Source organism: Nicotiana attenuata, unplaced genomic scaffold (assembly GCF_001879085.1).
Source record: "Nicotiana attenuata strain UT unplaced genomic scaffold, NIATTr2, whole genome shotgun sequence".
Classification (NCBI taxonomy): domain Eukaryota; kingdom Viridiplantae; phylum Streptophyta; class Magnoliopsida; order Solanales; family Solanaceae; genus Nicotiana; species Nicotiana attenuata.
This window is the reverse complement of record NW_017672385.1, coordinates 54,098-125,433: the sequence shown is the minus strand read 5'-3', so window position 1 is coordinate 125,433 and position 71,336 is coordinate 54,098. Positions and strand designations below refer to the sequence as shown.

Below are 71,336 nucleotides of genomic sequence, written 5' to 3'. Positions count from 1 at the left end.
CTAGTTTTTGGGTCTGTTTTTATCTCCCGTCCAATCTCGGTCCATTTGAACCCAAGACCTACATCAATCGAGTGCTCTTGATGAGAGTAATCGATTGATGTTAGTCTCAGTTCATTTTATGCCGCTGGAATCTGTCCGAGTTTGAGTTTGTTCTGGTTCAAATTAAGCTTTGTGCGCTTGGGGTAATTTATCTTTTTGTTTTATTTTTCCTTCATAATCTCTTAGCTTGCATGTTTTAGTATTAGTTTAATTCCAGTGTTTATGATCATCAGAATGGGTTAAGTCTTCATCTCACTAGTTTGTTTAATAAGTTTTAACAATTTCCCCTTGGGTGAGATTCGTTTGGTGATAGATTTTTGTTTTTGATGATTTCTGATGTTGGTTCATGATTAAATATATTTAGGTTTAAGCTAAAGGTTTAATTGCTTAATAATTTATTCCCTTGATCCTTTCTTTCGTGTTAATTCTTGCCTGGTGTTGTTGGTCCTAATTTGAGAATAGATAGGACTTATAGGGGGTTAATTGAAAATAAAGAAACATAAGGGGGTTACGGAGAGGGTATGCAAGCAGAAATTTGGATAGAAGCTTCTAGAATTTGGGGCAGCTGGCTCTATTTGGCCAGTACAAAAATGCTAAAACCAATTAGAGGTTGTCAGTTGTCCCATTTCTGTCAAAAAGATGCCTTTAGGGGCTGTATGAGGGAATAATTCCCTAATTCTGTTTTCAGCACATGGCATTTTCAGTGGCCTATAAATATAACCATTCCATCACTCCTTAGGCACGAAAACCAGTCCCCAAAAATCTTCTGAGAGGTCCAGCTTTCATTTTTCTGATTTTTTTCTTTCTACTACCAAAACTGGAAAAAGTTTTCTCTGAATTTATGGGTCTTTGAGCTGAGCATGGTTTGATAATGAAGTTGTGTTGAGTATTGCTTGCTGCGCTTCACTGATGTACCTTGAAGTTGATTTCAGTTTTGTGTTTGCATTGTTTCTGCTTGGTCTTTTGCTGCTATTCCTGCATTTTGGTATGTAAACCCTACCTATCTTATTATAGGCTAAGTTCATGCAATGAAAAGATGATGTTCTCTATATTATATTTGTGTTGGGTTACTGAGATTAGCATGTTTTACTGTCAAAAATGATTCTAATTTCTAGTTTGATTTGCAATGTGAGACTCCAGTAGTTTCAGTGTTTTGTTCTTGTTGTTTGTTCCTTGTTTGTCATGAAATGTTAGCTCAAGTCTCCCCACAGTAATTTCAAGTTTTCATTGATGGTTTATAAGATGGTCTTAATTTCTGGTTATGTATTTCTTGAGTTGAAGTTTTGTAGTAATTCAAATGGTAGTAGAGTTTGATTCAAGCTTGCAAGCATACAATGTGACTAACTTTGATGTTTTGAATGGCTGATGGCTTTTGATGTTTGTCACTGTAGATTCGAGATTCACTTCTTTGAAATAACAATTGAAAGAAGTTATTAGCATGTCTTTCCTCTGATTTTCCTCATGTGTTGAAGGCATGAAAGGCCATAATAGTCCTGACTGTTTGTTTCATGTGTTCTCAACTATGACAAATTGGATGCAGATTTGCAAGCTAGCTCTGTAGCTATCTTTGAAAATACGAGTGCTGTTTTTTTTTGAATTACCAAGTCACATAGGCTGGAGTCATTTGCCTTAGCAGATGTTGGGAGCATTTTGTGAAGCTTTCAATGATAGTTAGTTAGACACTAGGACTGCTGGGTTATTATAGAGTCTTGTAAATTTATTTCTAATTATCCCATTTGTATAACTTAATTTGATTACTCTTGTTTATTGATTAGTCAGTTTTTAATTTCCATGATTTATGTAATTGTTATTAAGTAATTTCAATAGGGTCAGTCGGCCCTAGTAGCAATTGGGCCAAGTGTGTGCCTAAATGGGTGGCCTGGTCAGGATCACCCCTTGGTGGGTTCTGGACCCCTTCCTCACGTGCCGGGCTCAACTTCAGGGTCCAAATAATGCCAGCATTTATTTTGTTTTCTAAAAATATGATCAAATGGTTTATTAAACTTTCTGCCTAATGCTGTAAAAATGGACTTCTAGTACCAGGAATATTTGTACAAAGTTGGGCCTGGTATTGGCCCAATCGGTACTGTCAGGTCAAACCAGGCCATTCGCCCTCTCACCTACATCCTTGGGCTCAATTTCGAGCCCATTTCCATTAGCCATGTTTCCTCTTTAAAGTTTTCTTAAATGGTGTGGGGTTTGTTGCCGGCACATCTCCTTTCAAACAATCAAATGCCTAGTATCTTATACCATGCATACTTGCAATTAGTAGTTTTAGATTGACCTTTAATTTAGATTAAACCTGAACATCCTTAATTCGCTTTAATTGAGTATAAATCTTTTTTAAAAAATAAGTTGAGGTATGCAATCCAATCACATAGTCTATGGCCCTCATATTAATGCAATAACTAGTGTAGAAAATACTTTGAACATCGTAGTTTGCTCCAGGCGCGACTAATCTACCATCGTGATTGTGTACACGTTCGCGTGACATAATTACGATTTTAAATACAAAATCGGAGTATGCGTTCGCGCAACTTCGACTAAACTTTCTTAATAATAACAAAGCGTTATTAATTGTGGATATGCTCGCGTGACATGATTTTTGACGCGCCAAACAAATGGTTACACGTGCGCGTGACCTGTTTTAAGATAATTAACTAATTAAAATAGGTGAATGCACGTAGGTTCTAAAATATGTAATTAGACAATTTAATTAAGCCGAGTATGATTAAAGTGACCATGCTAAAACCACAGGATCCGAGAATACCTAACACCTGGTTAACAGAATTCCTTACCCAGATTTCTGTGTTTCGCGGATTGTAAAACAGAGTCAATTTCCTCGATTCGGGATTTTAAACCGGTGACTTGGGACACCATAAACTATCCCAAGTGGCGACTCTGAATTTGATATATAATTCCGTTTCGATTGTCACTTTAATTGGAAAAACTCCCATATCTCCCCTTGGGAAAAAGGATGTGTGACAGCTCTGGCGATTCTGCTGGGTAAAAGAACCTAGAATTCTGGTTCAGGGTTCAAAAATTCGAGCTTTTAATATGATTGTTACTTGGCTTTATTTATTGTTGATATTATTGTATTTTGTGAACCTAATGTGCTAATTGCTGTTTATTTACCATTTGCACATTGTTTAAATTATATTAAAATGCCTTCTTACGCCACCCTTCTGAGTCTTCAAAAATATGGTGCACACGTACGTGTGGCCCACTTTCTGTTAGAAGGCATACCAATTAGAACGGGGCTTGGGTCAGCAACATGGCCGGGTAGACTTTCGTGCTCCCTGTACGTTGCCCCCACCTCGACTCGAGCTGTCCGCTCGGGTAAGCCAGGTCTAGAACACAACCCTAGGTTTGAACCTAGAATAACATAACCTCATGCCGGATCCCTATTAGGAAAGTTTGTTTGCATCATGTGCATTTGACTTAGGGGACTCAACACAGGGGTTGGGTCCGTCTAGGACAGGTGTACCCAAAATAACAGACCATCCTGATGCATCTTACGTGCTATGTGAACATTTATTTGTTTTGCCTGCATGCTGACCGGCTAGGAAAAGACAATAAGGGGAAAAACCAAGAGTGACGTAGGAAGAAAATAAACCCGATTCTGAAAAACCCGGTATTTGAAATGTCCTGAAACACTGTCGAAATTTCTTCAAAAAGAAAAAAAAGAGGGATTTGAAAAACAAAAAGAGAATAAAAAAAGAGAGTCATTTCAAAACGAGTCATTCATGTTATTTAAATTATGTCAAAACTGCCCGAACTACGCAGGTTTAATTCTCACCGGATGTGGGATACGTAGGCAACCTACATAGGGTTCGGTCTCTTTTTGCAAAACTAACCAAATAAAATGAAGTGTAGATAGGTCTCTAGTCAAAAGAATAAGCCGACCCAACTTCGGTTATGCCTTAAGTCGTTCTTGCCGAGATAGCCTCAGAATATTTTTCAATTGTCGAAGGGTTATTTTCGTAGAGAACGAACAAGTCTGTCAGTGAGGGGTCGTTTTTCCTAAAGTGTCTTCCCCCGGCCTCAAAATTTACTTGGAATTCTGAAGGGGCCACATTTACAAAAACAACCACTTTTATGTAGAGGGGAAAATGGTCATTTTTCCTTTGATTTTTATTATTTTGGGAGTCAAGAACTGTTTTCGCAAAAAGGGACCGCCAGAGTCAACCCTAACCTTAACCATCCACAGGTACCAAGATGAACACTGTCCAGAACCCGAAACTACTGGTCATAGAACATGCTCAGTTGCAGTTGCGTATGTGGTGGTATGATTTGGATGAAGATGGTCAGGATTGGGTGAAAGAGCAGTTGGGTGCCCTTACAGACATTTTGGAAATCAAATCACCGGAGGATTTAATCAAAGCCTTGGTAACCTTTTAGGATCCTGTGCACAATGTCTTTTGTTTCTCGGGTTTCGAGCTCACCCCTACTCTGGAGGAAATAGCTGGATACATTCACTTTGGCCGGGACTTGAGAAAACAACAGCAGATATTCCCAAGGGCCCCCTTTGTGCACAAATTCTTTGATCTTTTTAATATCAGCAAGCAAATGAAGAAGGCTCATGTGGACAAAGGATGATGTTCCTTTCAATTTTTTGTATTCCAGATTTGGGCATTCAGTCGGGTTCGAAACAAACAAAAGGGTTTGAACAACAAACAGGACAAGAACATTTGGCAAATTCATTGTATGTTCGCTTTCATAGTGGCGTTCTTGGGAATCATAGTCTTTCCGAATGCAGAAGGGAAGATAGATACCCGCATGGCCAGAGTTGCACAAATCCTCACTACAAAGAAAGACCACACACTTGCTCCTTTAGTGTTGGCATACATTTATCGGGCATTAACATTGTGTAGATCCGGGGCTCAATTCATTGAAGGCTGTAATGTTCTTCTACAAATGTGGTTGATCGAGCATGTCCGCCATCACCCCAAATTCATGAGCTATGGTTCAAGCAAAGATAACTTCATCAAGAGTTACGAGGAAAGTGTGAAAGACAACAATGCTCTAGAAGGGTTTGAAGCCTGGATCTCCCATTTGAAAACTCTAAAAGCAAGTCAGGTCGAGTGGACTATAGGATGGCTCCCGGTGACGGAAATCATACATATGACGGCTACAAAGGGTTACCTAATGTTGATGGGTTTGAGGAGTGTCCAGCTATACGCACCACAGAGGGTCTTAAGGCAGTTGGGGAGATATCAGGTGGTGCCCGAAGATGAAGATCTAACCACCTAGGTCATTGAGCTACATCCAGAAGCTACATTTCCCGAAGCTTTTGTCCAGCAGGATTGGAACGGTTACCGATATCTGAAAAATGGCACCCAGGTACCAGATGTTGCAAAAGGGGAAGTGGATCCGGAATATGCAGTGTGGTTTGAAAGAAAGTCTTGTGCAAGTAATGAGCTAGAGCCCGAAAGACCAACAAAGAGACCGCATGTTCAGGCTTTTGATGACAACGTCCGGGAAAGATTGGCCTGGGGAGAGAAGGAGAAAAAGTATCAAGCCGCCATTCACACTCCGGAAGAGAAATTGAGAAACGTTAAGTTCAATAATAATCTGCAAATGCAAGAAGCCGAAGGAGAAAGAAGGAGGTTGGTCCAGGAAAATGAAGCCCTACGAGCTCAAATTCAGAGGATGAAGATCGCCGCTGAAAATCCGGCCAGAAGCAGACAAGATGAGAAACTCATAAACAGTCTTAGACGGAAGGTGTGTGATTACGGGGTTGACTTGGAAAAGGCCGAAGAGGAATTGGCTAAGACCCGAGAAAGGTTGGCACATAATGCAGAAGGGCGGGCAAAGTTTGTTCAACGGCTAAGGGAAAGATATGACAAAGAGGTCACGGTGCTAAAAAAGAAGCTAACTACCCTAGAAAATGAGATGGCCGAGCAAGCGAAAAACTTCAAGTCAGAAAGGGAGCATTGCTATGCACTGATTAGCCAACTGGAGGAAAGCATGCAACCGTTACAGGATCAAAACAATGCGGATACCCAAGTGTTGGAGGCTCGGGCACAGCAAATAGGGCGTTTTCTTCAGGAGAAAGGTGTCATCAGAATGAGGGCTAAAGAAATAGCCGACTATGTCGTGATGAAATATCACGAATGCGAGGACATGATTAGGTCGATGTTTTTTGCTTCTGTGATGACATTCGTTCGCCAGGTAATGGCCGACTTGGATCGTCTTCAGCAGGATATTGCACAAAGGCTCGCGCAAAGACCGGATGATGTTCCACAGGCTCCCGGGGCACCGGTGGGAGCTCTTATGTACTTTTGACTTTCTGTTGATTTCAGTCTGTAGTTCATTAGTTGAGTCTGTTAGTTTTTTTAATGTCTAGTCTGTTTTCTTATTCAGAGTCTGTATGTCAGAGTCATTGTAACAGAAAATACAAAAAGATTTTATTTTTAATGAAATTTTAAAAAACCCCAAAATTTTTCTTTCTTTTATTTCACATTTATCCCCTGAACTACGTAATGATCTGATTCATGCAGTGTCATGATACGCAGGCAATCCCCATAGGATTCGATCATAACCCTAAAATGGAAGGAGAGGAAAGAAATTGGGTGAGAAGTGAGAGTGGCAAAACATGATAGGAAAGAAAATGCAAGAATAAAAAAAAGGAGCAACAAGAACCAAGCAAATAAAGGCAGGAATGAAAAGGAAAGAGAGAAGAAAAGGTGCAAAGTGAAAGAGTTAGTTAAGGTCGGGATGAAGCATGCAACCGTTCAAATGCATAGTAGAAGCGGTTAACTGTTTAGGTGCATTGCATCCTAAACGTGCGGTTGCCTATCTATTAAACTCTTAAACACTAACTAGTTTGCGGTAGTTATTGAGAACAGGAAGGTGGTTAGTTTGCTTGGCACTCTGGCAAGTCACCCGTATAACACCAGGTCTAAACAAAAGGCGAACATGGCTGGCAAAGAATTTGACTCGAGTGTTATTGACTCGCCAAGGGAGGTAGAGGAGTCTAAGCCCGGTTTTGAAAGAAGAGTTACATAAGCTGAAACACCAGATGGCTGAGATGTACCAGGCATGGATGAAAGGGCACCCTCCACCATCATACAGCGCCAACCCTGCTTTTGTCCCACCATTAGCTCAATCTCAAGAACCCCCCGTCATTGATCTATCCCCACAACATTCCCCAAGCTTCAACCCTTATCACCACTATCCGGGCTCTTCTTCCCAAACTGTCCAAGCTCCATTAGCCAAATCAACCGCATACCCTCCTCCACCGGCTACCCCTGTCTTCATAGCACCTCCACCAGCTACCCTCCACCGATCTTCCAGTGAGCCGGCACTCCAAGCCCAAGATAACCAGTACTATGCCCCGGAGCCCACCTTTAAAATCCCGGATCACTACTCCTACACCCCTCGTTTTGACCTTCCGTTCGAGACTGAGAAACAACCCAAAAACTCGGAACAGGCGGAGATGTTTAGGAAGGTGAAAAGCCTGGAACAGTCTCTCAAAAATATGCAGGGTTTGGGAGGCCAAGTGAGTGTAGCCTACAAAGATCTGCGTTTGTTTCCTGACGTCCAGCTACCTGTTGGGTTCAAAACGCCCATATTCGACTTGTATGATGGGCACAGAGATCCCGCGGACCACTTAAGGGGATTTTACAGCAAAATGAGAGGAGCCGGTGGGAAAGATGATCTGTTAATGGCATACTTTAGCCAGAGTCTGAGTGGCGCAGCATTGGAGTGGTACACTCGTCAGGATCACAACAGATGGTATACTGGGATGATTTGGCCCAAGCATTCGCGCGGCATTTCCAATACAACATAGAAGTTGTTCCAGATCGTTTGTCTTTGACTAAGATAGAGAAGAAGCCTAGTGAGAGTTTCAGGGAATACGATTTTCGTTGGAGGGAACAGGCAGCACGAGTCAACCCTCCGATGGAGGAAAGTGAAATGGTAGAGTACTTTCTTCAGGCTTTGGAGCCTACTTACTTTGGTCATCTGATCTCGGCCATAGGTAAGTCTTTCAATGAAGTAGTGAAGATGGGAGGTATGGTAGAAGAAGGGCTCAAATCGAGCAAGATCATGAGCTACTCAGCTATCAAAGCAACTACTTAAGCAATTCAGAATGGTACTGGAGGAGTAATAGGAAAGAAGAAGAAAGAAGATGTTGCAATGGTCGTCTCGGGATCATGGCATGGTCCGAGGGGTACACCACACCATTACACCCCGCCTCGACCCCATCCTCAAACCTACACCCAAACCCTATATAATCTACCCCAACATTACTTTCCATCGCCAGACCCTCAGTATGCTGTCAAGCTAGCTCAATACCATGTCTACCATACCCAGTCATACGCTCAAACTCCTTTTACCCACAATGGCGTGCCCCAGCTCCACAAAATACCTACCCAGCTCCACAAAATGCTACCCACCTCCACAAACATACCGAAACCTTGTCGATCCAGGCTTTCGACCCAGGCCTGATTACATAAAGAAAGGCAACAACGGAAGCAGACTTTCACCCCGCTGGGAGAATCTTATACCAGTCTATTCCAGAGGTTGAGGCAGTTAGATGTGTTGAGACCAATCGAGTCAAAATTACCAAACCCTCTTATAAAGAATCTGGATTACTCCCTCAGGTGTGCATATTGTTCTGATGCTCCGGGGTACAACATAGAAAAGTGTTGGCATTTGAAAAGCGCTATCCAAGAGCTCATCGACACAAATCAGATTGTGGTCCAAACTCCGGAAGCACCCAACATCAATCAGAACCCATTGCCAGCTCATGCTGAAATGCACATGATTGAGATAGTGCACAAGGATGGGGAGCCCAAGAAGCCTTCACAATCCGTCATGATGATCCGGTCTATTGAGGATAAGTCCGTCAAGGACCCAGTTGTCATAAAAGCAACCTCTTCGATAGCTGAAGGATCGGCAGACAAGTTGAGCATGCCAAATGATAAGCCATCTGTGGTAGTTGAAAAGAGGTCCCCAAGTGAAGTTGAAGCAAAGCAAGAAAAGCCAAAGTTGATCGTACCGGGGGTAGCAAGAAAGCCTGTCATAATTGTGGAGGGGGCCCGCGCGGCCCCTATCATTATCAAACCTGTGACCCAGCTGCCGGTAACTAACACCAAGGCTGTCCCGTGGAACTATGAGCGGGTGATAATGACCTATTAAGGGAAGGAAGTGAAAGAGGAAGTTAACGAATCCCAGGGAATAACTCGTTCAGGGAGATGCTTTGCCCCAGAAGAGCTAAGGAAAGCTAAGCCACTCAAATATAATCCCATTCTAGTAAAAAAGCTAGTCACCGAAGTGGAGGCGGAAGAGTTCTTGAGGAAAATGAAGGTGCAGGATTACTCTATCGTAGAACAGTTGAGGAAGACACCCTCTCAAATTTCTCTTCTATCATTGTTGATGCATTCGGATGAGCACCGCTGGGCCCTCATGAAGATCCTGAATGAAGCCCATGTCCCTGACAAGATTATAGTGAACCATTTGGGGAAGATTGCCAACAAGATATTCGAGACAAACCGAATCACCTTCTCAGATGATGAGTTGCCTTTGGAAGGTACGGAACATAATCGGGCTCTTTATCTCACAGTAAAATGCGAAGATTCTGTGGTCACACGGGTGCTAGTTGACAATGGTTCCAGCACAAACATTTGCCCGCTCTCCACTTTGCACAAGTTGAACATTGATACTGAAAGGATCTACAAGAACAGTATATGTGTCCGAGGCTTCGATGGAGGGGGAAAAGATTCTGTTGGAGATATAGTGCTCGAACTGACAATAGGACCAGTTGAATTTACCATGGAATTCCAGGTGCTAGATGTGGCCGTTTCTTACAATCTACTGTTGGGCAGGCCTTGGATACATGTTGCTAAAGCTTTCCCTTCTTCCCTGCACCAGATGGTGAAGTTCGAGTGGGACAGACAGGAGATCGTCGTGCATGGTGACGAGAGCCCGGGTGCTTACAATGATACCTCCGTCCCATTTATTGAGGCCGAAGATGATAAGGGGCCTTGGGTCTACCAAGTTTCTGAAATAGTGCCCGTTGAGAAGATTCCAGAAGGGAATGTATTCCAGGTCCAAAGTTAGCCTCCGCATCTGTCATGGTGGCATCTGAAATGCTGAGGAATGGTTTTGTACCGGGCAAAGGTTTGGGTGCATCTTTACAAGGTATCGTGCAACCAGTGTCTCAACCAGAAAATTTGGGTACGTTTGTTCTAGGATTCAAACCCACAGGGGAAGATGTGAAAAGGGCTAAAAGGTCGGAAAAAAGGCATGGGCACTCCCGAAGCCTATCCCACGCCTCTCCAGGTCCTTTTTCAAGCCAGGGATCGAGAAGCGCCCAGTGTCAGCAGTCCCAAATCCTGTGGTTGACGTTGATGAAGAACTAATTGAAAGGTTCCAGAGGTTATTTGATGAGGTAAACATGGTGGAAATTGGAGAAGGTTCCAGCAAAGCGGATGTGCAGTTCGTCGGGCCGAAAGTGAAGCTTAACAATTGGAAGGCTACTCCTCTCCCTACTCGGAAGGAGTTTTGGTAGTTTGCTTTGTTTTCTTATCTATCTGGGTTATTCCAGGGTTGTAATCCAGATTTTTCTTTATTTTTTGCTTGTTTTGATGTACAAACCTTCTATCCTTTATTTTCAATGAAATGCAATTTCCCTTTTCCATTACTCCTGATAGTGTCATTTTTATTTTCTTTTCCTTCTTTGTACAGTTCTTTTTTATGCTGGTTCAATGACATGACATGCATGAGGAACTTTCGGCCAAGTCTTAAGAGTCAATCTAACTCTGAAATAATAATTCAAGAAGTAGAGTGTGATGATGAAACAAAATACGATGAGGAGGAGGCATTTGAGGAAATTAGTAAAGAACTAAGTCATTTTGAAGAGAAATCCAAGCCTAATTTGAATGAAACTGAAGCAATCAATTTAGGAGATCCAGATAATGTCAGAGAAACCAAGATAAGTATACATCTTGAACCACAAATCAGGGAAGAAATAATCAAAGCATTATTTGAATATAAAGATATTTTTGCATGGTCATATGATGACATGCCGGGTTTGAGTACTGACTTGGTAGTTCACAAATTGCCAACAGATCCAGCTTTCCCTCCCGTCAAGCAAAAGTTAAGGAAGTTCAAAACTGACATCAGTGTGAAGATCAAAGAGGAAGTCACAAAGCAGCTTGATGCAAAGGTCATTCGAGTCACGCGGTATCCCACTTGGTTAGCTAATGTTGTGCCTGTGCCAAAGAAAGATGGTAAGACCAGAGTGTGTGTTGATTATCGTGATCTCAACAAAGCAAGTCCGAAGGATAACTTCCCATTGCCAAATATTCACATTTTGATTGAAAACAGTGCCAAGCATGAGATTGGGTCTTTCGTGGATTGCTATGGGGGATATCATCTGATCTTAATGGATGAGGAAGATGCGGAAAAGACATCATTGATCACACCGTGGGGAACATATTGCTTCTGGGTCATGCCATTCGGTTTGAAAAAAGCTGGGGCAACTTACATGAGAGCAATGACCATCATATTCCATGACATGATACACAAGGATATTGAGGTCTACGTAGATGATGTGATCATAAAGTCTAGGAAGCAGTCAGACCATGTCGGGGATTTGAGAAAGTTTTTCCAGAGGCTCCGCAGGTACAATCTTAAGCTCAACCCTGCAAAATGTGCATTCGGTGTTCCATCAGGGAAGCTGTTGGGGTTCATAGTCAGTCGACGGGGTATCGAGTTGGATCCGTCGAAGATTAAGGCCATCCAGGAATTACCACCGCCAAAGAATAAGACTGAGGTGATGAGTTTGCTAGGGAGGTTGAAATACATTAGCAGGTTTATCGCTCAACTCACGACAACTTGTGAGCCCATCTTTAAGTTGCTCAAGAAGGACGCCGCGGTCAAATGGACTGATGAGTTTCAGGAGGCATTCGACAAAATCAAAAGGTACTTGTCAAACCCACTTGGGCTAGTCCCGCCGGAACCCGGGAGGCATTTGATTCTTTATTTGACAGTCCTTGATAATTTGTTTGGCTGTGTGTTGGGCCAACATGATGTCACTGGCAAGAAGGAGCAGGCTATTCATTATCTCAGCAAGAAGTTCACTTCTTATGAGGTCAAGTATACCCTCCTTGAAAGGACGTGTTCAACCCTGACTTGGGTGGCACAAAAGTTGAAGCATTATTAATCGTCCTACACTACTTATCTCATTTCTCACATAGATCCTCTAAAGTATATCTTTCAGAAGCCTATGCCCACAGGAAGACTTGCAAGTGGCAGATTTTGCTCACAGAGTTTGACATCGTCTATGTGACTCGGACTGCGATGAAAGCCCAAGCTTTGGCCGATCACTTGGCCGAGAATCCGGTGGATGAAGAATACGAGCCTTTGAAGACTAACTTTCCTGATGAAGAGGTGATGCATGTTGACAAGGCTGAGCAGGATGAAAGGCCAGGTTGGAAGCTTTTCTTTGATGGGGCCGCTAACATGAAAGGTGTTGGAATAGGAGCTGTGCTCATTTCTGAAATAGGGAATCACTACCCTGTCACAGCCCAGCTTCGTTTCTATTGTACCAACAACATTGCTGAGTGCGAGGCGTGCATTTTGGGTTTGAGGTTAGCTGTAGACATGGGAGTCCAGGAAGTACTGGTTTTGGGAGATTCAGATATGTTGGTGCACCAGATTCAGGGGGAATGGGAGACTCGAGATTCGAAGCTCATACCGTATCGACAATGTCTGCAGGACCTTTGTCAATGATTCAGATCCATAGAGTTCAGGCATATTCCTAGGATCCATAATGAGGTTGCTGACGCCTTGGCCACTCTGGTGTCAATGTTACATCATCAAGTTAAGGCTTATGTTGACCCTTTACATATTCAAGTTCGTGATCAGCATGCTTATTGTAACATGGTGGAAGAGGAACTTGATGGCGAACCTTAGTTCCACAATATCATGGAGTACATCAAGTCGGGGGTATATCTGGTGCAGGCCATAGGAGATCAGAAAAGAACAATTCGATGTTTGGCCAGTGGATTTTTCTTAAGTGGAGGAATTCTTTACAAGAGAACTCCAGATCTTGGATTGCTGAGGTGCATAGATGCTAAACAAGCCATGACTATCATGACCGAAGTGCATGCTGGAGTTTGCGGGCCAAACATGAGTGTGTATGTTTTGGCAAAGAAAATTCTTCGAGCAGGGTATTATTGGCTCACCATGGAACATGATTGCATCAGCTTTGTGGCAAGTGTCATCAATGCCAGGTACACGGTGATTTGATTCATTCTCCGTCATCGGAGTTGCATAGAGTGTCCGCACCTTGGCCCTTTGTTGCATGGGGCATGGATGTCATTGGACCAATTGAGCCGGCAGCGTCGAACGGGCATAGGTTTATTCTGGTGGCCATTGATTATTTCACAAAGTGGGTCGAAGCTGTAACTTTCAAGTCAGTGACCAAGAAAGCAGTGGTGAGTTTTGTTCATTCAAATCTCATCTGCCGGTTCGGAATCCCCAAGGTAATCATTACAGATAATGCTACGAATCTCAACAGCCATCTAATGAAAGAGGTATGCCAACAGTTCAAGATTATGCACCGAAATTTCATTCCATATCGCCCCAAGGCAAATGGAGCTGTTGAGGCGGCCAACAAGAACATAAAGAAGATACTTCGAAAGATGGTGCAAGGTTCTAGGCAGTGGCATGAAAAGTTGCCTTTTGCTTTGCTGGGTTATCGCACTACTGTTCGCACTTCAGTGGGTGCAACTCCTTATTCGTTGGTATATGAGACTGAAGCAGTTATACCCGCGGAGGTTGAGATTCCCTCCCTTCGGATTGTTGCTGAAGCGGAAATTGATGACGATGAGTGGGTCAAAACCCATTTGGAGCAGCTAAGTCTGATCGATGAGAATATATTGGCGGCAGTATGTCATGGTCAATTGTACCAAAAGAGAATGGCAGGAGCATACAATAAAAAGGTGCGTCCTCGGAAATTTGAAGTTGGTCACCAAGTATTGAAACACATCCTTCCACATCAGATTGAAGCTAAAGGCAAGTTCGCCCCAAATTGGCAGGGGCCGTTCGTTGTAACAAGAGTGTTGTCCAATGGTGCTTTGTATTTTATAGATATAGAAGGCAAATGTGTAGATATGGCTATCAATTCTGATGTAGTCAAAAGATATTATGTATGATTTCTTTGTTTTGTCTAATTGGGTTGTTTGTACTTGGCATGTTTTGAAGATTGGAATGATAAAGGCATTTTATTCTGCTATCTAAACACTTTATCCTTTGTTATCCCTTTTGAGCCTTATTTATTTTCTTTCATACCCCTCTTTTGGAATCAGAAACAGAGTTCAGAAATACAGATACAGAAAATATAAATAAAGAAGAGAAAAGAGAAAAAGAGAAGAGACAAAGTGAAAGAAAAAAGGTAAAGCAAAAGAAAGAAAAGAAAAGAAAAGAAAAACAAAGAGAAAAGAGAAAAGTAACAAAAGCATAGCAATTCCTATGCCTTGAACTACGTTCGACCTGATTCCTTTTAAGGATACGTAGGCAGCCTCACGGTTCGGTCCCATCAATGTAAAATTCAAAATTCCCCAGGTAAAGAAACCGGAGCAGAAGTTGTGGTTTTTGTGAGAGATCTGATTCCAAACGTTGTAACTCAGAGCCCTTTTAAGCTGTTTTAAGCCTTTATGATATCCTTTCTTTCTAACCCTGTCCAAAAGCCTAAATTACAGTCCAAATAAAGACCTTCCGATCAATCTTTGAGAATGCCTAGTCAAGCGAGTTAGAGGTATGATTCACATAAGGGGCAACACTCTGTTCTACACAAGGAAAAATGAATAAATGAGAGAGTCTTATTGGTGAAAACCCTCACGGGCACCGTAAGGCGACGGAAAGATGAGAGAAATTAAAATGAGAGAGTCTTATTGGTGAAAACCCTCACGGGCACCGTAAGGCGACAGTGAGTTGAGAGATGAACAAATGAAAGAGGTTTGTTGATGAAAACCCTTCAGGACGCCACAAGCCGAATAAGGTTAGTGACTTTGCAGAGAGATTGGATTACGGGGATCCCGGTCATAAAGTATGAATACTGAAAGGTGATTGGTTGAATGGACTAGGCTGATTAATCCGAAATGCATGTCATGATCATTGGTGACAGCTGCTTCACTCAGATAAGTCTCTTTTCCACTCTTCCTCAAATAGCCATCTTGTTTTAAAATTTTCTTCTCTATCCCTAAATTCTCGGAGTCACTTCTTTTCATTTTCTTTTGGTTCTACTTCTCTAAGTCTTTTCCAATGTTAGCCTTGTTAAGAAAGCAAGAAAGGATTTCAAAGCTTACTACCAATTTTCAAATTGCACAAAGCAAAGTGCGGCCAAGCATACCAAAAATAGCATGATGCAAAATGAAAAATTAGGTGCCAGTAGGAGTTCAAGTGGTCAAGTGGTTTCGTGAACTTTGGGGAAAATACAGAGGTTCAAATTAGAAGGACATAAATGTAAAAACAGCAGGATGAGTGTGGGGCACTCGAGTCATTCAGGGCTTGTGGTTGAGGTGCAATCGGAAGGTCAAACAGTTCTTTGCCTGTCCAAGGCAGCTAATCGGAACAAAGCATGGCAGTGGAAAGGCCACTTTCAGCAAGAATGACGCAAACTAACCACCACATTTTCAAACTGATAAGATTTTCTTTGATTGAAACAGGGGCAGGAAATTTCATTTGTTCCGGAGGAACCCTCCGTGAGGGAAGCATGTGCCAGACAGGTTCGGTCGTTAAATTTTCAGGACCCTCTTGGATAATGGGATTTAATTTAAAGTTCTCAGGACCCTCCTTGATAATGGAATTTAGTTAAGTTTTTAAGACCTTCATCGAAAATAAGATTTAGCATAAGTCGTACCTTTAGGAAATAGAATTTAGCTTTAAAGTTTTCACTCTTAATATGAGATTTAATTTTAATTTTCAGGGCCCTCCTGAATAATGGGATTTAGCTTTTAAATTCTTAGAGCTCTTTTGGGTAACGTGATTCGATTAACACTCACATATGTTCCCAGTACCAAACTGGGGCAGAAAAGTTTCTTTTGTTTTGTCTGTTTGGTTGTGATGGCAGGCGCCCACCTGGAAAACAAGGGAATACATTTCAAATTTTAGCATCAGGCGTCCACCTGGATAACAAGGGAATTCATTTAGAGTTTTAGCATCAGGCGCCCACCTGGAGAACAAGGGAATGCATTTCAAGTTTAAGCATCAGGCGCCCACCTGGAGAACAAGGGAATTCATTTCAAGTTTAAGCATCAGGCGCCCACCTGAAGAACAAGGGAATCCATTTCAAGTTTTAGCATCAGGCGCCCACCTGGAGAACAAGGGAATTCATTTCAAGTTTAAGCATTAGGCACCCACCTGGAAAACAAGGGAATTCATTTCAAGTTTAAGCATCAAGTGCCCACCTGGAGAACAAGGGAATTCGTTTCAAGTTTAAGCATCAGGCGCCCACCTGGAGAACAAGGGAATACATCTCAAGTTTTAGCATCAGGCGCCTACCTGGAGAACAAGGGAATTCATTTCAAGTTTAAGCATCAGGCGCCCACCTGGAGAACAAGGGAATTCATTTCAAGTTTAAGCATCAGGCGCCCACCTGGAGAACAAGGGAATTCATTTCAAGTTTAAGCATCAGGCGCCCACCTGGAGAACAAGGGAATTCATTTCAAGTTTAAGCATCAGGCGCCCACCTGGAGAACAAGGAAATTCATTTCAAGTTTTAGCATCAGGCGCCCATCTGGAGAACAAGGGAATTCATTTCAAGTTTTAGCATCAGGCGCCCACCTGGAAAACAAGGGAATTCATTTCAAGTTTGAGCATCAGGCGCCCACCTGGAGAACAAGGGAATCCATTTCAAATTTAAGCATCAGGCGCCCACCTGGAGAACAAGGGAATTCATTTCAATTTTTAGCATCAAGCACCCACCTAGAAAACAAGGGAATACGTTTCAAGTTTAAGCATTAGGCGCCCACCTGGAAAACAAGGGAATTCATTTCAGAATTCAACTCGAGTTAGCAGAAACAGAAGTTCGCCTCGAGAGTGCGAGTCAACAATTCAAAGATGCATGGACGAACTGCAGAAGTTTCAAGATCAAGTTTGAAGATATATAGATAGGATTCTTGTAACTCATAGATCATAGATTAGTCTAGCTCCTTTTCATTTTGTCTCAGTGTAATAAGTAGTTCAGCAAGCAGTAGTAGCGGCAGCAATAGTGAAATCACAGCTTCCCGGTAGTCCCAGCTACCAAAACTTCCAGAACTACACTGACCTGATTGCTTTGCAACCAAGGATATGTAGGCAACCTCGGAAGCAGGGTTCAGTCAGACTTTTCAAAATGCTTCTCACGGAATATCCAAACGGGCAAAAATCGCTCGTATTCGCTCACTTTATCTTTGCTCGAAAACTCTTCGTGTTTTCGAGCAAAGAAGGGTAGTTGTGAGCACGTGATTTTTGCCCTATGTGAATACTCCTACAAATTAAAGAAATAGATTTTTCCCAAATTGTTTGCAATTTAATAGGATTTTTGTAGAATTTGTTAATTGTTTGCATTTTTGTGCACGTCTAATTCTGTTAAAATCATGAAAAATGTCAAAAATATCATGCATTGCATTTAGATTTTGTGTTTATATTTTAGGATTAATTAGTTAATTAATTTCTTTATTAAAATGAAAATCACAAAAAAAAAATCTTTCATTTTACATTTTTAGCCTTTAATGCTAATTTAGTAATTTTCTTTTCTTTAATTTAGGATCAACTAATTTTGTAAATATTATAATTAGATAATTAGCTTAATTTTGCAAATTAGATTAATTTAGGACTCAATTTAGGTTTTTTATTAATTAAAGAAAAAGGAAAAAAGAGAAAAGAACAAAAAAAAATGGAATTGGAAAAAGGTTTAATTTAGCCTTGAAATTGGGCCAAATTTTGCACCCAAATTCGTCCAAAACCCAGGCCCACTACCCAAATATACCCGGTCCAGCCCATCCCATTTACCAAGTTTAAACCCTTCAGTAACACCTGAAACGACCGCGTTTTCCCTTAGTTAAATCACAGCCGTTGATCTCCTTTGATCAAACGGTTGGGAACTCATCACCCATATACTATAAACATGTCCTAACACCACCCCCATACCCTTCAGACCCCCCTATTTCCCTGTTAACCTCAATCTGAACCCAAAACCTAGCCGCCCTAATTCCCCATCTCTTCACCACCATCCGCCGCCTGCCGGAAATCGCCCCACGGCGGTGGCGACACCCCAAACCGCCCCAAATTCTTACCACACAATCACCCTTTCCCCCTCTTTTCAAACCCATAAATAGTTTCCTCTAAATCACCGCCCAGACTCGCCAATTCCAGATCTGAAACCAAACCCTAATCCACCTAGCCTTCTCCAAACCCACTAAAATCGACACCATGCAACCACTATATTCCCCTCTCTTTATATATTCCGTGACCATGTCTTTTGAATGACCCAGTAATCCCAAAATTTAGATCCAAAAATCGGAACCCTAGTTTTTGGGTCTGTTTTTAATCTCCCGTCCAATCTCGGTCCATTTGAACCTAAGACCTACATCAATCGAGTGCTCTTGATGAGAGTAATCGATTGATGTTAGTCTCAGTTCATTTTATGCCGCTGGAATCTGCCCGAGTTTGCGTTTGTTCTAATTCAAATTACGCTTTGTGCGCTTGGGTAATTTATCTTTCTGTTTTATTTTTCCTTCATAATCGTTTAGCTTGCATGTTTTAGTATTAGTTTAATTCCAGTGTTTATGATCATCAGAATGGGTAAAGTCTTCATCTCAATAGTTTGTTTAATAAGTTTTAACAATTTCCCCTTGGGTGAGATTCGTTTGGTGATAGATTTTTATTTTTGATGATTTCTGATGTTGGTTCATGATTAAATATATTTAAGTTTAAGTTAAAGGTTTAATTGCTTAATAATTTGTTCCCTTGATCCTTTCTTTCGTGTTAATTCTTGCCTGGTGTTGTTGGTCCTAATATTGGAATAGACAGGACTTATAGGGGGTTAATTAAAAATAAAGAAACTTAAGGGGGTTATGGAAAGGGCATGCAAGCAGAAATTTGGATAGAAGCTTCTAGAATTTGGGGCAGCTGGCTCTATTTGGCCAGCACAAAAATGCTGAAACCAATTAGAGGCTGCCAGTTGTCCCATTTCTGTTACAAAGATGCCTTTAGGGGCTATGTGAGGGAATAATTCTCTAATTTTGTTTTCAGCACATGGCATTTTCAGTGGCCTATAAATATAACCATTCCCTCGCTCCTTAGGCACGAAAACCAGTCCCCAAAAATCTTCTGAGAGGTCCAGCTTTCATTTTTCTGATTTTTTTCTTTCTACTACCAAAGTTTGAAAAGGTTTTCCCTGAATTTCTGGGTCTTTGCTCTGAGCATGCTTTGATAATGAAGTTGTGTTGAGTATTGCTTGCTGCGCTTCACTGCTATACCTAGAAGTTGATTTCAGTTTTGTGTTTGCATTGTTTCTGCTTGGTCTTTTGCTGCTATTCCTGCATTTTGGTATGTAAACCCTACCTATCTTATTATATGCTAAGTTCATGCAATGAAAAGATGATGTTCTCTATATTATATTTGTGTTGGGTTACTGAGATTAGCATGTTTTATTGTCAAAAATGATTCTAATTTCTGGTTTGATTTGCAATGTGACACTCCAGTAGTTTCATGTTTTGTTCTTGTTGTTTGTTCCTTGTTTGTCATGAAATGTTAGCTCAAGTCTCCCCACAGTTATTTCAAGTTTTCATTGATGGTTTATAAGATGGTCTTAATTTCTGGTTATGTATTTCTTTAGTTGAAGTTTTGCAGTAATTCAAATGGTAGTAGAGTTTGATTCAAGCATACAAGCATACAAAGTGACTTAACTTTGATGTTTTGAATGGCTGATGGCTTTTGATGTTTGTCACTGTAGATTCGAGATTCACTTCTTTGAAATAACAATTGAAAGAAGTTATTAGCATGTCTTTCCTCTGATTTTTCCTCATGTGTTGAAGGCATGAAAGGCCATAATAGTCCTGACTGTTTGTTTCATATGTTCTCAACTATGAAAAATTGGATGCAGATTTGCAAGCTAGCTCTGTAGCTATCTTTGCAAATACGAGTGCTATTTTTTTTTTTTTGAATTACCAAGTCACATAGGCTGGAGTCATTTGCCTTAGCAGAAGTTGGGAGCATTTTGTGAAGCTTTCAATGATAGTTAGTTAGACACTACGACTGCTGGGTTATTATTAGAGTCTTGTAAATTTATCTCTAATTATCCCATTTGTATAACTTAAATTGATTACTCTTGTTTATTGATTAGTCAGTTTTTAATTCCATGATTTATGTAATTGTTATTAAGTAATTTCAATAGGGTCAGTCGGCCCTAGTAGCAATTGGGCCAAGTGTGGGCCTCAATGGGTGGTCTGGTCAGGATCACCCCTTGGTAGGTTCTGGACCCCTTCCTCACGTGCAGGGCTCAACTTCAGGGTCCAAATAATGCCAACATTTATTTTGTTTTCTGAAAATATGATCAAATGGTTTATTAAACTTTCTGCCAAATGCTGTAAAATGGACTTCTAGTACCAGGCATATTTGTACAAAGTTGAGCCTGGTATTGGCTCAATCGGTACTGTCAGGTCAAACCAGGTCATTCCCCTCTCACACACATTCGTGGGCTCAATTTCGAGCCTAGTTCCATCAGCCATGTTTTCTCTTTAAAGTTTTCTTAAATGATGTGGGGTTTGTTGCTGGCCCATCTCCTTTCAAGCAATCAAATGCCTAGTATCTTATCTCATGCATACTTGCAATTAGTAGTTTTAGATTGAACTTTAATTTAGAACTTTACATAGTCTATGGCCCTCATATTAATGCAATAACTAGTGTAGAAAACACTTTGAACATCGTAGTATGCTCCAGGCGCGGCTAATCTACCATCGTGATTGTGTACACATTCGTGTGACATAATTACGATTTTAAAAACAAAATCGGAGTATGCGTTCGCGCAACTTCGACTAAACTTTCTTAATAATAATAATAAAGCGTTATTAATTGTGGACACGTTCGCGTGACATGATTTTTGACGCGCCAAACAAATGGGTACACGTGCGCGTGACTTGTTTTAAGATAATTTCCTAATTAAAAGAGGTGAATGCACGTAGGTTCTAAAATAAGTAATTAGACAATTTAATTAAGCCGAGTATGATTAAAGCGACCGTGCTAAAACCATGGAACCCCGGAATGCCTAACACCTTCTCCCAGGTTAACAGAATTCCTTACCTGAATTTTTATATTTTGCGGATTGTAAAACAGAGTCAATTTCCGCGATTCGGGATTTTAAAACGGTGACTTGGGACACCATAAACTATCCCAAGTGGCGACTCTGAATTTGATAAATAATCACGTTTCGATTATCAATTTAATTGAAAAAACTCCCCTATCTCCCCTTGGGAAAAAGGAGGTGTGACACATGGTGTAATTATCAGGTTATTTTTTGAATNTACGGGATTTATTTTCTATATCAAATAATGGCTGTAGACCTCCGAATATTTATATTTTATTTCCTTATTAATCATTTCCCAACCTTTACTTCACGTGTTTCTATATAATTTTTCATATTTTATTTCTTTCTTAATTATTTTTTTATTTATTTAAACATATTTTACTATGTTATTATTCTAATTTTTCTAAAAAAATTATACCCCTTGGCTTATAATGAGTGATGTCATTAAAGTTGAACTTTGTTATTGGATGAGGTTATATGCAAACTTAATTGTGTTAAAATGATAGATTACTTTTTAATATTAAATAATGTTCTCATTTTCCGAACTTTATTTTTCGTGATTCCATGAAGTTGCTCATATTTTTTATTCTTTTTTATTTTCTTCATTTAGCATAATTGTGTTATTATTCTAGTTTTAAAACTTCTCCTAATATTAGAAATAATGAATCATTAATAAACTTAGTATATAATTAGTGATGTCATTACACTAGAATCTTATTGTTGAATGAAGTTATAGAGTTATATTTTCCTTGTCTTTGGAATTATATTTACTTAAATTATGTTGTAACTAATTTTATGTTATGTTGTAATTTTACATAAGAGTGTTATGTTTTTTTTTTTTTTTTTTTGAGATTTTGAATTTATGTTATATTTTTTTATTCCATTTTATTTGCTTTAGTAGTATTCACTTATTAATTTAGATTGCATGCCATTCATTTTTCAGTTAAAATTAATAGATTATTTTTTCGTAAAATATTTGAGCAATGTTATCGTTATATTTATAAATACTAAATATTTGTTAAATCTTAACTTTTAATTTTTAATAATTAAGTTTATATTAATAACCTAATTTAACTGTATAATTATACTTGTGCAGCCAAACAATATACTTGTAATTACACTGCATTACATTATGACAAACAAATAAGTCATCTTAATTATAATACTATGTAATTATTATGTTATGTAATTACTACCCTAATAATTACACAAATTCCAAGTATCTGGTGGCTTTCAAAATAGACCCCTAGTTAATGTCCTATTAAAGCCAATAAATAGAAGAGATATACCTGTATTTTAATCTATATCCGCAAATATATACCTCCAATTAGATCCAAAACGCTCCATATTATTAATCACATTTTTTCTGTTAGTGCTAAACTTAAAATAATTATTGTCGTCTAGTAAATGATCATCGACTTCACTAATTTCAATAACAAAACAATTGGAAACTTCATGTAACCAAATGAACATTAAATAACTGAGTAATTACTTCTTCTTCCGTTACTCCTTTGTTAATTTGTGTGTACTTTTAAAATTATCTTCTTTTCTGGTCAAAACTTTGACAAGCTAAAAACTATAAAAGCATAAAAAGAAAGTTGAATTTTATAATTTATCTTGTCAAAAATGTATTTATGCTCAAATTGCTGCTATCCAAAAGAGTTTCCATTCTTAATATCTTTTATCATTTTTGTTAAAAGGTCAAGGGCTTAAATCGTTTGATAGCATATCTGTAAATATTATTTGTCATCTAGCTAGTTTTAGGGAGATCTTTTGAAAATTGAGATTCTAACTTAGAAAATATTAGAATATTAATTTTTTTCTGTGTCTCCCATTAATTGAGAGGGAAAATTCTGCTTAAATATGACACACATTGTCACGACCCAATTTCTCCTATAGGCCGTGATGGCGCCCAACATTACCACTAGGCAAGCCTACAGTGAATTAAATCTGTGAATCCTTTCTTTTAAAGATTTGAAATAGTTGATTTTTAGTTTGTGCATAAATAAGAAGTAAGAATTTAATAAAAATGAGAGATCAAAATTTTGAAAGCAAGTGAGATAAGTAAAATAACCCAAAACCATCAAGTGTCTACTAGCATAAATCTCCAAGACCTGGTGTCACAAGTGTATGAGCTACTAGTAGAATATACAAAAGAACTACACTACTGTCTGAAATGAAATAGACAGTAAATAAAGTAAAAGAAAGAATTCGGCTGCTACAGAACGGGCTCGGAAGGCAGCTCACCGCAAAGTCTCGTACTCCCTCCGTTCACTTTTACATGGCACGTTTTGACTTTTCACGCCTCTTAAGAAATAATGAATGAAGTGCATAATTTACCATGATACCCATATTAATTGATGCATATTTTATTGAATTTGAGAAAATAATTTGAAATGAGTAATAAATACTGTGGGTATAACAGGAAAAAAATTATCTTCTCTCGATATGCGTAAAGTGAAAAGTAAAAATAAAAATCTATTTTTAGTATACCTGCCAAGTAAAAGTGAAGGAAAGGAGTAGTAGTCAAGGATGCGCGTCGGACTGATACCCAGACATAAGCATAATTAGTAGCTACGTACGGATTCTCGTCACCTCATGTGTGCGTTGCCCCCCACAAACAGAAGAACTTATTAATTGAATTCACCTATGGGGTTAATTCCTTTTACAAGGTTAGAAAAGATACTTACCTCGTCTCAAAGCCTACTTTCCGGTCCAAGATTGTGCTTAAACCCTCAATTCAGTGCCAAACGACTTGAAACTAGTCAAATATTATATAAAATAGTCAATACATGCTCAAAAGTTCATATCCTAATTATTAAAATGATTATCCAACCCCAATTGAAGAATTTCTAAAACTCATCCCCAGGCCCACTTGTCCGGAATTCGAAAATTTTCGAAGGAAATTGTTACCCATAACCTCATGAACTCATATATATGATTTTCACTAAATTCCATAATTATTTTCGTGGTTAAATCTTATTTTTATCAAACACCTAGGTTTTCACTAAACCAATGATTTTTACTAATTTACATGTTAAATCTACTCATAAATTATGTATTTAACTCACATTGTGTAGAAATTACTTACCTCAAAGTGTTAGGTGAAACCCCCTCTCTAAGAGCTACAAGAATCGCCCAAGCAATGAAATAAATAAGCTCAAAATGGCTAAGTCCCGTTTTAAAAGGACCACACTGCCTCCAGCGATTCCGCACCTGCAGTCGTAGGGCCGCATCTGCGGCATCGCTTCTGCGGACCAAGGTCCACTTCTGCGGAAGTGCCTAATGTTAGCTGGTTTCGCAGGTGTGCACAATTACCTACATCTGCAGTCCATGGACAAATCTTCTAAAGTCGTTTCTGCAGCCAAGATCACGCATCTGCGGGCTCGCACCTACGGCCAAAAGCTCGCAGGTGCGGGCACACCAGAACTGGTGCACCAGCAACCCCTTTTGAGTCTTAACTCAATTCGTGCATCATCCGATTGGCATCCGGGCCTCCCAAGGCCCCGTCCTAGCAAGTTTGAAATCATAAAACGGACTCGCTCGCACCCTCGGAATGAGGAAAACAACATTAAAACTAAGAATCGCAACCCAAACCAATAGGATCAACTTATGAACTTCAAATTCTTCCAACTTATTCCCAACGCACTGAAACCTACTTAAACTCCTCGGAACTACACCAAATTTTGCGTGCAAGTCATAAATGACATTACGAATCTACTCCCGTTCTCGGAATCCCAATTGGACCTCGATAACACCAAAACCTACTCCAAACCAAATTTAAAGAACTTTAAAACCATCAAAGAGCTAACTTTCACTATTAGGCACTGAAACGCTCCCGTGTTATCCAAAACCCGATCCGAACATATGCCCAAGTCCAAAATCATCATACAGACCTATTGGAACTGTCAAATCCCGTTTCCGAGGTCCTTTACCCAAAACTTTGACCGAAATCAAACTTAGCCTTTTAAGGCCAAACCATGGAACCAAGTGTTTCGATTTCAACCCGAACTCTTCCAAATCCCGAACTAACCATCCCTGTAAGTCATAAAACAATAAAAGCACATACGGAAAGCCTTATTTTGTGGAACGGGGTTCTAAATAGCAAAATGACCGATCGGATTGTTACATTATCCACCTCTTAAACAAACGTATGTCCTCGAACGGGTCTAGAATCATACCTGGAGTGCTGAATAAATGTGGATATCTGCTCCGCATGTCCTCCTAGGAATCCCAAGTCACCTCCTCAACTGGTTGGCCCATCCACTAAACCTTTACCGCAGAAATCCTCTTGGACCTCAACTGGCAAACCTGCCTATCAACAATGGCAACTTGCTCCTCCTCATATCACAGGCTCTCATCTTACTGAATTGTGCTGAAGTCTAACACATTCGACCTGTCGGCATGTTACCTCTGGAGCATAGACACGTGGAAATTCGGATAAACTCCCGATAGGCTGGGAGGAAAAGCAAGCTCATACGCAACCTTCCCAACTCGTCTTAACACCTTGAATGGACCTACAAAACCTTGGGCTCAACTTGCCCTTCTTCCCGAACCTCATGATACCCTTCATCGGCGAGACTTTCAAGAGAACCTTCTCGCCCACCATGAATGATAAATCACGCGCCTTCTGAACCGCAAAACTCTTCTGTCTAGACTATGCTGACGAAGTTGCTCCTGAATAAACTTTACCTTTTCCAAGGCATCCTTCACCAAATCAGTACCATATAACTTAGCCTCGTCGGGCTCAAACCATCCAATGGGAGAACGACATCGCCGACCATATAAAGCCTCAAATGGAGCCATCTCGATGCTGGACTGATAACTGTTGTTGTAAGCAAACTCGGCCAAAGGCAAGAATCAATCCCACTGCCCTCCAATGTCAATCACACATGCGCTGAGCATGTCCTCTAAGATCTGAACTGTCCGCTCTGACTGCCCGTCGGTCTGTGGATGAAATGTTGTGCTGAGCTCTACACGAGTTCCTAACTCACTTTGTACCGCTCTCCAAAAATGTAAAGTAAATTGAGGGCCTCTATATGATATGATGGAAACAGGCACACCGTGCAACCGAACTATCTCCTGAATATAAATCTGGGCCAATCTCTCTAAAGTATACGTGGTCACCATCAGAATGAAGTGTGCCGACTTGGTCAACCTGTCGACAATGACCCAAACTCCATCAAACTTACGCAAGGTTCGAGAAAACCCAACTACGAAGTCCATAGTAATGCGCCCCATTTCCACTTAGGTATACCCATCTGCTGGAGTAGGCCACCTGGCCTCTGGTGCTCATACTTAACCTGCTGGCAATTTAGACACCTCGGAACATACTCAACTATGTCTTTCTTCATCCTCCGCCACCTATAATGCTACCTCAAGTCGCGATACATCTTCGTAACACCTGGATGAATAGAATACCGTGAATTGTGTGCCTCCTCTAGAATACTCTCCCTCAAGCCATCGACATTAGGAACACATAGACGACCCTGGAGTCGCTTAACACTATTATCACCGATAGTAACCTCCTTGGCACCACCCTGTAGTACTGTCTCCCTGAGAACCAACAAGTGCGAATCATCAAATTGTTGAGCCTTTATCTGCTCCAATAGTGACGACTGCACAACGACGCATGCAAGAACTCAGCTGGGCTCTGAAATATCCAACCTCACAAGTTTTCACGACCCCCGTTCACCCTCCATGAACATGTCGTGATGGCACCTAGTTCCTACAACTAGGTAAGCCTAACAGTGCGGAAATAACCTTTTAACTGAGGAATAATCAATTAAAACTGAACATATGAAAAATAACAACTGAATATAAGGTCGCCCGGCCAATACAACTCTAAAGATATGCGGAAGTCTACAACTCAATCCCCAAACCCGGAAACTCACGGGAAACACAGGCTAATAGAATTACCATAAGTACTCTAATCTCCGGAATATCTACATCAAAAGTATGATAGGATAACAGCTCTACAACTAGAATAAGGAAGAAGACTCTTCGGTCTGCGGATGCTGCAGATATACCTCGAAGTCTCCGTGTATCTCCTCGCCTCAAGGATAGTGCGCCTGAGAAGAGGTACCTGGATCTGCACATGAAAAACATGCACAGAAAGGGTATGAGTACACCACAGCGATACTCAGTAAGTGCCAAGCCTAACCTCGGTTGGGTAGTGATGAGGAAGGTTAGGGCCCTACTGAGGTAAAATATAATATTAATTAACAGTATGAAAATCTGACAGAAATAATGGGTACAGCAGTGAGATAAGACAGGCTAACGAAATAATAACAACTACACAAAGAACAAAATGGACACAGAATGACTACAGCTCAATACCAAGAATAACAATGAGGGTCTCCCAGGATACCGTCCTGTAGCCCTTCCTCAACTGTCCAGTGAATCTCCCGGGATACCGTCCCGTAGTCTAACTCATGTGCCAAACCGAAGGATCTCCCGAGATACCGTCCCGTAGTCCAACCATCAATATACACGGGGGATCTATCGGGAATCTAACCCGCAGTCCCAAAGTAAAAGTGCAGGGGGATCTACCGGGAATCGAACCCGTAGTCCCAAAGTAAACAAACAGGGGGGGGGGGGGCTACCGGAATCCCACATCCGTAGTCCTAATGTAAATGCGCAACCACAGCCAAAAATATACCAAGGAATGAAGTACGAAATACAGCACAGATAGAACTAGCCTAGCATGTTTCACGTAGAACAGTCAAAACAACTCAAGCAATTAGGCAATCAAGTCAACTAAACATGTTTTTCCTAATCTAGCACAAGTTATAATTTCAAGTAGAATATGGCAAGTAAGAAAGAAACCAAATCTCAATAACTTAAGTAAAAACCGGATTTTCCATCAATCGGCTCAAGTACGCGCCCGTCACCTCACGTACAAGGCACTCAAATATCAAGTAACAATCCTAAGGGGAAAAGTCTCCCACACAAGGTTAGACAAGCCACTTACCTCGAACCGGCTCAATAATCAACTAGGAACCACGCCTTTGCCACGAGTATCCGACTCCAAATGGCCCAAATCTATTCAATTCAATTACATATCGTAAGTAATATTGCAAACAACTGATTCCACTATTAAATTTAAAGCTAGGGAGCAAAAATAGGTAAAATGACCAAAATGCCCCTCAGGCCAACATCTCGGAATCGAATAATTTTCATATTTTCAGAACCCTCGTACTCTCACGAGTCTAACCATATAAAAATCTCCCAAATCGGAGGTCAAATGCCCACTCAAAACTCAATAGTTTGGTCTAAGAAGTTTTACCCCAAATTCTTCCAATTTGATCCCAAATTCGAATTTTAATGATGGATTTAACTACAAAATGATGAAATATAACTAGAAGGGATTAAAGAAACGTTACCCAATAATCTCCTCTTCAAAATCCTCTGGAAATCGCCCTTGCCCGAGCTCAAATTGATTTTTCTAACTTATGAAATCAAACCCTCGAAATTTCTATATCTGCACAGGTATTTCCGCTTCTGCTGACAAGGGACCGCTTCGGCGGCCAATTTACCGCTTCCGCAGTTTTCATTAAATTTCAGGCTTCCTCTTCTACGGTACTCGTACCGCTTCTGCGGTTTCTCACAAAGGACCAGGGTCGCATCTGCGATAGAGGCCTCGCAGGTGCGTAACCGCATCTGCGGTAGATCTTCCGCACCTGCGGAAAAAGCTGAGGGAGCCCAATTCCGCTCCTGCGATGGTCAGGCCGCTTCTGCGGCTCCGCACCTGCGGTACCCAAACCGCAGCTGCGGTTATGACAGATACCAGCAGGTCTTCAGCAACTCTTCAACTTCAAAACCTTCCGTCAACCATCTGAATTCATCCCGAGGCCCCCGGGACCTCAACCAAAAGCACCAATAACACCTAATACCTCATTCAAACTTGTACCAGTCCTTAAACCACCTAATACAACGCCGGAAACTCGAATTAAACAAGGATTTGAGCCTAAGAACTTCAACTTTTATCAAAATACGCTTTCGATCAAAAACCTAACCAAAACACGTCCAAATGACCTGAAATTTTGCACACACATCCCAAATGACACGACGGAGATATTGCAACTTCCGGAATTCCAATCAGACCCTCGGATCAAAAACTCACTATCGGACCGGAAACTTCAAAAATTCAAACTTCGGCATTTCAAGCCTAAATGAGCTACGGACTTCCAAAATACATTCCGAACACGCTCCCAACCCCGAAATCACCTAACGGAGCTAACGGGACCATCGGATTTCCATTCCGAGGTCATCTTCACACTGTTCCGACTACGGACCACTTTTCCACACTTAAGCTCTCATTTAGGGACTAAGTGTCCCAAAACACTCCGAATCCTAACACCGAACGTCCCGGCAAACCAAAATAGCAGAAATGAACTTAGGGGAAGGAGTTAATGGGGGATCGGGGCGTAAATTCCATAAACGACCGGCCGGGTCGTTACATCCTCCTACACTTAAACATTCGTTCGTCCTCGGACGAGCATAGAGAACATACCTGAAGTAGTGAAAAGATGAGGGTACTGGCTGCGCATATCCCGCTCGGTCTCCCCGGTCGCCTCCTCGGCCGGCTGACCACGCCACTGAACCTTCACTGAAGCAATGTTCTTTGACCTCAACTTTCTGATCTGTCTGTCCAATATAGCCACTGGCTCCTCAACATAGGATAGATCCTTGTCCAACTGGACTGAACTGAAATCCAACACGTGAGACGGATCACCGTGATACCTCCGGAGCATCGAAACATGAAATACCGGATGAACTCCGGCCAAACTGGGAGGCAAGGCAAGCTCATAGGCAACCTCCCCAACTCACCGCAAGATGTCAAAAGGGCCAATAAACCTCAGACTCAACTTTCCCTTCTTCCCAAACCTCATGACGCCTTTCATAGGCGAAACCCGAAGCAGAACCCGCTCACCAACCATATATGAAACATCACGAACCTTCCTGTCCGCGTAACTCTTGAGAGTACGAGGGTGATACAGAATAGTAATGTCATAATCCTTTAGCAACTCTAACCACCTCCTCTGACGCATATTAAGATCCTTTTGCTTGAGTATATGCTGCAAACTCCGATGATCAGTATAGATCTCACAAGGCACACCATACAAATAATGACGCCAGATCTTCAAGGCGTGAACAATGGCAGCTAATTCAAGGTCGTGGACAGGGTAATTCTTTTCATGTATCTTCAACTGTCTGGACGCGTAGGCAATCACCCTACCGTCCTGCATCAACACCGCTCCAAGGCCAACTCTCGAGGCATCACAATAGATAAAATAAGACCCCAAACCGGTAGACAACATCAAAATTGGGGCTGTAGCTAAAGATGTCTTGAGCTTCTGAAAGCTCGCCTCACACTCCTCTATCCACTGAAATGGGGCACCCTTCTGGGTCAATCTAGTCATAGGGGCAGCAATCGATGAAAATCCCTCCACGAAGCGACGGTAGTAGCCCGCCAAGCCAAGGAAACTGCGAATCTCTGTAGCTGAGGACGGCCTGGGCCAACTCTGCACGGCCTTTATCTTCCTCGGATCCACCCGAATACCCTCACTCGAAATCACATGGCCTAAGAATGCCACAGAACTCAGCCAAAACTCACATTTTGAAAACTTTGCATATAACTTCTTCTCCCTCAAGGTCTGAAGCACGATCCTCAGGTGCTGCTCATGATCTTCCCGACTCCGGGAATACACCAGAATATCATCAATAAAAACAATGACGAACGAGTCAAGATATGGTCTGAACACACTGTGCATCACATGCATGAAAGCTGCTGGGGCATTGTCAGCCAAAATGACATAACAAGGAACTCGTAATGACCATACCGAGTCCTGAAGGCAGTCTTCGGGATATCTGGCTCCCGAATATTCAACTGATGGTACCCTGAGCGCAAGTCAATATTATAAAACACCAGTGCGCCCTGAAGCTGGTCAAACAGATCATTAATGCGAGGCAAAGGATAACGGTTCTTCACTATAACCTTATTCAGCTGGCGGTAATTAATACACATACGCATAGAACCATCCTTTTTCTTCACGAACAAAACAGGAGCACCCCACGGTGAAACACTGGGTCGAATAAAACCCTTACCAAGCAATTCCTGTAACTGATCCTTCAACTCAGGAGGAGCCATACGATACGGAGGAATGGAAATGGGCTGAGTGCCCGGCAACAGATCAATGCCAAAATCAATGTCTCTATCGGGCGGCATGCCCGGAAGGTCAGCTGGAAACACATCGGGATAATCCCGTACCACTGGAACTGAGTCAACAAAAGGGGTATCAACAATGACATCTCTCACATAAGCTAAATACGCGGCACACCCCTTCTCAACCATACGCTGAGCTTTAAGAAAAGAGATAACTCTATTGGGAGTGTGATCTAAAGTACCACTCCACTCAATACGCGGAATGCCTGGCATAGCCAACGTCACGGTCTTGGCGTGACAATCAAGAATAACAAAATGGGGCGACAACCAGTCCATGCCCAAAATAATGTCAAAATCCACCATACCGAGTAATAATAAGTCTGCTCTGGTCTCAAAACCACGAATAGTAACCAAACATGACCGATAAACGCGGTCCACAACAAGAGAATCTCTCACAGGAGTAGAAACATAAACGGGGGCACTCAAAGAATCCCGAGGCACACCCAAATGAGGAGCAAAGTAAGAAGACACATAAGAGTAAGTAGAGCCCGGATCGAATAGAACCGATGCCTCTCTGTGACAAACCAGAATAATACCTGTAATGACGGAGTCGGAGGCAACAGCCTCAGTACGAGCAGGAATAGCATAATATCTGGCCCGGCCCCTCTCTCGAGGGCGACCTCTATCTCCCCGACCTCCGCCCCTAGCCGGCTGGGCAGGTGGGGTAGAAGCTGGAGCTGTGATCATGGCCTGAGAACTCTGAGGAGCACGCTGTGGCTGAGCAGTCTGTGAAGGTGCACCCCTAACAAGTCTGGGGCAGTCCCTAACCATGTGGCGTGTATCACCACACTCAAAACAATCTCTGGGAAGATGCGGTGGTTGTGACTGGCTGGGACTAGGCCTGCTGGACTGACCTCTGGAAACACCCCGCGCAGGAGGCGCGCTAGAAACTGGAGGTGCATAGTAAGGCTCCTGAGGTGCAGGTGGAGCTGGAGCACTGCCGGCTGCTGGAAGAGCTGAATGAACAGGGCGACCCGCATAACCCCTACCATAACGACCTGCTGATGGGGTACGGGCACCAGAGTAGTGACCCGACTCTCGAGACCTCTTGGCCTCCCTCTCCCCTTGCTCCCTGGCGAGCATACCCTCAATCCTCCTAGCAATGCTCACTACCTGCTGATAAGGAACGTCCGTCTCCAACTCTCGAGCCATGCTAGATCTGATGGGTGGGATAAGACCCTCAATGAACCTGTGAACTCTCTCCCGAACTGTAGCAACCAAAGCCGGTGCGTGCCTGGCCAACCTGGTATAACGGATAGCATACTCTGAAACGGTCATAGCACCCTGGCGCAAATGCTCAAACTCTACGCGCCATGCATCCCTGAGACTCTGAGGGACAAACTCTCTCATGAACATATCCGAGAACTGGGTCCAAGTCAGTGAAGCAGCCTCGACTGGACTGTCTATCTCATAAGTGCGCCACCAATCATAGGCGGCTCCCCGAAGCTAAAAAGCAGTGAAAGAAACCCCGCTGGACTCCACTATGACCATAGTGCGAAGAATACGATGACACTCCTCTAGAAATCCCAAGGCATCGTCTGATGCTAATCCACTGAACACTGGGGGATCATACTTCTTGAACCTCTCAAGTCTACGCTGCTCGTCCTCTGAAGCAGCTGACCCATCCTCCGGCTGAACTGGCGCTGCAGGCGGTGCCGGAATAATCTCGAGGGCCTGCTCAACCTGCACTCGCTGCTCAGGAGTGCGGACGGCGGGAGTCTGTGCTCCTCCCCCGGCCTGGGATGTGGCTGCAGCAAGGGGAAGCAACCCTGCCTGAGCCAAGGTGGTGTACATACTCATGAACTGAGCTAAAGTCTCCTGGAGTGCTGGAGTAGTAGTGGCAGTAGTAGGTGTGCCAGGCGCCTGGGCTCCGGCTGGATCTGCTGGTGGTACCTCGGCGGCAGCTCGTGCAGGTGCTCTGGCTGCACCACGTGCGCGTCCTCGACCACTCCCCCGGCCCCGGCCTCTGACGGCTGCAGTAGGGGGCGCGGGTGCCTGATCATCTCGAGTGGCACGTGTCCTCACCATCTGTGAGAGAATAGAAGTCAGAAGTTTAGAATTGATGTCAAAATATCACACGACAAGGAATTCAAATGAAACGAAGATTTTACCTAAACAGTTACATAGCCCCTCGTAGATAAGTTCAGACGTCTTCGTACCGATCAGTGAGACTCTAATAAACCGGCCTGTGTTCCGTGACCCCTATGAACCTAGAGTTCTGATACCAACTTGTCACGACCCCCGTTCACCCTCCATGAACATGTCGTGATGTCACCTAGTTCCTACAACTAGGTAAGCCTAACAGTGCGGAAATAACCTTTTAACTTGAGGAATAATCAACTAAAACTAAACATATGAAAAATAACAACTGAATATAAGGCCGCCCGGCCAATACAACTCTAAAGATATGCGGAAGTCTACAACTCAATCTCAAAACCCGGAAACTCACGGGAAACACAGGCTAATAGAATTACCATAAGTACTCTAATCTCTAGAATATCTACATCAAAAGTATGATAGGATAACAGCTCTACAACTAGAATAAGGAAGAAGACTCTTCGGTCTGCGGATGCTGCAGATATACCTCGAAGTCTCCGTGTATCTCCTCGCCTCAAGGATAGTGCGCCTGAGAAGAGGTACCTGGATCTGCACATGAAAAACATGCACAGAAAGGGCATGAGTACACCACAGCGATACTCAGTAAGTGCCAAGCCTAACCTCGGTTGGGTAGTGATGAGGAAGGTTAGGGCCCTACTGAGGTAAAATATAATATTAATTAACAGTATGAAAATCTGACAGAAATAANAACCACTACAATATGCAGGGAGGAGTCTATCGGGAAGTACTAACCCGACAACTACCCAAACGTAAAAGTAGACGAGGGGAGTCGTACCGGGAAGTACGAACCCGTACGTACCCGAAACGTAAACGAAACGGGAACGGGGGACGGGGGGGGTTGGCTACCGGAATCCCACATCCATAGTCCCAATGTAAATGTGCAACCACAGCCAGAAATATACCAAGGAATGAAGTACGAAATACAACACAGATAGAACTAGCCTAGCATGCTTCACGTAGAACAGTCAAAACAACTCAAGCAATTAGGCAATCAAGTCAACTAAACATGTTTTTCCTAATCTAGCACAAGTTATAATTTCAAGTAGAATAAGGCAAGTAAGAAAGAAACCAAATCTCAATAACTTAAGTAAAAACCGGATTTTCCATCAATCGGCTCAAGTACGCGCCCGTCACCTCACGTACAAGGCACTCAAATATCAAGTAACAATCCTAAGGGGAAAAGTCCCCCGCACAAGGTTAGACAAGCCACTTACCTCGAACCGGCTCAATAATCAACTAGGAACCACGCCTTTGCCACGAGTATCCGACTCTAAATGGCCCAAATCTATTCAATTCAATTACATATCGCAAGTAATATTGCAAACAACATATTCCACTATTAAATTTAAAGCTAGGGCGCGAAAATAGGTAAAATGACCAAAATACCCTTCAGGCCAACATCTCGGAATCAAATAATTTGCACATTTTCAGAACCCTCGTACTCTCACGAGTCTAACCATATAAAAATCTCCCAAATCGGAGGTCAAATGCCCACTCAAAACTCAATAGTTTGGTCAAAGAAGTTTTACCCCAAATTCTTCCAATTTGATCCCAAATTCGAATTTTAATGATGGATTTAACTACAAAATGATAAAATATAACTAGAAGGGATTAAAGAAACGTTACCCAATAATCTCCTCTTCAAAATCCTCTGGAAATCGCCCTTGCCCGAGCTCAAATTGGTTTTTCTAACTTATGAAATCAAACCCTCGAAATTTCTATATCTGCACAGGTATTTCCGCTTCTGCGGACAAGGTCCCGCTTCTGCGGCCAATTTACCGCTTCCACGGTTTTCACTAAATTCCAGGCTTCCGCTTCTGCGTTCTTAAACCGCACCTGCGGTTGCTGCTTCTGCGGTACTCTTACCGCTTCTGCGGTTTCTCACATAGGACCAGGGCCGCATCTGCGATAGAGGCCTCGCAGGTGCGTAACCGCACCTGCGGAAAAAGCTGAGGGAGCCCAATTCCGCTCCTGCGATGGTCAGGCCGCTTCTGCGGCTCCGCACCTGCGGAACCCAAACCGCAGGTGCGGTTATGACAGATACCAGCAGGTCTTCAGCAACTCTTCAACTTCAAAACCTTCCGTCAACCATCCGAATTCATCCCGAGGCCCCCGGACCTCAACCAAAAGCACCAATAACAGCTAATACCTCATTCAAACTTGTACCAATCCTTAAACCACCTAATACAATGCCGGAAACTCGAATTAAACAAGGATTTGAGCCTAAGAACTTCAACTTTTATCAAAATACGCTTTCGATCAAAAACCTAACCAAAACACGTCCAAATGACCTGAAATTTTGCACACACATCCCAAATGACATGACGGAGCTACTGCAACTTCCGGAATTCCAATCCGACCCTCGGATCAAAAACTCACTATCGGACCGGAAACTTCAAAAATTCAAACTTCGGCATTTCAAGCCTAAATGAGCTACGGACTTCCAAAATACATTCCGAACATGCTCCCAACCCCGAAATCACCTAACGGAGCTAACGGGACCATCGGATTTCCATTCTGAGGTCGTCTTCACACTGTTCCGACTACGGACCACTTTTCCACACTTAAGCTCTCATTTAGGGACTAAGTGTCCCAAAACACTCCGAATCCTAACACCGAACGTCCCGGCAAACCAAAATAGCAGAAATGAACTTAGGGGAAGCAGTTAATGGGGGATCGGGGCGTAAATTCCAAAAATGACCGTCGGGGTCGTTACACAAGTCTGTTAGCCAAGGACTGAAAGTCCAAATCTAATGGCCTCTCCTCTACTGAAATAAATGCCAAGCTACCCATACTCGCCACCTTTCTGCTCAAGGCATCCGCAACCATATTCACCTTGCCTGGAATAGTAATATCATAGTCCTTTAGTAACTCAAGCCATCTGCGCTGCCTCAAATTGAGATCCCTTTGATTGAACAAATGCTGCAAGCTGCAATGATCAATGTAAACCTCACAAGACACTCCATAAAGATAATGCCTCCAAATCTTAAGAGCGTGAACGATAGCGGCCAACTCCAAATCGTGTACAGGATAATTCTTCTCATGGGGCTTCAGCTGACGCGAAGCATATGCAATAACTCGTCCCTCCTGCATCAATATACCACCCAAACCAACGCGTGAAGCGTCACAATACACAGTATACATCCCCGAACCGGAAGGAAATACTAGACCGATGTAGTAGTCAAAGTTGTCTTGAGCTTCTGGAAGCTCGCCTCACAATCATCGGACCAATGGAAAGGAGCACACTTCTGGTTCAACCTAGTCAAAGGTGCAGCAGTAGATGAGAAGCCCTCCACAAACAGGCGATAATACCCTTCTAACCCCAAGAAGCTCCTGATCTCAGTCGCCGTAGTAGGACGAGGCCAACTCTGAACTGCCTCAATCTTCTTGGGATCCACCTTAATACCCTCGCCTGATACAACATGCCCCAAGAATGCTACAGAATCTAGCCAAAACTAACACTTGGAGAACTTAGCATATAGCTTCTATTCCCGCAAGGTCTGAAGCACCACTTCAAATGCTGCTCATGCTCCTCCATGCTGCGCGAATACATCAAATTTTATCAATGAAGACAATGACGAACGAATTAATATAAGGCCTGAACACCCTGTTCAACAAATCCATAAACGCCGTTAGGGCGTTTGTCAAACCGAAGGACATCACCAGAAACTCATAATGGCCATACCTAGTCCGGAAAGCAGTCTTCGGAACATCCGAATCCCAGATCTTCAACTGATGGTACCCCGATCTCAAGTCAATCTTAGAGAACACCCTGGCACCCTGCAATTGGTCAAACAAATCATCAATCCGCTGCAACGGGTACCTGTTCTTAATGGTAACTTTGTTCAACTGGCGATAATCAATGCACATCCGCATAGTCCCATCTTTCTTCTTCACAAATAACACTGTTGCACCCCAAGGTGATACACTCGGTCTGATGAACCTCTTTGCTAGCAACTCTTGAAGTTATTCCTTCAAATCCTTCAACTCTTTCGGATCCATACGGTATGGTGGGATAGATATAGGCTGGTTACCTAGAGTCAAATCAGTGCAGAAATTGATATCACGATCTGGTGGCATGCCTGGAAGATCAGAAGGAAACACATCGGAGAACTCCCGAACTGCGGGTACTGAATCAATCGGCGGAGTCTCCGCAGTTGTATTCCGAACATAAGCTAGATAAACTAAATAACCCTTCTTGACCATGCATCCAGCCTTCATAAAAGAGATGATCCGACTAGGTGTGCTGACAGACGAACCCTTCCACTCCAATCTAGGCAACTCTGGCATCGCCAAGGTAACAGTATTGGCATGTCCATCAAGCATGGCGTGATATGGAGATAACCAGTCCATGCCTAGGATAACCCCAAAGTCGGTCATATCGAGCAGAAGAAGATTCGCTCTAGTCTCATAACCATATAATGCAACAATGCAGGACCGACGGACCAGATCCACTACAACAGAATCGCCCACCGGAGTGGACACATAAACAGGAGTACCCAAGGACTCACGAGGAACATCCAGTAAACGAGCAAATAGAGACGACGCGTATGAATAGGTAGACCCTGGATCAAATAATACCGGAGCATCCCTACCGCAGACAGAAATAATACCTGTGATCACGGCATCTGAGGCTAATGTATCTGGTCTGGCCGGGAAAGCACATAATCTAGCTGGAGCGCCACCTGGCTGGGCTTCACTAGCCTGGCCTCCACCTCTAGGACGACCCTTACCCACCTTCCCTCCGCCTCTAGGCGGCCGGACGATTGGTGCTATAATCATGGGCTGCTGACCGTGCTGCGCTGCTTTGCCCCAAAGTCTGGGGTAAAATCTCTTCATGTGGCCAGGATCTCCGCACTCGTAACAATCCCTCGGAGCGGTGGACTGTTGCCATGAGGTATGACCCTGATGGCCTGAATACCCACTGGAAGAACCCTGGATAGCTGGTGGGCGGTAGGAACTTTTTGGCATGGCGCTGAAATAGGGTCGAACTAGAGCACCCCGAGGAGGCGGCGGTGTTGGATATATTGGCCTGCTGGGTTGACCCCTCATGAACTGACCTCTGACCCCAGTAGGGGCACCTCTAAACTCTCCAGAATAACGGAACCGCTTGTATCGCGGCATCTGCTCTCGACCCCGCTAACGGTAACCCTCAATCCTCTGAGCTACCTCCACAACTAGCTGATAAGAAGTACCCATCTCAACCTCTCGGTCACGGTGGCCTGAATACCGGAGTGCAACCCCACAACAAACCTTCGTACTCTCTCCGCCTCAGTAGGAAGTAACATAAGTGCATGGCGAGACAACCCAGAGAATCTCACCTTATAATCGGTCACAGACATCTGACCCTACTGGAGCTGCTCAAACTGAAACAGCAACTCTTCCCTCTGAGAGGGTGGAATATACATGTCCAGGAAGGTACGTGTGAACTGGTCCCAAGTCAAGAGAGGAGAACCTGCTAGTCTGCCAAGAAGATAAGACTGCCACCATCTACGGGCCCTGCCCTCCAGCTAAAAAGTAATGAAATCCACCCCGTAGGACTCTAATATACTCATATTATGCAGTCTGTCCCTACACCGATCAATGAAGTCCTAGGGTTCCTCATGTCGCTCACCTCTGAAGACAGGAGGGTGTAGCCTAGTCCATCTGTCCAATAGCTTCTACTGCTCACCGGTCGCAGCTGGTCTGGGCTCAGGTACGGCTGCTGCCACTAGCTTGGCTCCGCCTACGGGTAGTGTGCCCGGGGTATGATATACAGCAGCTACAAGCCCAGGAGCCTGAGCATGTGGGTCTGTGCTTCCCCTCCCACCTGAGATATGGTTGGGTCTGCTGGAAATAAACCAGCATGAGTCATGGTGTCCATGAACCGCAACATACGGCCCATGACCTCCTGAAATCCCGGTGCGGACATGAAATCCACCGGGGATGGCTCTGTTGTAGGCATCTCACCCTGCTCCTCAATAATAAGATCCTCTGTTGGATCCGCTGGTGGTATAGCTGGGGCCACAATGGGACGTCCACGTCCCCTACCTCGGACTGGTGCCCTCCCCAGCCTCCGCCTCGGCCTCTAGCAACAGGGGGGCAGCTCCTCCCGAGTCTGGAACATCCGCCGTGTGCATTCTCACCATCTGTGAGAGAATAAGAGAAAGACACTTAGTATACTATCAACTGCACGATAGGAGATGAAGAAAGAGTAGTTTCCTAACACCCTATAGCCTTTCGAAGATTAGTACAGACCTCTCCGCACCGATCCGCAAGACTTTATTAGGTATGCTCATAACTTGTGAGACCTACGTGAACCTAGTGCTCTGATACCATATTGTCACGATCCAATTTCTTCTATAGGCCGTGATGGCACCCAACGTTACCGCTAAGCAATCCTACAGTTAACTAACTCTGTGATCCTTTCTTTTAAAGATTTGAAATAGTTCATTTTTAGTTTGTGCATAAATAAGAAGTAAGAATTTAATAAAAATGAGAGATCAATATTTTGAAAGCAAGTGAGATAAGTAAAATAACCCAAAACCATCAAGTGTCTACTAGCATAAATCTTCAAGATCTGGTGTCACAAGTGTATGAGCTACTAGTAGAAAAGAATACTACACTACTGTCCGAAACGAAATAGATAGAAAATAAAGAGAAAAAAAAACTTCGGCTGCTGCAGAACGGACTCGGAAGGCATCTCACCGCAAAGTCTCGTAGCAGTCAAGGATGCGAGCCAGACTGATCACCTGCCTCAGATCCTGCACATTTGGTGCTGAAGTGTAGTATGAGTACATAAACAACATGTACCCAGTAAGTATCTAGTCTAACCTCGAAGAAGTAGTGACGAGGGGTCGACTTCGACACTTACTATGGGCCAACAATAAAATATATAAAATTCTAATTAAAAAATGGGATATATAAATGACAATGGAGCTCGGAAGCAAGAAATAAATAAACAATCCTTTCACCGATAGTAAGTACCAAATCAATTTTCCTCATTTAACCATTTAACCTCTCAAGCTAATGAAACAATATCAAATATATTTGGGCTTCCAGTATTATTACGCACGAATTATGCTGAGGGCGTACGACCTGATCCAAAATACATGTACATATACCGTGTGCACTGCTGAGGGTCGAACGACACGAACCATAGATGCATCTATTAACCTGCCGAGGCGAACGGCCCGCTCCCATGAAAGTAGTTGAAATTTACCCCGCTTGCAGAATATACTTGCGATGCGGTTGAACATAGATTTCTCAAGTTATCATGATATCCCTCAATTCTTTCCAAAACAAGAAATTCAACTAGGAACTTTTAAAATCTTGAAATCCTCAATCTCAGCTCTATTCAAGGCAATTAGTAAGCATAGTTAAATAACGGTGTCAATAAAGCATGGTGTAAACCTAAAACTACCCAGACATAAACATAATTAGTAGCTACGTACGGCCTCTCGTCACCTCGTGCGGACGTAGCCCCCCACAAATAGAAGCACACATTAATTAAATTCACCTACGTGGTTAATTCTCTCTTACAAGGTTAAGAAAGAGACTTACCTCGTTTCAAAGCCTACTTTTCGGTCCAAGATTGTGCTTAAACCCTCAATTCAGTTCCAAACGACTTGAAACTAGTCAAATGTTATATAAAATAGTCAATACACGCTCAAAAGTTCATATCCTAATTATTAAAGTGATTACCCAATCCCAATTGAAAAATTCCTAAAATTCACCCCTGTGCCCACATGCCCGGATTCCGCAAATTTTCGATGGAAGTTTTTATCGGGACAAAGGGTCGCGATCCTGCAAGGGTGAGCTAACCCCAATAACCCGTCCTCACTTCGGATTGCAGGCTGCAACTCGCCTGCATGAAACGGAATTTTAATTTTCTATTCAATTCAAAATTCAAATTGAAGTATGATACTTTTCTGATATCTGAAAATTCTCTATGGGGAACATATATAAATAATATATATTCGTCTAACAATTTCTCTTGGGGGGTTTTACATATACTCATAATTGTTGTTATAATTAAAATTGAGAAGGATTTTTTGATTGAAAAAATCCATACTGATTAGTTATATATCAAGTTGTATTTTCTTATGTCACTAGGGAAACAAAATTAACCTCATATATGATTTTTACTAAATTCCATGACCATTTTTGTGGTTAAATCCCATTTTTATCAAAAATCCAGGTTTTCACCTAAACTCATAATTTTCACTAATTTACATATTAAATCTACCTATAAAATATGTATTTAACTCATACTGTGTAGAAATTACTTACCTCAAAGTGTCAGGTGAAATCTCCTCTCTAAGAGCTCCAAGAATTGCCCAAGCAACGAAATAAATGAGCTCAAAATGCCTAAGTCCCGTTTTAAAAGGACCACACTGCCTCTAGCGATTTTCGCACCTGCGGTGGCAGGGTCGCATCTGCGACATCGCTTCTGCGGACAAAGGTCCTCTTCTACAGAAGCGCCTAAGGCTAGCTGGTTTTGCTTCTGCGGACGGGATCCCGCTTTTGCGTCAAGCATGTCGCTCTTGCGGCTCAGGCCGCTTCTGCATTTTCCTCAATCGCACTTGCGCTTTCGCAGGCGCCCACAATTACCCGCATCTGTGGTCTATGGCCAAACGTTCCCAAGCCGCTTCTGCGGCCAAGATCACGCATCAGTGGGCTCGCAAGTGTGGGCACACCAGAACTGGTGCACCAGCAACCGTTTTTGAGTCTTTAACTCAATCTGCGCATCGTCCAACTAGCATTCGACCCCCCCCCCCCCAAGGCCCCGTCCAAACATACCAACCAGTTTGAAATCATAAAACGGATTCGCTCGCACCCTCGGAACACGGAAAACAATATTAAAACTAAGAATTGCAACCCAAACCAATAGGATCATCTTATGAACTTCAAATTCTTTCAACTTACTCCCAACGCGCCGAAACCTACTTAAACTCCTCAGAACGAGACTAAATTTTGCGTGCAAGTCTTAAATGATATTACGGATCTATTCCCGATCTCGGAATCCCAATTGGACCTCAATAACACCAAAACCTACTCCAAACCAATTTTAAAGAACTTTAAAACCTTTAAAGAGCCAACTTTTACTATTAGGCGCCGAAACGCTCCCGGATTATTCAAAACATGATTCGAATATACGTCCAAGTCTGAAATCATCATACAAACCTATTGTAACCGTCAAATCCCAATTCCGAGGTCGTTTACCCAAAACGTTGACCGAAGTCAGATTTAGCCTTTTAAGGCCAAACCATGGAACCAAGTGTTTCGATTTCAACCCGAACTCTTCCAAATCTCGAACTAACCAACCCCGCAAGTCATAAAACAGTAAAAATACATACAGAAAGCCTTGTTTAGGGGAACCGGGTTCTCAAAAGCAAAATGACTGATCGGGTCGTTATACACATTATCATGAATAACATATATCTAATCAGTGAAATGTTGTAGATACTTTAGCATTCCAAATTAAATGCTAAGAACACTATCTTTTATAAAAAATACATATAACAAAATAAAATAGAAAAAAAATCTTGTAAAAAAATAAAAGAAGGAACAGAAAGAAAAAAAAGTCGGCTTGTTGTCGTCGGATTTTCTATTCCCTTAATAGAAGAATTTACACATGTCCTGTCGGCACATTTATGGTTTAGGGTTTAGAGAGAGAGATTCAGACCAATACCTCGTGCATTTAAGGGTTCAATTGCTTTGATCCTTTACTACATCAATATTTCAATAGCTTGACTATGACGAGAAGTTGTCCAAATTAGGTTTGAAAGTGTAATAGTAATCCAAATTGACATAAACCACATTCACTCTCCCTTTTCCACGTTTAGTAAACATCACAGAATTGACATAAACCACTCTGGACCAGGACCACCCCTATTTAATCTTACAATCTTGCACACGAAACTCATGCTACAAGACTTGGCTATGTAGTACCACAACACTATTAGACTATTTATAAGAGTTTACACACTTAGGTCATTTGTAAAATAATACAAATGTTTTATTGAATTATTAACTAGAAACGAAGTAACAATTTCGATCTATAATGAGGTTGAGTATCTCACTGGGTGAGTTTCCTGCCTTCCGCAATTGAGGTGGAAGGTTCAATCTATCAATAACGTATCATCCCCTTGGATGGCGGACCTAGAGTATAGGATACGGGTTTTCAGGAACCCAGTAACTTTTGCGTAGACCATATATTTATATTAAGAAATTCACTAAATATTTGTAAATATCCAACTGTAAAACCAGCTATTATTGCATATTAATCTAAAATTACGTTAGGAACCAATAAGTCTCAAATCCTGGATCCGCCTCTGATCCCCTTTCTCCCTTTCCAGTTTCCACTCTCTGATGTAACTTAAAAGAAATTTAAAAAAAAAAATCCGAGCTATAGCCTATAAGTCTACAGGCATATTTTTTTTGAAGTTTGAAATAGTGGAGCTTGTACGTACCTATTTCAATTTATAAGTCCACAACCTTCCTTATTAAGCTTGAAATCAATTTACTTAATTTGTTATAAACAAAGTTTGAATATGAATTGATTAAGTCAGATAATTAAACAAAAAATTTAGTATTCCGCTTAATTACTAGCACATGTCGCTCCAAGAATGTTGAAAATTACATTACAAAAAGCATCTGCTGCATACCCTGCTAATTGAAAAGGAAAGACTAATCATGGCCGTTTAGGACAAATTTGGGCGTCATTTTCAAGGAGTTGGTACTTGAAAGAGTAGCAAGAGAGAAGGTGCAATGCACCAACAAAATTTGCTAAGTGGGGATAGTTTTATTGACTCCCACAAGCATAGAACTACTAGTTAGGAATCATAAAATTCAGACTTGGAATAAATATCATCATGTGCAAATATCACTTTTAACCGGGGTCGAAAATTATCAAAATTCAGTAGCCGCAAAAGTGTATAAAATTTATATATATATATATATATATATATATACGGTTATTATTTTAAGAGCAATTATGCAATGTCATTTTCGCGATTAAAAAATCTCTAAAGCTATGCAGACCTCTTTTGACAATGACTGTTTTGACCCTGGAATTTTATCTTTCTCTATTCTTAAAGGTTCCTATATTGAAGAAAAAAAGGTTCCTACAAAACTCTATCTTTGTATAAATTTAACATTATCTTGCATCAATTGCCAGCAAATCCATTGACAGATTTAAACCTTAGGACATGGTAAGTGAGAAAACTAACAGCAATAATATTTTCTTTTTTTGGGGTCAGTACAAAGAATTCATAAGTCACAAGTCAAAAAAGAGATTTGTTAAGTCCCCACTAAAGAAACACCCACATAAAACAAGATTACATTAAGATAACTATAATCTCATTCTTTAAGTTCATGGATTCATTTGTCTACTTCAGCTACAATGTACATCTCTAGCATGAATCATCAACTTGATATTAAAAGTGAAACTGGGATTTCAGTAATGCGTTATAAGTAGTAACAAATCTCAGCTCTCTCCCTATCAAGAAAATAGGGCACAAGGATGTGTCACCATAGGCGAAGCTATGTTGGCCCAAGGATGGTCAACTGACCACCCTTCGCCGAAAAATTATACTCCTACGTATAAGGTAAAATATTACTTGTTATTGATTAAAAATAGACTTTGAGCACCTTTGCATACCCACTGGCAAAGGGTGTTCAAAATTTAAACACCCTTATTGAATTTTCTGGCTTCGCCACTGTATGTCACCAAATAGAAATGGAATGCCAACATTTAAGTAATGTAGCATCCAGAAACATTATAAATGTACGACTATATATTCCTGAAAACTAAGGCCATCCATTTCAACCAGCCCTTCTCAACAGAGGTGGATTCCACCATAGGTTCGCCGGTTTGATATAATTCAATGCTTCGAGATCAAACTCCATATATATATATATAGAGAGAGTTGAAGATATACATTTCAGAACTCGCTCTCTCAACTCATAACATACAACGCCTAAACTCTAAATTTGTCACTACTCACCTCCTAACACATAAAGCAAAAAATAATACAGAAAACCATCGACCACGTTTATAACTAATACTAACGAATAGCAACTTCACCTACCATTTAGCCATAGCTTCTTCCTCACTGAACTCTGGATCGAGCTTATCACAATTGACAAGATTGCTCAGGACACTTTCAAAATTTACGGCTAAAAAAGAAAGATCACCATAAATCATACGACACCTGTATATAGTATAGGAGACACTTCAAGTCTTATAAGGACAAGGTAGAAACAGGCAACCACATCAAACAAACAATTCAATTACAAAGACAAGCTAAAAGTAAAATAGGGCAAATTTCAGGAATCAAAATTCAGCATAGAATACGTGGGTGTACTTAAAATCAAAAGAATAGGAATCTTGAGTTGAAGTTAAAGTCCTAAAGTTGGCTGTTTCTTCCTCCTCATGATTATTAATAATACAAGAACCAAAAAAGCTACTTATCTCTTTTGTAGCTACTAGGCGACCATATCCATTATCTTACTGTCTTTTATGTACAGTCCATTTAATTCATTTTCTTCCAAAACGTCTCTCTCCATATGTGTAAAATATGTTACACGTATGTTTGAATACATGCTGAATAGAAGTAACATGATCATCTGCATCCTGTGATCCCAAAACAACTGTATAAAACCATTAATTCTCTCAGAAACATATGGACAATTATCAGCAAAAACTTCTCCAATACTACGAAACAGCACACAAGTTGCACACATCATCATACAGGCAGAGCCGGAGCTAGCCTATTAGGTACGGGTTCAGCGGAATCCAATTACTTGTACTTAAATGCTGTATTTGTAGCAAAAAGTTCATTAAATGTGTGTGTGTATATATATATATAATATTTATTTTTTTATTTTATTTAATTACAAATACAGTAACTTTACCTCTAGGCTCTGTTATACCCTTTAAGTGCACAACTCATATTCATCCATATCCCATACCAATGCTCCTACACTGTTTAAATATCAAGCTGATATCTTGAAGTATGATGATAAATTATAACTTAAAAATTAAAATATCAATGAAACGAGCTTATACTTCAAGGAATTGCCAAAGGCTGATGGGGAAAGATAACTTAAGACAATAAAAGTTACTCACTTTGAAAACAAAACCAAAACCTGGAAGGTATCCCTGAGAATTATAAAGATATCAAAAAAATATCCAGCAGATAGGTTGGAAAAAGATACACGACAGCTTAGACAATAGGCTTGAATCAACCAGCAAACCAAAAGTCCCAATCACCTGAAAGCAACCACAGGAGATATTTCTCATTTAGGTGACTATATATTAGATCAAGACACATATACAACAAGTTTTAAACATAGCTGCCCTGCTAATATAATATTCTCCATATATCCAGTTGAATACACAATTGACAACAGAACACTTTTCTCTGACTTGGAACTCAAAGTAATGGAACCAGAAGAATCTCAAGAACTGGAAAAATCTAAGAGTCCCAACTCCTTAAAGAAGAAGAGTACTGAAAATGGTAAAAGGTTTACTGATGAACAAGTGAAGTTGCTTGAGTCCATGTTTAGACTAGAGACAAAGCTTGAGCCAAGAAAGAAGCTGCAGTTGGCAAGAGATCTTGGGCTGCAGCCGCGTCAAGTAGCTATTTGGTTTCAGAATAAAAGGGCCAGATGGAAATCAAAGCAATTAGAGCACGAATATATAGTACTCAAAGCAAAATTTGACAATTTAAACATGCAATTTCAATCCTTGAAGACTGAAAAGGAGAGACTGCTCATTCAGGTATTCTTTTTCATTTTATTTTGTATCCTCTTTTCTAACAGTGAAAGCCAACTTATAGAAGCTAATAAAGATTGTTTTTTTTCAAACAGTTGGAGATATTAAATGATCAGCTAGAAAACAATCTTGCTAGAGGCAGCAGAAGCGAAGATTTGAAAGACAATGAATTGTACACAAGCACAGAAAATGGAGGAACAGACTTAGAGTTGAAAGATAGTCCAGGTTGCTCAAATGCAAGATTCGACCACAAGAGGGTAAAGGAAGATCAGGATGATGATACAGCAGAAGAAACAGATAAATACTTCACTCCCAAAGAAGAAGCAGAATTTTTAAACCTGGAGGAATTAGGAGACAATTCCTTAGAACAGTGGTGTGTTGGCTTAGGTAGCAGCTTCAACCAATCATGTGACAATTCCGAGTTGTGGGACTTCTAAGCTTCACAATTGTACAGAACTTTCCTAAAAGAGCTCCCTTTTCACCATTAATAGAGTCAGTGTAGTAGGAGAATAGAAGGAGGAATCTATATCCCATCTTTCCGTTTTATTCTTTTCAATTTTGCCCAAGAATCAGAATTTAGCTTGATAAAAAAATTTCTCGTCTTTGAGAATTGAGAGTAGTAGCACAAACAGCAGAGGCTTTGATTGTGAATCAATGTGCGTTAACAAGATGCATGCTTTAGTTTTCTCCGAAACCATTTTGTTGTTCATAAAAGGCTTAGAAAAATTGTTGCTGAAAAAAAATACATGCAATGAGAGAGAGGAAAAGAGAAAAAAATAAACAAAACAAAAACAATACCTTTTTCCTGGTGTGTGACCATAATCAGATAGTAAAAGAGATGCTCGTCTTCAATTGCCCATCGCACTGGAGTTTATAATAAGTTATGTAAATGAAATTCCAAAAGTGCGATACAACTGCTAACCATATAAAATCACTAGAGTAGAGACATGTATTACGGATGTACCTCTATTAGTCTGAAGCTGCAGCAAGTGATTTTAATTGGGTGCATAGAACTTCAATTCTGGAACAAGTGACGGTTAATACAATAACAATCACTCTGACCAAAATGTAAAAACAAGGAATAGAAAATTGAAGGAAAAGGACTGCTGCTGGGTATTTACTGGTTAGGCTCAATTATCAGATATTCCTCCTCCTCTTTTCAGTGCGGCGTTTTTCCCAGTCATCCCTCCATTAGGAACGACAGAGATTCAGTTTTGTCTAAGAAAAGAGGGGATTAAAATACTGCAAATTGCATTGCGACATACACAAAATCGACTTAAATAAGAAAGGCAAGTAAGTAATCAACAAATTCTTGAAAGCTAGAGTCACCAATTAGGTAAATTCTTAACTGGAAGACGTATGATTTCAGCACAAAAAACTTACCGGTACGGTGCAGAAGATCCAACAGGAAGAAACCGTGAAAAAATGGCTGCTCTTTATGTGAAATCATTACGTTAAATAGTTGTAGAAGACAAGCGTTACAACATAACGACGGTTTGGCCGAGTGGTCTAAGGCGCCAGATTTAGGCTCTGGTCCGAAAGGGCGTGGGTTCAAATCCCACAGCCGTCAACTTTTTTTCCTTTTTTTTTTTTTTTCCGTTTTGGATTATTATCTATAGCGTTTTTCAGCTTAAAATTCTCGGTTTATCCAAATGCATCTAACGGTCGAACAACCTCTCATCAGTTATCAGCATCCTTTCTCACCCTAAGCTCACAGGAGCAATGGCTCTCTCGCTTCCAGCATCAAAATCCATTTCTTACTTCAGATGTAGTAGTCCCACAAATGATGCTGTTCCATCCTCCTCTGTTTTCAAATCCCTCAAAATTCCCCGTTTCTGGCCATGGCAAAAGGTACTTTCTTCAATGTACTATTTCATCTCCTTTAGCTAGTTTCATGAATTGGGAAAATCAAGGTTAATTGAGTTGAATTAATAGGTAAAGATGGGACCTTTGACTGTATCTCCAATGGGGTTTGGTACTTGGGCATGGGGCAATCAGCTTCTGTGGGGTTATCAAGATTCTATGGACTCTGAACTTCAGCGCACTTTCAATCTTGCTGTGGAGAATGGCATCAACTTATTTGATACGGCTGATTCTTATGGGACTGGAAGGTTAAATGGACAAAGTGAGAAACTTCTCGGAAAATTCATTCGCGAGTTTCCAGGTGACATTACTTTGTCCTCTTTTGGAGCATTTCATGGACTAATTCATTAGAAAGATTGCATAGCCAATCACATACTCATGAATCATTCCCTTCAGGAACTAGGCATAGAATTGCATTGCCAATTCATACTATCCTATCTTAGGCGCATTTGTTTCACTGTAAAATTCTTAGTTGTTTCACATTTATGGAAACATAGAACAACACTGAATTTGGTTTAGCTCCCAACTTTTCTTGTTTAATTTTGTGTGTTGTCTCGAAGAATTGTTTGCTTCTCTCATCAATTATGTAAATCTGTGACATAATTAGAGGCGGAGCTAGAATTTCAAGCTTATGGGTTCAGGATTCTAATCATTTTAAGTTATTGGGTTCTTAATTAATAATTTATACATATTTAATAGATTTTTTAAGACAAATATAGTGTTCGAACCAAAGCTACTTGGTTCGAACGAACCCGCTCCCGATACTCTAGCTCCGCCCCTGGACATAATAGGAAGAGAAGCATAGAAGGGATAGTAACTATGCTCACCTGCAGGGTGGACTGACTGTTGGACTGCTCTCTGAGCATTTGGTGCTCATTACATATATCAAGGCTACCCAATTCTAATGGCAGTGGACATTCTTTTTTGTTTTCTAAGTTTTTGACTGCTCATGTTTTCAGGAGACCAGCAAGTAAAGAATGACATTGTGATTGCAACAAAGTTTGCAGCATACCCATGGCGTCTAACACCTGGACAATTTGTGAATGCTTGCAAGTATTGCCCTATCCTCATTTCTTTTGAACATACTGATAATCCGATTATCAAAACTCCAGTTTTATAGGGAAAATATATCTATATTTTCACTCGATCAAAATTACATGTTTGTCGGAAGTGCACTAATTTACATTATCTACTCCTTTATCTGGTATAACAAACTTTTAAGAGTACTGCAGAAGACATTAGCCTCATTATTTAGCTGTTTCATATGAACCAACAAGATGCTTTCTTAATTAGAACTTTGTGTCAGGTCTTCTCTGGATAGGATGCTAATTGAGCAAATTGGAATAGGACAATTGCACTGGTCAACTGCAAATTATGCACCTCTGCAGGAACGAGCACTTTGGGATGGTTTAGTTGCCATGTACGAGAAGGTTACTAATAACTCAAAGTATTTATTTAGAATCGCGTGCATTGTTTGACCATTTAGTGTGAGGGGAGATCAAAGTTGTGGTGTCATTCTGTCACTTGTAGAAATGCTTTTGACTCTACTTTCGGCTAACTCTGGTCTTGATTATCACTAATGGATAAAGTACCTGATAGATTCATATTGTTGCACAATTTTTCTCTCGTGTAGGGTTTAGTTCGTGCAGTTGGGGTGAGCAACTATGGACCAAAGCAGCTGCTGAAAATACACAAATATCTTGATGACCGAGGAGTTCCTTTGCGCTCAGCCCAGGTGCCGAGTCTTCTTCCTACTTTACTATGAAGTATGCAGTTAACTTTCTCTTCAGAAGCAAATACAATATTTTATGTACGATGCCCAAGTTAGATATACACAGAGTGTGGAATTCTATGTTGTTTAAAAGAGGTAACAACCAACAATGTGTTATTTCTGGGAAGTCTAAAGAAAATGAAGACAATCTGCTCTAATGGGACAAACATACCCGGTACTTGTGCTAGTAGGAGGTAGCAGTATACGGTGGAGTTGTTGAGGCCGCGCAAGCTAGCCTTGATATCACCATTATTCAATAAAAGAAAAAGAGAAACAACCACCTCTGATGTTCAAGCATTCTTAGCACTCATCAAATTCCATATGACCAGATTGTACTTAAATTGCTTCAAATCGTTGCCCGCTTTAGTGCCACAATCTTAATCCTGTGACCTCTCCAACATCAGGTACAATTTTCATTGCTGAGTATGGGAAATGATCAAATGGAGATGAAAAATGTCTGTGATTCTCTAGGCATACGGGTCATAGCATACAGTCCTCTTGGTCTTGGTATGCTCACTGGGAAATATACGCCCTCAAATCTTCCACCTGGGCCAAGGTACGCACTCCCAATTTCTTCTCAAGTTTTAATTTTTCTAACTAGTAAATGAGCAGGTATAGCTCAAGCTATTATTTGATACTTTTCTCAACGTAAAACATCACTTGTAGGGGACTACTCTTTAGACAAATTCTACCTGGATTGGAGCCATTACTTACCTCACTGAGAGAAATAGCTCAACGACGTCGGAAAACCATACCACAGGTAACCGCTTTTTCAAATTTAAGTGAATGCTCTTCCATCTGTATTACTGGAACTTTCTAGTCAGCTCTTTTAATACAAACAAGCAGCCCACTGCATCTCAGTTCAGTATTCTCATTTCATATAGTATTGGTGTTTGAAATAATGAAAAGCATTATTCTGGAGTTATTTTACATCTTGGATTTTAAGCTCCTGAATAGCGATCTAGCAACTGTTTGCTCTCGTGCAGAGGTTTAGTCCATTCAGGCTGTTAATTTAGTAGGATTTTTCTGAGCCTTGTGAAAGTATAGTTTGTCTTTACTAAAATTTACTTCCTTTAACCTGGCCTTGACATTACTCGTGTATACCCGCAAAAAGCAGTTGGTATGTACTTTAGGTCATTTTTCATGCTCACATTGTTTGTCAGAGCTACAACCCTTAGTCCACAAAGTTTTAGAAAGAATCTAGTACTCTCTGTTTCTCTTTACTCCAGACTCCATGGCATTGATCTTCACAGTTTCAGTCTGTTTCCTCACTCACAATTTGTTAAATTTGAAGATACACGTCAAAAGGAAATACACCGCGTTTCTTTTGTGCTAATAAAGTATGCTTTCATCAGCTCTCTTTCAAATGCTATAACACTTGAGCAGCAACTTCTGTGTATTATCAATCAATATCTACTGCAATGAATTATTCTTTCTTTTATTTTGCTTCACCACCTGTACGGTATTAGTTCCTTCATGCAATTAAGTCTAAATTTATCACCAACTTTGTCTGCTTGCCAGAGTACTACTTTCTCAAGTACTTTATTCGTTATTAGGGAAAGTTCTCACTTAAGGATGTGAAGGATGAAAGGTTGCAAAATAGGCCAACTTTTTGGTGGAGATAGATTCAACATATGTTTCCCTTAAAAGAATCAGGAAAAATAACCAGACGTGCAACACCACAAAACTAGAGTGGGAAAATATGGTCAAAGTCCTTAGTCTTTCTAGATATAGATGCATCTAACTTGTGAAGCAAAAACAAAAAGAAAATTACTGGAACTTGAGGAGAATAGGTTCTCAACAAAGAATTTTAATCTGTTCACATACAATATTGATTAACAGCTGAATTCAAGGTTCCTCCCTTTCATTTGCTTCCCCTTTCTTCGTCTCTTTTTTCTAGTTCTTTTTGGTAGTACCGAATAGGATATCATATTGCTAAGACGGACCGAGTATCTCTAGTCTATCTATGACGTTTTCGATATAGAGCGTTGTTTGGAAAACAAACGTACATCAGTTTTGAACCCTCCTGCAGGATATCCCATGGCTGAATTATAAGAGTATTCCAGCAGAAGCTGACCACTTTACCTCTCAATTTCTAGAATAGAATAAGAGAACTGCTGTTTACTCTTGGTCTAATTCATTCATATTTTTCACAAACTCTGTGCTCCGATATTACCATTGCATGTTGGTAGTTATTTTTTTCGCAGGCAAGTAACATAGAGTTGCATTGCAGATAGCTATCAACTGGTGTATATCCAAGGGTACAATTCCTATCCCTGGAGTCAAGTCTGTAAAACAAGCTGAGGAGAATCTAGGAGCCCTTGGTTGGCAACTCACTTCTGATGAATTGCTCCAATTAGAATACGCGGCTCTTGATTCTCCACGCAAGATGATCCAAAACGTATTTCAGACAAAGTGATAACTTCTCCACATAATGGATACGTTTAGGATGATATACTAGGAGATACCAATGTACACATTTGGATCATTTTCATATACTCATTTGCTCTAAGAGCCATTTTCTCAAAATATGAGCAAGGTAGCTTAGTTTACCGGTGGTAATGTATATCCTATCCACGGAGGTAAAAACTTTAGATACTTGTTAAGGCGGAGTGTTGGATCACAACACACATATCAACATTTCCCCAAGTAGTCTAGATACTGCTGGTAAGAACAGAAACAGGGGCACATAAGTAAGATAACAAATAAAAACACGGCTCATAATCATACCAAACTCAAAATGAGCACTAAATTCTTTTTGTAAATGGAACTGAAGTTGAAACAAATGTGCTGCAGTTAAACAGACAACGATAGAGCCACCAAAATGTAAGCAAAAGAACTACAAAATCATGCAATTGGCATAGCATTTAGACAGCAAATGCAACCGCCTGTTTACTTGATCTTCTTCTTTGGCCTCAACTGCAAAGCAAGTAACAAAAGAAAGCATTAAGTGTATGGAGACTCAAGTTGAACAACATACATGATAGAAAATGTTGCAGAAACTCAAGAAGATACCTGGTTGCTATGGCCACATTTCTTCTTCCTGCAATTTACAGCACGAGGATGCAGACGGGCATAACACCTGTAGCGAAAACATGAGTATACACCAGAGCTTTGGATACATGGATGGCATAAAAACACAACTCCACATGCACATTTCTTTATCACCACTGCAAACATAAAAGCGAAGCACTAGATGGGAAGGACCTTGGCGAGCACTCAAAATTTATTGCTTGGTGCCATAATCATTGAGTCCTCAAATGATATAACAATGACAAAAGTGAGAACTAACCTGTCAACATTTTCTTGAGCGAACAACAAATTTTCAGTACACCATATTACCACTTCAAAATAAAATTACACCATATTCTAGCTACTGCCTTCTCATGCTAACTCCGTATCATATCTATGGAAAAGGTAAAACATAAATGTGTGTAGTAAAACAGCTATAGTGGAAGATCTAGAAACAGGTACATAGGTAGATCATATTTGGTAGATTTTCATACATCAGACACCCTCTAAGAACCTAAACTTATCCTTTAGCTAAGCACAAAGCTCCAAAGTTTGCAAGCTAGAATCAGAGCGAAAATAGCTTTGATATTGTTAGTTTTGTGTTCAAGGTGCAGATCCACCACAGAGGTTGTTTTTTGGACTAAACCCCACCCGCAGATTCAAAACCACCATCTTTCAACTTCATTCCATTTCATCAACGTGATAAAAGTTTGTGTTCACAAGTTAGGGGTAAGTTCTGCATACACTGGGTTTTTTGTTGTTTGTTGATAAAAGTTTGTATTAACCATCAGGAGCAAGTCAGGACAATGACATACAAATGCCATCTAAGCTTACTGGCCATCTTAAAGAGTTGATGTTTAAGTGAAAACATTACATCATGGACGTAAAGAACCAACACATATACAGTAACACTTTCAATTTCTGACATGTAGATTTCAGCAAATGATCGAGATAAGCAAATGAAGCTCAAAGCCACATTGTTCAGGGGAGAACTTACTTGCGGCAAATCATCTTATCCTGGTTGTATTTCCTGGCCAATGCCATAAGAGACGGTTCAATGATCCCTCCACGGAGCCTCAGCACAAGATGCAGAGTCGACTCTGTTTTTACACAAAAACAAAATTAACTAAAAATCGAGCTAACAACCAAAAATGGGCCAACTTTTCAATCAACACAAACCTTTTTGGATATTATAATCAGCCAGTGTACGTCCATCTTCAAGCTGTTTACCAGCAAAGATCAATCGCTGCTGGTCCGGTGGAATACCTAGAAACGAGCCAGTCAATTCATATAAGAGATGCCCATTACTGATAAATTGATTTAATTTGATTTGGACACCATTTCATTTCCAGAGCTCAAATATGAGAAGCAATTAAACTTAAAAAGCATAGAAACTTTAACAAGTGAATTACCTTCCTTGTCCTGAATCTTGGCCTTGACATTGTCGATGGTATCGCTCGATTCCACTTCAAGGGTGATGGTCTTCCCCGTTAGGGTTTTCACGAAGATCTGCATCTTATCTCTCCGATACGAGAATTGCAGGCTTTTTTTTTTCCTTCAAGAAGCTTATATTGGTGATATTTAGGGTTTAGGAGTTTTCTCCTTGATCGAAACGACGTCGTAGACGTGTGTTAAATCCAAGTGTAAATTCCATTTACTGCCCATATAGATCTTGAAATTATATTCACCTCCCTGTACATTTGAATGTGACAAATTAGGCTGTAGAACTTCAGATATTATTACACTTGCTTCTCTGGTAGTTTGGACATTACAATTCTCTATATTATATACTCCATATTTGACCAACTTTTAAGTACTTCTTGGCTTAAATATATCTATTAGTCTTACGATTACTAATTTTATTACAAATGATCATAAAAATATTCTACTAAAAATTATTTTCGAGTTAATATAAATAAAAGTGTAAGTTTTTGAAAATGAAAAATATCATTCTTATATACCAAACTCAATAAGGGGAGAAATTACTACATAGAAGTTTTCAATTATCAATATATTAAAAATATTAATCAATATACAAATGCTGAAAAAATTTAAAAATAAAAATAAAAATGATCATCATTTTTTAAAAATGGCATTTGTTCGAAAATTTCTCTGTGTGTGTTGTTNGCCTGAGAAGAGGTACCTGGATCTGCACATGAAAAACATGCACAGAAAGGGCATGAGTACACCACAGCGATACTCAGTAAGTGCCAAGCCTAACCTCGGTTGGGTAGTGATGAGGAAGGTTAGGGCCCTACTGAGGTAAAATATAATATTAATTAACAGTATGAAAATCTGACAGAAATAATGGGTACAGCAGTGAGATAAGACAGGCTAACGAAATAATAACTACTACACATAGAACAAAATGGACACAGAATGACTACAGCTCAATACCAAGAATAACAATGAGGGTCTCCCAGGATACCGTCCTGTAGCCCTTCCTCAACTGTCCAGTGGATCTCCCGGGATACCGTCCCGTAGTCCAACTCATGTGCCAAACCGAAGGATCTCCCGGGATACCGTCCCGTAATCCAACCATCAATATGCAGGGAGGATCTATCGGGAATCTAACCCGCAATCCCAAAGTAAAAGTGCAGGGGGATCTACCGGGAATCGAACCCGTAGTCCCAAAGTAAACAAACGGGAGGGGGGGGGGGGTTGGCTACCGGAATCCCACATCCATAGTCCCAATGTAAATGTGCAACCACAGCCAGAAATATACCAAGGAATGAAGTACGAAATACAACACAGATAGAACTAGCCTAGCATGCTTCACGTAGAACAGTCAAAACANAGTATGTAATTCCTTTTTTTTAAAATGTTCAATTTTCTATTATGAAATTATTCATCTCTAAGTTTCGCATCAATAATTTTTTCAATTTTTGTGAACGTATTCAATCATAATTTGATTTTGGTTTTTAAAAAAATAATTTTTTCATTTTATTAAAAGAAACATTACCCTAAGATTTTAATAAGTCGAGTAGTTACTTAAATATATATATCATAATTGCTTTTTGGAGACTAAAATAATATTGAAGAATAGGTAATTATCACAAACTTAAAAGTTTTACGATACAAAGAAAGCCAATGTTTTGCTAATTTACTAACAAAAAAAAATAATGTCTAAATCTAAAAAGAATTGAAGTAGACGAAGTTACTAATGTAATTTTCATGTGTTGTTATTTTTCTTTTTCAAATTTATTATACAATGTAGTTCAAATAAGGAAGAATTTAATATCCCAAACAAAGTTAATTTGAAATCCTAAATATTAGAGAACTAATTAAATATTTATTTCTAAATATTAGGAAAATAATGAAATGACTATTTTATCTAATGTAAAATTAATTTTTAAAGGGTAAAAAAAGTGAACGACATTTCGCTAAGGGCTTTCGTGCTTTTAATATAGTATAAATTATAATTTAATTATTTATAGCCATAACGTTTAATTGGTAATAAAATTTATTTAACAGAGAAGGGCCAAATATATCCCTCTAGTGTCGAAAATTATTTAAATTTATCCTTCGTTATACAATTAGTGTATTCGAACCCCTACCGTTATATTTTAATTCAAAATTGCCCTTAATTATAACAGAGGGACACGTGGCAGCTCAAGAATAAAACGTCCAATCCCTATCTTAAAATACCCGATCCAATTAAAACCACCCCTAATTTAACCCACTAGCCGACCCATATCCCTCATTATCTCTTCTTCGTATCCCCTCCCTCTCCCTTTATTCCTGATCAAATCCAAACAAATTTCGATAAAACAATAGTACTGAGATGGTGACCCTTTTCTCTTTAGTTCCATGATGGTGAAAGTCGTTCCTGCTTTTTGTGATAGTCTTAGTTGAATTGTCCTTCTAAAATGAAAATTTTGGAATAAAGGAGAAAAATATGATATAATAGTGAGAGATGGTCCTTGTTTATAGGTGAAAAGGAAATGAAAGATGGGAGAGGAAGGTTTGCTAAGAGAGAAAAATTAGTCGGAGGATAGATTTTTCCAGTGAAGTTTCGGATGGTTCAGCTAATGGGTTAATGGCTTAATTTAGGGGTGGGTTTTAATTGGACCGGATATTTTAAAATGGGGGTTGGGCTTTTTACTCTTGAGCTTTCACGCGTCCCTTAATTTTAAGGATAATTTTGAACTAAAGTATAACGGTAGGGGTTCAAATACACTAGAAGAATATATTTGGCCCTTTTCCGTTTATTTAATTACCAAAAAAATACTTGTATTACTTTATCTCTAGTTTCGCAGTCCTCCTCCGTCTAATCTAATCCTATCTTGTTGGTCCAGGATATTGTAATTTTTGAAGAATCAAATAAGAACTCCGAAGTATAATTTTTGAAGAACCTTCGTGCCGAAGTGCGACTAAAACACAAATGTCGAGAATTTATTACTCCCTGTGTTTTAATTTAGATGACACGCTTTCCTTATTAGCCTGTTTCAAAAAGAATGACACACACACACACACACACACACACACACACACACACACACATATATATATATATATATATACACACACACACACACACAAAATAATTTTTTAGTCGTATACTTTTTTTCTTTTCTTGTTGCATATATTTTGTGTTTGCAGTTTTAAGTACCTTATCATACGATTATTTTTCAGTTTTNTAAATACTACTTCGCCTCTAGCAACAAAAAAAAAAACTACTCCATATAACTATAAAACTCTTTCACATTTAAAATCCTATAAGTACAGTTCTTTGAAACATTGTAGCTAGATTTGAATGAAACGAAATTCTTTTAAAATAAATGTATACACGTCTATGTTTATCTAAATAACAAAAAAGAGTTTATAAAACCAAATAAAAGTTTACTTACATATATAATAAAGTAAACATACATGATGGAGAAAGAAACATCACAAAATCAGTCAATATTAAAAAAAAGTTATTTCTTTTTTCTTCTTGAAGAATATTTGTTTGAAGAGTCAATTTGCATAAATGGACATCTAACAAATAACAAAACTTTGGCTATACAATTGCTATACTTAATTTCAATTTAGCACATTCAAAAAATTGAAGGGTATAAGCTGAAACCCCTTCATTTAGCTGTAGTCAAGCCAATATTGCAAGGGTATAATTACTTTTTCGTTGAAGAATATTAGTTTTGAATCATTAGATTATGTGAAAGGTTTTTTTTTTCAAACTCAACAAGAGAGAAATTGGTTTCTAATTGATAGTTTCTATAACGACTTTTAAGTGTAACAAAGAGTATATATAAAGAAAAAATCGGCATCACGTGAAATATTTTTTTTTTAAAATGTAAACAAAAAAAACTCTTTACTTTTTTTAATTCAAAGATAATAAAAAGATAAGATATTTTTGAACATTACTAGAGAGTTCTAAAATTGTTATAATAGAAGTTATATCATGGATAAACTCAAAAAACTGAAATCTTATGGAATATTTACATAATATCCGGCCATATTTATTGTTNACTTTTTATAGCTAATATAAATAGATGATATACCTACAACACACGATTATACACATATTATATATGGATTATATATAAATTACACATCATTCAATATTTTAATTTAAGTGATCGGGTGAGCACCTATTTAGGCAGATTTGATAAAGCCAAAAGAAAAGTATAAAATAACTTCAACCAAAGACTAAAAATATAATTAAAGTTCATATGTAGACAATATTTATTAAAACTCATCCTTTTATAGTGAAATAAATTAATTTTTTGTTACAAAAGAAATAATGACATAAAAATTAAGATAAAAGAAAATAAATATTGAAAAAAATGTTAGAAAGATCTAAAAATGAGAAGAAAAAAAGATGACAACAAATTTCTTCTTATGTTTCATCTTTGTTGAGTATAAAAAATTTGAAAGTTAATCTCATTGATTTCAAATATTTTTTTTTTCATCTCAAATACATAGATTATAATATAAGGATATCTTAGAATATATTTTTTTTAATTTACATTTTGCATCGTTTTTAAAAAAGTCACTATTACTAACAAACTGATATGATATTAGGAATTTGAATTGGAATGTAATTTGAGTAGTTTGCATTGAGGTTAAGCCAAGTATGGTGTCGAAAAATAAACTATTTGACAATTTGACTGTATATGCAATATTTTACAATAATAATCAACTAATTTAACATTTAATGATTCAAAGAACAAATTTTTTGCATATATAGGGTATTGAAAATTCAAATTCTGGGGCTAGAGATATCGATAAACTTAAATTGGAGTCGTACTGAAATAAATCCGGTCAAAGAATCATTTAAATTTTTAGATAGCCGATTAAAGTGAATTTTAAATTAAGGATAATATCTTCACTTGCATCATAATAAAGATAATCATTATTATAATATATATAATTTTTTGAAATTGAAATTTCAAAATAGAAATATTTTTTGAAAGATAAAATCATACCAAATAAGAGTTTAAGTCGTAGTATAAGAGTCACGTCGTAATCAAAGAAATCGTTTATATCGTGTCAACCTTTGTGCTTTGCCATAGATATGAGTTATTATTTCACTTTGTGGCTATTTTTAGGTTCCAATGACACAGATGAGAATAGTGCAAAAATAAATTATCACTACGAGAATTGAGAAAATGTTAGTGTTTTTTCATGTAGTGTTTCTTAATTAATATCTGACGATTATCTATAATTATTTAGAAGGTTTAAATGTTAAGGTTATTTACTTATAATTCAAATAACTCAGATATTTAACATGGTTTTCGACCAATATCAAAATGGATAAAAAAAAATTCGCTAGCTAAAGAATTTTTTATATTTTTAGATAGCCAACTAAAATGAGTTTTGAATAAAGAATAATATTTTCAATTACATTATTATACAAATAATATTATTGAAAAATAATATTTTAGAAACATAAATTTTAAGAAAGAAATATTTTTTAAGAGATATCAACACACCAAATAAGAGTACAAATAGTAGTAAAAGAGTTAAGTCTTATCCAAAGAGTCATTCACTGTCTCAACATTTGATTGTTTTGCCATAAATATGAGTTATTATTTTGCTTCCTGACTATTTTTAGGATCCAATGACACTGACAAGAATGATATCAAAAAAGAAAAATAGAAGAAATGGTTAATTTGTTTCACGTAGTTAATATCCAATGATTATCTATACTTACTGAGAAAGTGTAAATTTTAAGATTATTTACATACAATCCAAATAACTTAAATATTTGACATGATTAGTGTCCGCGCATCTGCGCGGGTACTAATACTAGTTCAACTTTAAAGTCTTCGCTTTTATAGGCCCACAGAGCTTTTACTCCTTAAGATTTTAAGACAACACGTTTCAAAAGTTTTATTTTTTTTTCTTAAATTCCGTACCGAGTCAAACTACCTCATCTGAATTGAAACGAAGGAAATATTTAATTGTAATTACAGCAAAGTACATTAATTTATTGTGATCAAATTATATATTAAAGTAAATTATATATTAATTAATTAATGATGATCTATAATAAAAATTAGGTACATATCAAAACATCTTTACCAACACCAAGAGCTTGTTTGGAAAGCCATCTTGAAAATGGATTTAGGTGTAATTAGGTGTAGTTACACAGTTTGACATGTTTGTTTGGCCAAGTAATTACTTGGTCAGCATGAAATTGGATGTAATTGGAGGGGTGTAATTACACTCTCCAATTCTCAAGGGGGAGGTGAGAATTGGTGGTAATTACACTGTGTAATTACAAGGTTGCTTTTTAGTTTTTCTCATTTTTGTTTTTATTTTAATTTATTTTCTTTATAACTTTTTATTTCTATTATTTTAATTTTTAATTTTTTTTACTTTTTAATTTCTTTTGAAAATTTAAAATATGTTTTTTTTTCTTTGTACATTATTATTATTTTTATTTATCTATCTTTACTTCTTGTGATTCCATGTAATTGTTAATATTTTATTATTCTATTTTTTGAAACTACGCCTCCATATATTAGAAATAATGAGTCATTAACAAATTTGGCATATAATGAGTGATGCAATTAAAGTAAAATTTCGTTGTTGAATGTTGTTATAATATTATTATGTTGGAATTTGATATATGTTAAACTATTTTATTTATTTTGAATTTTGAAATTGTGNGTTATAAATCTATCATGTTTCCTATTCTTAAGTTGCAGTTGGACTTACTATTATTATGTTGGAATTTGATATATGTTAAACTATTTTATTTTTTTTGAATTTTGAAATTGTGTTATATTCATGGTTCCAATTTACTTGTTTTAGTAGCGTTGACTCACATTGCATGTTGTTCATTTTTTAGTTAGAATTGATAGATTAGTTTTGTCAAACATTTGAATAATGTTATGACATTATATTTATATATATTAATTTATTTATCAAACATGAATTTCATGATGTTCTTATAAACCATATATTTTTAGTTTTGTTAAGTATCTAAATTAAATATTATTAATTTAAAAAATATATAAAATTATTTTTATAATATTAGTTATAAATATATGATTAGTAATTAATGTGTATTCACAAAAAAATATACATCTTAAATATTAAATATAATAGGAGTACCATTTATAGTGATAAAAATGTATAGGCATATATCCGTTATATTAACTTTTAAGTTTTGATAATTACTTAATTTAAAATTTAATCTAACCGTGTAATTATACTTGTACAACCAAACAGTAAATTTATAATTAGACTATGACAAACAAACATGTCGTCATAATTACACATAATTTGTAATTACTACAATTTCAATTACTTGGTGGCTTTCCAAGCACACTCCAAATTAAAAGACAGTAGCACACGTGCCAGTCACTGATCCCTACCTTTCATCGAATGCCACGCCCCAGGTACTCACCTACCCTAAAAGCTCTAGCACGTTAAGCTCTTTCTTTCACAGTCGCCGGTGGACCAGTCTTTTCGCACTCTCCGTTCCTATATAATGACAGAGTGCGCAGTGCGCTTACCCTCTTCTTCTCGCGCTCTCTCTGCTAACTTGCGCATCTCACCTACCCGATTCTCTCCTCTCCGCCGATCTCTGCCGTTGACCTCTGCATCTATTATTGGCAAGTCACTTTTTTGCTCGCGCTCACATAGGAGAATCTCAGTATTGAGTACAAACTCATCGAAATCTCAGTTTACAACTAAATCATCAATGGCTGAGACTGTGACAGGGAAAAGTAAAGGGAAAGTAGAAGTGTTTGATTCTGAAGAGGAACTTGCCGTGTCTCTTGCGAAGTACACAGCTGATTTATCGGAGAAGTTTTGCAAAGAGAGAGGTTCTTTTTCTGTTGTTGTTTCCGGGGGTTCACTTATCAAATCTCTTAGGTAATTGCTTATTCTCTTTGTAGTGTTTTTCGGATGGCTTTGGCGGTTGGTTGCTTATGTTTGTTATGCTTCTGTTTGTTGCAAAGTGCAGGAAATTGGTGGAGCCACCATATATTGATTCAATAGATTGGTCGAAGTGGCACGTTTTCTGGGTGGATGAAAGAGTGGTTCCAAAGGACCATCCGGATAGCAATTATTTGCTTGCTTATGATGCTTTTCTATCCAAGGTATTTGTGTCTTTATACTATGTATTGATTCTAATGGTGCCATACTATGTGATATCTCCAGGACCCTTTTTGCTTATCTGTTATCTCCTCTGTATATGAACATACATAGTGGTAGTTTGTTGTACAGGTGCTCCCCCATGTTTGAACGAAGATCTGTATTAATTGTTTGAGTTTCTACAAAAAGAGTGTGATGGTAACTTCAACAGGGTGAACTGCCCTTTATGGTGTTTTATTTTTCATCTTTTAAAAAAAAAAATCAAGCTGCCTTTATGGTTCTATCGGAGAATTGATGGAATACACTTGTAGTTATTAAGCTTACCATTCACAACGGATGAAAGATTTGGAAAATCAGATGAAAAACTAATTATGTCAGGAGTTGAGGCCAGTGGTAACTGGGAATGCAATGTCTTGGCTTAAGACAGTAAATAAGAGAGTCCTGATAATGCATTAGCGAGGACTAAAGATTTGGCGCTCCCTGCCAAAATGAATGTTTCAAAGTTTCAGAAAATTAAACAAGCCTTCTTCTATCATAGGGAATAGGAACAACAAGACTTCATAACAACCTGCAAGTTATGACTTACGAATGTAAAAGAATAAAAGATATAACAACTTGGTGTTTATACGGATATTGATTTCGGAGAAAATTAGGCTAGAGAGAGTAGGTATATAATAGAGTAATAATTAGTAATTATTGTTGTGTCGTGGTGAAGCCAAAAGAAGGCCCATTTTTGGTGTGTTTGGATGCATTAAATATGGGGGTATGATTAGCTATTTACAGGATGAGAATAAGCCTCGAATCATGACAAGCCAAGCGTGATGCACTTGTCCATAATTACCATGCGTGAAGCCACTTGACTAACCCATGTAACCATTTGTCCATAAACCCCATGCATGAAACCACTTAGCTAATCTACTTAGCTATTTGTCCATAAGCTTTCGTGCATGATGCCACTTAGCTAAAATATTGTTGTAATATTGTTAACAATCCCTCACATATTTCAAAAAAAAGATCAAGAATAAAGAGTAGAACTTGTTGGATTTGTATTTAAAGCAGTACACGCTTGATGAATTCACCTATATGAGAGTGGAGGGGGGCCACTCCTATAAGATTTTGATCAAATCTTTAGAGTTCTCATGAATAATCAAGCACATGTGTGGCTTATTCGCGCAAAATCGCGTTGAACACCATAAGTGTAGGGGTCAAAATGTGATTGATGAAATTAATGACTTACAATTAAGAATTATTGGTCATATAAATATTATATTTCAACAATAATAATTGTATGAGTCAAATTTTATCGGTCTAAGTTTGGTTCATAGTCCAAAAGACATCAATAGCTTCCACCTTTATGCTCAAAACTCAACAATCAGATCTCATATCTCAAACGAACTAAAAACTAGTCAGTTTCTCACAACCTGCACACACACAATCCAATGTAACATGGGTAATCACGTGCCTCCTGAAGGATGAATCCAAATCCATGTGCCGCTCGCTTGAGTTGTATTCGTGTTGGTTGGTTCGCCTAACAAATTGGGTATGGTGCTATCATGACTTGGTGCTATTTGTATCATGACAACACATGAGTGAGCTATCAGTGATTGCTAGAAATAGATTGCAATTGGACCCCACAAATCCAGCAAGTTTTACTCTTTGCTCTTTAAAAATCTTTCGAAATATGTGGGGGATTGTTGGCAATATTTCAATAATATTTTAGCTAAGTGGCTCTATGCATAAGAATTTATAGACAAATGGTTAAGTAGATTAGCTAAGTGGTTTTATGCATGAGAGTTTATGGACAAACATTTAAGTGAATTAGCTAAGTGGATTCATGTATGTAAAGTTATGGACTAGTGGGATGACACTTGTCAATTGTCATTATTAGAGACTTATTCTCATCCTATAAATAGCTAATCACATTTTTAATCCATGTGAGCACACCAAAAATTGACATTCTTTATGGCTTCATCATAACATATCAATAATTTGCTAACTATTACTCCATTATAATAATAGCCTTATTTTCTCTGCTATTGATATCCCTACAAACACTAGCTGCTCGATCTTTTCTTCTTTTCCGTTCATGACTTGCTGGTGGTTATTTAAATTTGTTGTTCATGTTTCCTTGGAAGGGTTGTATAATCCTATGGAAAGTTATTTCTTAGGACAATATCTAGCATGACTCACGTTATTGTTTATCTGCTAATAAATTAATATTTATTTTTTATCTTTTTCCTTGTATTTTCCAGCAGATTTCTTGTTGTTAATACATTTTGTGCATTGTCTCAGCATAGTAGATCAAATACTAAATATTGCCCTAACACGTTAGTACTATGATCATCTTGATCAAAAGGAAAAAAAAGTTACTACTAGGATCATGCGAGTTTCGAGAGATCTCGCTGAGGTAGAAACTTAAGAGACGCACACTCAAGATTCTGTTCATTGATCCACCAACTTCTAATATTCCAAAATCCAAAAGAGAGTGATATCCTAAGCTGCAACCAGACTCAACTTGTTCTTTGATAGAGCCAAATGCAGATGGTCCCCTTTGTCCTTCTATTGCTTGGGGCAGGAGGTGGAGTGTAGGCTGTTTGCTTTCTCACATTTTTAAGAGTTACACAATTTCTATTATTGTTTTCAGTCATAAAGAAAAAATGCATTGCAACGGGCTATTGCGAAAGTAATACTTCACCTTATCAAAAAAAAAAAAAAAAAGGGCTATTGCGAAAGTAGGAGAAAGGAAGAACCAATTGTCATACGGGGCAAAATGATTGCTCGCCAAAAGCTTATTGGTAAATTATTATTAAGCCGAGACTCTTTCAGAAACAGTCTCTCTACCTGCACAAGGTAGGGGTAAGGTGTGCGTACACACTACCCTCTTCAAACCCCACTTGTGGGAATATACTGAGTATATTTTTGTTTTTTGTTATTGTATGGGTGTTGTGTAGGGGAAATGCCTTTGGTATGCTAAACAAACCTGACCCCTATTACTGATACCCCTATTCACTTCCTTGGGATGTGGCCATTTGGCTTTTGCTCCTTGTAGCTTGACGCTATTTTTTGGGCTCTTGATTAATCATGTGCAAAGCTATTGTGCAAACTTGACCGTTAATCAACACTGTTTAGCAAGATCAAATCTTCAACTTCGTTCCCTTTTAAAGACTAATTCCCTCTCTTTTTATTTGATATAAAAGCAACCGTGTTTAGCAAGATCAAATTTTAAACTATTTTCATCACCAAAACATCTTTGGATTTTTTAATTTTCACGTGTGTTATGTTAAGGGGGTGGGAGCTGTCATTTGAATAGTCTCTTTATAATGAATCAAAAAAAACCAAATTTACCTATGTGGGTTTTTTTTCTTTTTTCTTGGAGGGGGTGGGGTGAGGGTGTCATTTAAATACTCTCTTTTTAATGCACCAAAAAAAAGAGCAAATGGTACACAAGATATCATAAACCAATTTTTTGGATAAGCTGGATATGCCAAATAAGTTTTAAATGACATCCTCTGGAATACATGGTAACATTATGTGATTCATGTAAAGAGGCAATATATAAAGAATTTGAAAAAAGAAACTGTACACTGTACAAAAAGAAGAGAAGTCAGAATAGATAACATCAAATTTTACTTTTGGCCTGCGCAGCGTATCCGTAAAATCTTGATATAAAGAACTTGTCAATTCAATCCTTGAAGCCCTTCTATGAATGACTTCTAAACAATGTCTGAGGTCCCTCTTCTTTTTCCCTCTTTCATGTGGATCTTAATATGAGAAATAATGTCAATCCTTGAAGCCCTTCCATGAATGACTTCTAAACAATGTCTGAGGTGCCTCTTCTTTTTCCCTCTTTCATGTGGAACTTAATATGAGAGACAATGTCGTATTAGCAAAATACTTCAAACATCTACCATTGTAACCTTACCTACTTTAAACTAAAGGATATTGCTTTGGACATTTCTGTTAGTAGAGTAGTTTAGTGGGGGTAAAGTCTAGAGGCTGAAAAGTAAGTGAATAGCTTAAGCACAATTGACACGTTTGGAAGTTCAATGAGCAAAATTGCCCTCACTCAGTACCATGTAGACTTGCTGATAAGCTCAGTTTGAACTTATGTTGACTTTGCTTAACTCCAGCTTAGTATGATTTAAGCGGGTTTGAAATATATCCTCAATCTTGGCCTATACACTTTCAGTGAAAGGCTCTTCGGTAACTATTTGAGCTCTGAGCTCTGCCATCTTATCTGGCATCTCCAAAGCTACAGACTATTTGAAATGAAGATGATTACAAACTAAATTACCAAATTCTTTTCGGAAAAGACTTCAGAGATGCATGGCTGCTGAGAGCATCTTTTAGATTACGAATTGTTCATAATAGTCAAACAAAACTGCCTAAGTGGTTTGATCTTATTAAGAATGATGAATTAGCTCTTACTTCATCATTCTTCTCCTTACATCTTAACTTTTCTCATTTCACGTCTTAATTCTATTTACTGAGCTTTTAGGCTCACCTCTTCTTTCTCTTGGGCAGATACCTATTCCTAGTGGCAATGTGTATGCGATAAACGATGCACTATCAGCAGAGGGTGCGGCAGATGATTATGAGACTTGTCTAAGACACTTGGTTAAGAGCAAGATTGTAGACATATCTGATGCTACTGGATTTCCAAAATTTGATGTGATGCTATTGGGTATGGGTCCCGATGGGCATGTAGCTTCCTTATTTCCCGGGCATCCTCTTGTCCATGAGACAGAAAAATGGGTCACCTTCATCAAGGAGTCCCCAAAACCTCCACCGGAAAGGATTACATTTACATTTCCTGTAATAAACTCATCCGCGAATATCGCTCTTGTTGTAGCAGGTGCTGGGAAGGCAGATGTAGTGCATAAATCGCTATGTGATAGTGAAAGTTCTGATTTGTTGCCCGTGCAGATGGTTTCACCTGAAGGAGAATTGGTTTGGTTTTTGGACAAGGCTGCAGCTTCAAAGCTGTAAAGGATGAAGATACGTGAGTTGTGAATTAGTTCAGTGCTGTGTGTGTATTTTTGTAATTTCAATACATTCTCAAGAAGGGATGTCTTCCTCAGTATTGCCGGTAAAATGCTGAGGTTTCATATGCCAGTATCCAGTTGTTGGCAGTTTTTCCTCACTTGTTCTTGTAATGATGCTTGGCTATCAGGGAGTCGCTAATAAAAGTGCAATTTGTGCTGTTATTTTCTGTTCATCTGTAGGTTAGGCATGTGGACATATTCTTTGTATCGTTACCAGGGTGTGGTATGCCAACATCAAATAATTGTGCAAAGCAATCCTTATCATCAAGCTTAGAAGGTTCTGCCCGCTTTTGTCAAATAAAGGGGCTTGAAAGTAACAATGGTTAGAACGTAATGGCTTACAGCAACGTGATAGATATGGATTATTACTTTTGCATATTACCTTTACTCGATTTACATATTTTGACGCTTTGACTGGAAATGCTTAGTTCAAAGAAACTGCACTGAAATACTACTTTATTTGAGAGTTCAAAAATACCAAGAATTCACAAGGCAAGTCTTATTTTTTTGGTGAAGGTACAAGGCAAGTTGTTTAGTCGACAGTGACAAACTTCCAGTTTGGATTAATTTCTAGTCAACCTTTCGGGTACAAAATACCATTACGCACCTAACTGTAGTATCAAAGACAAAGGCCTCTCTCTGTATTTTTTTTTTTTTTTTTTTGCTTTCTANGATGAGTAGCCCTAAAATGCAACCAGAAAAGGAAGCAGATAGTGCTGAAGTTCGACTTTGAGATAGATGTGGCAAATGCGCATTTATTTCAACTTCAAAATACAGTTTGTAGATGTTTTTCAAAATTTTCACATGCAAACCTTCAACATTAACTTTAAATGTTTATTTAAAAAAACAATAAAAAAAAAACTCAATCAAATCATGTCCAAGCGTGTCGTCTTGTGCTTTACACTTATAATACTCTGACCCAGATGTTTGTTTTCTTTCAATAAACACTCTCATTGCTTATTACTTAGATTTAGAACCACTTCAGTGTACTAGGAAATAGACAATAAGGTTGCCGTTTCAGAGTTGGGGTGAATCAATGTCTTCAAACACTATCAAAGTGATTAAAGGAGAGTTTGGTGGAAAAGGCACTGCCAATGTTGTTAAACTGGTGTAGCTTTAAGTGTAGCAGCCAAGAACAAAAGTCAGTCTTTACTGGGAGGGCATGGCCTGCTAATTAATCAGGAACAAATCAATGGTTAAATGATCCCAGCTTCACACCTTGAATTTCACCCTCATATTTGCACATCATTTGGTGTACATAGTGCAAGTGAATTGAGACAACTGGAAGTTGGCCTTTATTCAGAATGCATGTGTCTCATTACTTGGTTTAGGTCTAATCTTGTCCCGAAGTAAAAAGAGCACTTAGGCATCGAAGAAGGAAAGAAAGAGGAACCAAAAAGATTTGAAGTCTGTCAGACAGCTATGAGACCATCCCAGACCTGCAGGCAGAGCTGAGAACGATCCTCTACTGCTCCAAGGCCACAGAAGTGACCATGGAAGGCTGTTAATCACGCTCTAGCCTCATAGCCACGCCTCATCAACCAGACTTAGTTTTCTGTCTCCTTAGATCTCAAGGATACAATGGTACGAGACTATAGAACAGATCCTGTTCAAGTAAGGTCGTGCCCTTCAGCTGTAGTGAATGTCGCTATAAACAACATATTGATAAGTCAGTGCGTCGATGTGGGACTCCTACCGCAAACATCAAGCCCGACAAACTAGTGGACAGCAGTGAGATAGGTTAATGCTCCGATGTGGGACAGCTCTTAGCCAATCTTCAACCCTGACAAACTACACAATGAGCTTAAATTTTGAATCAAAAACCATTCCATTTTTGTTAAAAAAAAATTCTCGTCTAGATGACATTTTCGCATTATACCAACTTCGACACACTCTAGAGCATCTTAAATCAACAATCTTACCTGCTGGTGATTTCTTTGAACTCTGCCAAGATTTCAATTCGTCAGACAGAAAGTCTATTTTCCTTCTACGGCAGTCCACCGGAGTTCAGCTTTGTGGGGGGTGAGGGAGAGGATGTTTGGGAAGATTTTACAAGACAAATTAATTACCCTTGAAATTTGGACCTTCCTACACTTGTCCAGAATGAGAAAAATAAACAGACTTAAGGTAAACACGGAATGAAGAAATTTTGAAGAAAAACTTACGAGTGAAGTTCAGTATTTGCAAATATAAATATTCAAATTAGTACCTGAAAATATTCAAACATCAGTATTAGAAAAATCGAAGTAATATTCAATGCCCGGAATGTCCTAAGAATCTCAAATTTTTTCATTTCATTTTAGTCAAAAAATAAATTACTCTAAGTTCCATTTTATATGACATTTTTGTTTATTTGTTCTAAATAGATTGACCATTTTTTATACTGCTCTGAAAACTATAGTTCTAATATTTCTATCTTAATTTTGATGATACTTTCTTTTAAGAATGAGATTACATGTTTAAGACCATAAGGGTTCAAAAGAAATTTCTTATATATTGTACACATGTTTAATTAATGCGTAACAAGGATCTTTACATAAATAGCCGGTTATATTTTAGTTTAAGCGGTTGCTATTTCGGTTAATTTTTCTTTTCTTATTTTCTTTTCAGTTTTTTTGTGTATCGGATAATAACGAAAGTCA

At 39.3% G+C, this 71,336-nt stretch overlaps 4 protein-coding genes, 2 long non-coding RNA genes and 1 other non-coding gene across 15 annotated transcripts; 4 read left to right on the top strand and 3 right to left on the bottom strand.

Annotated features, from left to right (window-relative positions):
* Nucleotides 1–45,979: 45,979 nt before the first annotated feature.
* Nucleotides 45,980–49,001, bottom strand: LOC109213008. Of its 9 annotated transcripts, none has more exons than XR_002065939.1 (5): nucleotides 48,835–49,001; nucleotides 48,416–48,669; nucleotides 48,250–48,315; nucleotides 46,590–46,947; nucleotides 45,980–46,491 (listed from the first exon to the last, which is right to left on the bottom strand). It is a non-coding gene; the product is annotated as an uncharacterized LOC109213008 (long non-coding RNA). The 9 variants fall into 9 exon arrangements; XR_002065940.1 differs by lacking the exon at nucleotides 48,835–49,001 and having other exon boundaries at nucleotides 46,590–46,659; nucleotides 46,804–46,947; nucleotides 48,416–48,827; XR_002065943.1 differs by lacking the exon at nucleotides 48,835–49,001 and having other exon boundaries at nucleotides 45,980–46,325; nucleotides 46,590–46,659; nucleotides 46,804–46,947; nucleotides 48,416–48,827.
* LOC109213006 (homeobox-leucine zipper protein ATHB-7-like) lies at nucleotides 46,995–48,102 on the top strand. Its single transcript, XM_019376750.1, has 2 exons — nucleotides 46,995–47,457; nucleotides 47,547–48,102. Exons 1-2 carry the CDS (start codon nucleotides 47,119–47,121, stop codon nucleotides 47,886–47,888), a joined length of 681 nt encoding a protein of 226 aa, XP_019232295.1. The 5' UTR covers nucleotides 46,995–47,118; the 3' UTR covers nucleotides 47,889–48,102.
* Nucleotides 48,942–49,021, top strand: TRNAL-UAG. The gene has a single exon. It is a non-coding gene; the product is annotated as a tRNA-Leu (tRNA).
* Nucleotides 49,022–49,088: 67 nt separating this feature from the next.
* On the top strand, nucleotides 49,089–53,647 carry LOC109213005 (pyridoxal reductase, chloroplastic). The gene is made up of 8 exons (XM_019376749.1): nucleotides 49,089–49,302; nucleotides 49,387–49,615; nucleotides 50,274–50,367; nucleotides 50,621–50,744; nucleotides 50,948–51,049; nucleotides 51,490–51,641; nucleotides 51,752–51,845; nucleotides 53,319–53,647. The coding sequence occupies exons 1-8, from the start codon at nucleotides 49,174–49,176 to the stop codon at nucleotides 53,502–53,504; spliced, it is 1,110 nt and encodes a 369-aa protein (XP_019232294.1). The 5' UTR covers nucleotides 49,089–49,173; the 3' UTR covers nucleotides 53,505–53,647.
* Nucleotides 53,648–53,779: 132 nt separating this feature from the next.
* LOC109213007 (ubiquitin-60S ribosomal protein L40) lies at nucleotides 53,780–55,659 on the bottom strand. The gene is made up of 5 exons (XM_019376751.1): nucleotides 55,510–55,659; nucleotides 55,277–55,363; nucleotides 55,095–55,197; nucleotides 54,101–54,167; nucleotides 53,780–54,004 (listed from the first exon to the last, which is right to left on the bottom strand). Exons 1-5 carry the CDS (start codon nucleotides 55,610–55,612, stop codon nucleotides 53,978–53,980), a joined length of 387 nt encoding a protein of 128 aa, XP_019232296.1. The 5' UTR covers nucleotides 55,613–55,659; the 3' UTR covers nucleotides 53,780–53,977.
* A 7,314-nt stretch (nucleotides 55,660–62,973) lies between these two features.
* On the top strand, nucleotides 62,974–68,857 carry LOC109213009 (probable 6-phosphogluconolactonase 4, chloroplastic). Its single transcript, XM_019376753.1, has 3 exons — nucleotides 62,974–63,427; nucleotides 63,519–63,654; nucleotides 68,174–68,857. Exons 1-3 carry the CDS (start codon nucleotides 63,042–63,044, stop codon nucleotides 68,636–68,638), a joined length of 987 nt encoding a protein of 328 aa, XP_019232298.1. The 5' UTR covers nucleotides 62,974–63,041; the 3' UTR covers nucleotides 68,639–68,857.
* A 1,232-nt stretch (nucleotides 68,858–70,089) lies between these two features.
* Nucleotides 70,090–70,866, bottom strand: LOC109213003. Its single transcript, XR_002065937.1, has 2 exons — nucleotides 70,617–70,866; nucleotides 70,090–70,485 (listed from the first exon to the last, which is right to left on the bottom strand). It is a non-coding gene; the product is annotated as an uncharacterized LOC109213003 (long non-coding RNA).
* Between the last annotated feature and the right edge of the window lie 470 nt (nucleotides 70,867–71,336).

What these genes read in the sequence shown, in the direction of transcription:
- LOC109213006 (XM_019376750.1), top strand. Translation starts at nt 47,119, where the DNA reads ATGGAACCAGAAGAATCTCAAGAACTGGAAAAATCTAAGAGTCCCAAC. An exon ending in AGGAGAGACTGCTCATTCAG is followed by an intron (nt 47,458 to 47,546) that starts GTATTCTTTTTC and finishes TTTTTCAAACAG; the next exon opens with TTGGAGATATTAAATGATCA.
- LOC109213005 (XM_019376749.1), top strand. Translation starts at nt 49,174, where the DNA reads ATGGCTCTCTCGCTTCCAGCATCAAAATCCATTTCTTACTTCAGATGT. An exon ending in CAATTTGTGAATGCTTGCAA is followed by an intron (nt 50,368 to 50,620) that starts GTATTGCCCTAT and finishes ACTTTGTGTCAG; the next exon opens with GTCTTCTCTGGATAGGATGC. An exon ending in AATCTTCCACCTGGGCCAAG is followed by an intron (nt 51,642 to 51,751) that starts GTACGCACTCCC and finishes CATCACTTGTAG; the next exon opens with GGGACTACTCTTTAGACAAA.
- LOC109213007 (XM_019376751.1), bottom strand. Translation starts at nt 55,612, where the DNA reads ATGCAGATCTTCGTGAAAACCCTAACGGGGAAGACCATCACCCTTGAA. An exon ending in CAAGATTCAGGACAAGGAAG is followed by an intron (nt 55,364 to 55,509) that starts GTAATTCACTTG and finishes GCTCGTTTCTAG; the next exon opens with GTATTCCACCGGACCAGCAG. An exon ending in TGATTATAATATCCAAAAAG is followed by an intron (nt 55,198 to 55,276) that starts GTTTGTGTTGAT and finishes GTGTAAAAACAG; the next exon opens with AGTCGACTCTGCATCTTGTG.
- LOC109213009 (XM_019376753.1), top strand. Translation starts at nt 63,042, where the DNA reads ATGACAGAGTGCGCAGTGCGCTTACCCTCTTCTTCTCGCGCTCTCTCT. An exon ending in TCACTTATCAAATCTCTTAG is followed by an intron (nt 63,428 to 63,518) that starts GTAATTGCTTAT and finishes TGCAAAGTGCAG; the next exon opens with GAAATTGGTGGAGCCACCAT. An exon ending in ATGATGCTTTTCTATCCAAG is followed by an intron (nt 63,655 to 68,173) that starts GTATTTGTGTCT and finishes TCTCTTGGGCAG; the next exon opens with ATACCTATTCCTAGTGGCAA.